General features: G+C 38.8%; 1 protein-coding gene across 3 annotated transcripts; it reads right to left on the bottom strand.

Moving 5' to 3' along the window:
- Positions 1 to 1351: 1351 nt before the first annotated feature.
- LOC137944217 (histidine--tRNA ligase, chloroplastic/mitochondrial) lies at positions 1352 to 54117 on the bottom strand. 3 transcript variants are annotated; one of them, XM_068789804.1, is made up of 12 exons: positions 53772 to 54117; positions 53537 to 53685; positions 53345 to 53440; positions 51763 to 51851; positions 50365 to 50488; positions 37636 to 37728; positions 34336 to 34410; positions 23471 to 23588; positions 15782 to 15924; positions 15562 to 15690; positions 1900 to 2063; positions 1352 to 1665 (listed from the first exon to the last, which is right to left on the bottom strand). In XM_068789804.1, exons 1-12 carry the CDS (start codon positions 53920 to 53922, stop codon positions 1527 to 1529), a joined length of 1470 nt encoding a protein of 489 aa, XP_068645905.1. In that variant the 5' UTR covers positions 53923 to 54117; the 3' UTR covers positions 1352 to 1526. The 3 variants fall into 3 exon arrangements, with proteins under 3 accessions (XP_068645905.1, XP_068645904.1, XP_068645906.1); XM_068789803.1 differs by having other exon boundaries at positions 50359 to 50488; XM_068789805.1 differs by lacking the exon at positions 37636 to 37728 and having other exon boundaries at positions 50359 to 50488.
- Between the last annotated feature and the right edge of the window lie 17972 nt (positions 54118 to 72089).

A 72089-nucleotide genomic window follows, 5' to 3' on the forward strand; every position in this document is an offset into this window, starting at 1 on the left:
TTTACATTGAATAGGTACTTAAGATTGGTATGCCTTTTATTGTGTCTAAATTGTATTGGGGTTTTAGTGAAACCAAGTCACTTTTGCTTATTTGGACATGCCTTAGCAAGACAATTGAGGTGAGATGAGTCCTTGAAGTTGTAGGAAGAGATTGGTAAACGTTGTTTGTTGCTACTATGAGCGGTAAGTCCTTTAGAAGGTAGGCATTGCTGAAAATCCGTTAGTTGGGTCTAGGCCTTGTGGGCCTAGTATGCTACTGCTGAAATTCCCAAATGTGAGTCTAGGTTGGATTGTCTAATATATATTATGAAAATCCCTTTGTTGGGCTTAGGCTAGAAGCCTAGTGAGCTGCTGTAGGCTAAGGTACACTATTGTAAATTGGTTGTTATAGTAAATTGAGAAGCCCAAGTCCTTGTACGGAGAGCATCCTAATTGGTCTTAGAAACAATTTGCAGTAAATGTCATAAGGCAACCCCAAACTTAATGGAACTTTACAATACAAAGACTATGGGTGTGGATTAACAATCAAAGATTTGATAATGAGCCATTATAAATCTTTTGTATACATTTTACCGTATTGTTTCTGCACTTACCCAAACCCCCTTCCCCCAAGTTTGTTCTTGACACGGACTTAACACATATGGTCCCCTTAGTCCTTTTCTTTCTACATAGCTAGGTTGAGGTGGAAGCCAAGGGCGGCCACTGGTCTATTTCACTACTACTTAATGGGGCATCCCTTCCATCATCCCAGAATTAGGGAGAGAACAATCATACTTGGACCAACTTGAGATCAATCTGGTTTAACCAATATTTAATTAATGAATTTTATTTTCACAATGTTTAAACGATTTATTAATTAATAATTGACTCAATAAATTCTAATAAATAATTCAATAGTAATTAACGTTATTAATAATTTTAGATAGCTAAATGTTCTATTTTATTAAGTAATTTTAAATAATTAACAAATGTCACTCTTTACCTTTCACTAATTACTAGTTATACTTAATAATGATCTAAGCTGGACATTCATATTAGACAAAATATATACTAGATTAAGGCATTGATGAGAAAAATCATCAGAAGTATGGAAGTAATAAAAATTTTCTCGAGTTTCACTGGTAACCCCCAAAAATAAAACCTACACAACAACAACAACAATAACAACAACAATAACAACAACAACAACAATAACAACAACAACAACAATAATAATAATAACAATGAAATAAATATCCACACATTGGCACAATATGTAATGTATCGATGAGATGCCCATCCATGATTTCTCCGACTGGAATAAGTACGAAATGGAGAATCAACATAATCACACACGGGATACGCTTTGGGCTAAAAAGCTAAAAGCCACAAATAGATTTATGGCAAAACACTCGAGCAAAACCTTCCAGCTCAAATGATACAAATGAATTCAATATAACCCTTTAACCTCAACAAAATTCACATAAATAAGGAGATGAGTGATGAAAATGGAAATCATTTTCTTTCGAACAAAAAATTGTTAGTTACTAATTCAGTTCATCAACTTTGACGTCTTGCTCTTCCCTTGTGGACAGGTTCTTTACACGAACCATCCCTCTTTCCCACTCGGTCTTCCCAACCAGAATTAACCTGCTTGCTTTAATTCTCTCTGCATGCTTGAAAATCCTGAAGAAGAGATGAGAGAGTTTTAGATACACATCCATGTAGACTTAAATATGTTCTGATATTGTTCAGCATCCCTCGCGAGACCGATCAATATCTTAATGATCCATTGTGTATCAGGAATATTCACATAAACTGTTTTTCTATACCCTGCTTGAAACAGGTTGTTTTCCTTGGTACCAGCAAATCATATGGGACTGGTCCACTGATTGCCTGGAAAAGTTGTTTGACACATACCATTTAAGGCGCTTTTGTTCAAGGACAAGATCAACACTTCGGCCTTTTTGCCTGAGACGAGACGTAATCATTGACGCAGATCCCTGAAGCTGTTGATCAATCGGAAAGACAATATCATCCACTTCTGGGCTTAGGTCTGGTAGAAGACCTTTATCTTTGAGCAGCTGCACAAATCAAATAGTCTTAATCATCTTTTTAGAACAATAAAGCAATGAATACTGTTGTGCAATAAACTAAATATTTCATTTTCCTTTAATTCTTTAGTGATAAGTTTAGTCCAGTTCCATCCCCTAACTACAAACCACTTAGGAGGTATATTGCTCAAACTCATTAGGCTAATAAGACCTAAGCCATTTGAGATTTGAGACTTTTACCATACCACACCCCCTATTATATGTAGGACTAATATAAAATACAAACTAATGAACCTAAAACATGTACTGTACAGATGAAGCACAGATTGGACTTGAACCCAGCTCTGCTACCATGATAAAATTGGGTTCAGTTCCACTTCAAAATTATTGGGTACTCCGAGGTCTATTGCCCAAACTTATAAACATAACAAGACTCCAAGCATTTAAGATGTGGAACTCCTATCACACTAACACGTACTCCTTTATTTCCTGAAGTTGGAAATTTATCTAGAGAGAGATACAACAGCTATGAGGGGGAAGAAACTGTTAAATCTGCTGGAGAGAAAATATGAGAAAGAAAGGGAGGAGAAAGCTCCATGCACCTATTTATTTAAGTGGCATTCGTAAAATTACAATAATGCCTATCACTTAAGTAAAACCATCTTACATCTCCCGTTTTACATGTCCTATATACATGAAACTTGGACTATAGACATAATTCAATATAGTGAACAAACTTACATCAAAATAAGAGAACAAGGGTAAGGTCAAATGACCAAAATACCCTTATACTAGTTTTTTCAACACACTCCCCTCAAGCTAGAGTGTCTAATTCAAAGAGACCCAACTTGCTACAGAAGTTCAGAAATTCACGCTTCTCCGGTGCTTTAGTGAAAACATTACCAAGTTGATCACCAAATCGAATATATGGGTTGTCACCTCCTTCTTCATCACCGCATCTCAAATGAAATGACAATCTACCTCTATGTGTTTCGTTCTCTCATGAAATACCAGATTATTAACAATGAAGATTGCAGCCTGCTTATCACAGTACATAGTCATAGATTCCTTCTAATAGAAGCCTAACTCCTGGGCAACAGATCTCACCCACATTAATTCACTTACAATATGAGTCATTGTTCTATATTCCTCTTCTGCACTAGATCGAGCAACAACATTTTGTTTCTTATTCTTCCAGTTGATTAAGTTTCCTCCTAAAAATATACATACCAAATGGTTGATTTTTTGTCAAGCTTCAAACCTACATAATCAGCATAAAAAAACTTCAATCTTGAAGTGATCATTGGGTTGAAAGAGAAAACCTTTCCCCGGTACTCCATTCAGATATCTTAAGATTCTCTATACAACCTTTAGATGAATCTTACTTGGATGCTCCATGAACTGAATCACTATACTAACTGCAAATGAGATACCTGGTCTAGTAATTGTAGCATATATAAGTTTGCCACTAATCTCTGATACATTGTTTTATCTTTCAATTCTAGACTCTGATTGTCATGAAGATCATGCCCTACCGGTATAGGTGTATTAACTGGTTTGGCTCTTGCCATACTCTTGAAGCATGTCAGTTACATACTTCCTTTGAGTCAAAGCAGTTTACTCTTCGCTTCCTGCAAGTTCGATGCCCAGAAAATATTTTAGTTGACCCAAATACTTAGTCTGAAAATGAGTCGCCACGTGAGATTTGACTTCTTCAATGCCTTAACTATCACTCTCTAATAAGATGATATCATCTACATATACTAGTATGACAATAATCCTAGACGATCTCTTCATAATAAATAAGGAATGATCACAGTGGCTTCAGAAAAATCCCATGCACATAACCACTTGGCTAAAATTTTAAACCATGCTCGTGGATTCTATTTTAAGCCATAGCTTTCTTGAGTCCTATACCCCAAATGTTGCTCCATGTACAGCTTTTCTTCCAGAACACCATACAAGAAAACATTCTTAATATCTACCTAGGGTACCTCACCAAAATCAGCCAAAATGGTTGTATAGAAACACAAATCTGGTCAATTTTACTTTCCAAAAGTTTATGTATGATCAGTCTAGGTGGGCCCCACTACATAAAATTAGGGTTAGGGCAATTATTGTGATGTGGGCACTTCAAACTTCACAAATCATAGCATAGACTTCAAATTTCAAATAAAATAACCCAAATAGTCAACAATGAGGGCTGACAACAGCATAGACTAGGGATGACATCAGCATGGGTAGGAGAAAGAGTTAGCACTCATCCCAAGACTAGCATAAAACCCTTTTTGGGCCATTGAAATCATAAGGAAATGTCCTAGGAATAGTAGAACCAATAACTGTAGGGATGAGGCAAAGGAAAAGAAAGGAAAATTTGAATTTTTACCAACCAATAGCCGAAAAAACTAAGGAGATCCCTCTATTTTGTAATCGTCGACTTCAAATATGATAAAGGTTGATAAAGGTCGACAAAAAAAAGGATGAACAAAAGACCTACCCAGAAGTGATCTACTGCTATGATACCATGAAAAAAATGAGAGAGAGAGATGGAGAGAGAATGAGAGAAAGAGAGAAGTTTGAGGAGAAAGCTCAGAAATATGAGTTGTGTTAGGGGTTGTGCACGACCGCCAACCTATTTATTTAAATGGCTTCATAAAAGTACAATAATGCCCCTCAATTAAGTGAAACCCTAATCTTCTTATATCTCCCATTCTACATGTCCTATGTACATAGAACTTGGACTATAGACATAATTCAATGTAGGGAACAAGATTACATCAAAATATGAGAGTGAGGGTAAGGTAAAATAACCAAAATGCCCTTGTATTAGTTTTTCAATAATTACAATCATGTTGAAAAATAGAAGAGGAAAAAGAAATTTGGAAGAGGAGCAACTTTGATGCCTTGGAATCCAAGCCAGAAAGGCCCAACATGCTTCTTTATAATCAGGGTTTAAGTGAAAATTTACAAAAGGACAAAAATACCCCTCAATACTCAAAATTATATCTCCTAAAATATATGTCTAAATTGAATGAAAATTTAACCATAGATAAAATAAGACATTTTTTATCTAATAGCCATACTATAAGAGAAAAAAGTAAATTGAAAAATATGATAAATGACCAAAATACCCCTGGACTTGTACTTCAACACTCCCCCTCAAGTTGGAGAGTAAATATCAAACAATCCCATCTTGTCACTAATGGATACATGTTTACGTCTTCCCAAAGGCTTGGTAAATATATCTCCCAACTAGTTTGAAGACTTTACATAAGGAGTTACCACCTTCCCCTGCATAAATGCATCTCTAATGAAGTGGCAGTCGACCTCTATATGTTTCATTCTCTCATGGAATACAGGGTTATTGGCAATAAAAATAGTTGTCTGGTTATCACAATTCATAACCATAGGGTCAGGTAACTTGAAACCAAACTCAAGAAGCACAGACTTAATCCACATAAACTCATTAATTGTATGAGTCATTGATCAGTACTCAACCTCTGCACTGGACCTAGCCACAACTATTTTTTTCTTACTTTTCCAGCTTACCAAGTTGCCTCCTACAAGACAAAAGTAGCCTAACGTGGAACGTCTATCCATCTTACACCCAGCATAATCGGCATCAGAATACCCAAGTACATCAACTTTCCCATTCTGAGTCAACATAAAGCCCTTTCCAGGTGCACCCTTCAAGTACTTCAAAATCCTTTGAGCAACTTCTAAATGGACTTTCTAAGGATTTTCCAAGAATCAGCTGACAACTCCCATAGCAAATGAGATATCCGGCCTGGTAACTGTAGCATACATCAGTTTACCTATTACTCTCAGTATTGAGTTTTATCCTAGTGTAGGACCCTGGGTGTCATGTAAACTATGATTAACTTCCATGGGGGTGTCTATGGGTTTAGCACCTAATAAATTATACTCCTGTAACATATCTGATATATATTTTCTTGGAGAAAGAATAATACCTCGCTTGCTACGAGCAACTTCAATGCCAAGGAAGTACTTGAGAGAGCCCAAATCCTTGTCTGAAAATATGTGGTCAGATATTGTTTAACTTCTATAATACCATCAAGATCATTACCAGATAACAAAATGTCATCTACATAGACAACCAAAACCACCATACCAGTCTTCCATTTAAGTAGGAACATAGAATGATCACAATGGCTCCTATAGAACCCAAACTATAGTACCACATCATTAAACTTTTCAAACCAGACTCGTGGATTCTGCCTTCTGTAACTTACACACCTTTCTTGTCTCCCCCTGAGCAACATACCCAAGAGGTTGCTCCATATACATTTCCTCATGTATATCACCATATAGAAAGACATTCTTCACATGAGCTGAAAGAGAGACCAACCTTTATTAATAGCCACAAATATTAAGATACATATTGAAGTCGGGCCACAAGAAAGAATGTCTCAAAGACATCAACTCCAAAAGTCCACGTATACCCCTGCACTACCAGCCAAGCTTTGTACCATTCACTAGAGTCATTGACATTATAATTGATAGTATAAACCCAACGACACCCCCACAATAGCTGCTCTTGCAGGTGGATCACATAGACCCCAAGTTCCCCGAAACACCAAAGCATTCATCTCATCATCGATAGCTTGTTTCCATTCTAGAGAGCACAAGGTTTCCTGCACTGAACGAGGTATATGGGAGCAGACAATGACATAGCAAAGGACTTGAAGGATGAGGACAAAAAATCAAGAGACACATATTTGGATATCGGATGAGAAGTACAAGATCGTTTACCTTTTCGTAGACGAATAAGCAGGTCCAAATCAGAGACAACAGGATCTGCAGGCAATGAGGAAGTTGGTGGATCATGAGAAAAGAGCTCTATAGAGGTAACAGCTAAAGGCATTGCAGGAGCATGAGAGTAATGACAAAAAACTCAAAGAGGCAATGAAGAACTCGATGATGCTGGTACATCCCAAAGTGCAACAGGAACAGGACTGTCTGAAGGAGTTTCAAGTGATACAAGAAGCTCAGTAGATGATGAAAAATGTGGAGTATGTTCAAAGGAGTGATTGAAACAAGTCTTCCATTGAATGGGATCATAACATTTGTACCCTTTTTGTCAACGAGAATATCCCAAAAACACACATTTGACATACCGAAATGACAACTTATCAATCAAAGTTCCAAACATATGAACAAAACAAGTATATCCAAAAATACGAAGAACTACATCAAACAATTTACAATTGGGCAACCTGAAGAGGAACTTGACCACTCAAAACAGATCAGGGCATACGATTAACCAAATAGCACAAAGCTAAAATTGCATCTTCCCAAAATGATTTAGGAACATTCATTTGCAATAATGGTGTCCTAATAACATCAAGGAGATGTCTATTTTTACGTGCAACTACCCCATTTTGATGTGGTATATAAGGGCAAGACGTTTGATGGTTACTACCATGAGAAACACAAAATACTGAAAATTTATGGTTAAGATATTCCAAACCACTGTCGATACGAAGCACATAAACACAGGCACCAAATTGATTTTTTATTTCATTGAAAAAATTGAGGAATACATCAAATACTTCAGACTTCTCCCATGGGAGATACACCCAAGTGACTCTACTGAAATCATCAATGAACGACACAAAATACTTCAAACCAAATGGGCTAGGAACCCGACATGGACCCCATACATCAGAGTAGACAAATTCAAACAACTTGGTGCTTTGACTAGAACTAACTAGGAAACTAGAGCAATGATGTTTTCCCAGCTGATAGGATTCACAATCAAATAAAATATCGGCTGGCAAAGAAGGAAAAGACTGACACAACTTAGCTTGTGAGGGACGTCCCAAGCGCAGATGACACAAGTAAGAACAATCTGCACTAGTGAGAGCCATAGCTCGAGAAACGGATACATCATCTAGCATGTAAAGCCCTCCCTACTCATGTCCTAAACCAATCGTCTTCTTCGTTTGCAAGTCTTGAAAAACACAAGAAGTAGGATAAAAGGTTATTGAACAATTTAAGGATTCAGTTATATGACTCACAAACAAGAGATTAACTAGAAACTTTGGTACAAATAAAACATAATCTAAGGATATTTGTGGAGTAATGTGAACTGTACCTTCCCCCTGAATGGGAGAGGTGGATCCATCAACTAAGGTAAGTCGACAATATGAATGAGATGGACTAATGGACTGAAATAAGGAAGGCATACTTGACAAGTGTGTAGAGGCTCCTGCATCAATGATCCAAGAGGGGGAATGAGACACATTCAATACATTCATACCTATACTAGCCATTGTGGCACTAGCTGAAGGAGTTTCAGTAGCCCAAGAAGCAGTAGATGAAGTAGTCAGTTAACCCAGTCATTGTAATAAGTACTGAATTTACTCATTGGATCCAGTGTGAAGAGGCGTCCTTATCTATGACTATAAAGTTGGCCCAAGTAAGCTTACCAAAATTTTCTCAGCATTTCTCAAAAATATGATTAGTCCTACCATAATGAACACATTTCCAATCCCCCCAATCATTTCAGCCATAGCCATGGGTAAACTAAGAACGACTTCTACCTCTATTATTACCACCATGAAACTAACCATCAAGCTTACAAGTAGAAGACTGATGGTTAAAGAGCATTTGCTTTTGAGAGAGCTCCACCTGACTCATTCTTATTTACAATTGCACATTCAGCTCGAAGAACTCTGTTAAAGGCTTGCTCAAGGGTAGTCATCCTCATTGACCAACAACTGGGCTCTAATTGCATCATACTCAGGCCCCAAACCATCCAAAAATCGGGCTACTTGAATCTGATTTTCTTTCTTACGAATGTCTTCAACATTCGAGTAAAAGGATGGAATGTACTAATCTCCTATAGTACTCCCCTCATCTCAGTGAAATAATGTGTCACTAATCTACCTCCACATTTCATATTAAAGAACTTCACATATAACTCATAGATCCTTGACAAATTACTTTCTTGGGACAAAATGGAAGCCAAGGTAGTCCACATTACCTTAGCAATACTGCAACTCAAAATCTACTCACTAAATCTGGATTCCATACTTTTGACCAACTAGGTTATTACTAAATTATCTTTTGCCACCCAATCTTCAGTAACAGGCACCAGGAGATCATTGATTATATATTTTGCCATTCTTTTGGCCCTCAAATACATCAAAACTAATCTGGACCAATTTACATAATTTGATCCATTCAACTTGATCGTAGTTCTCTGAATAGACTGAAAGAATTTTACATTTGAGCTCTCAGGAGTCCTCTGGAGGACAAACCTGTTAAGTTGTGGAGCCTAATTAACGCCCTACGCTGAGTTGGTCGCGGATCGATCCACGATATATTGACTGTTATTTCATCAAGGGCAGTGTGGGAATTTTAATCTTGTATCGAGCTTATCTTAATTTTCTCTTTATAATTGAGAGGCGACGCTATTAGGGTTTTAATCATCTTAATTCAAGGAGCATCTAGGAGAGGTTAGAGAGACACACCTGTAAGTGTGCGATTTCTCTTGTAAACTATTTCATCTTCATAGTGGATTACTGCAATGGCGGAAGACAGAACATAGTCTCATTTTAAGGCGAACCTGTATAAATCTTGTTGTTTGTTTTCGTGCTTGTTTTCCCTTTCTTCTGTGATGATTATTATTGTTCTCGTTAGTTTGGAATTAGGGCGTTTAATTCCTAACAAGTGGTATCAGAGTTTTGGTTCGTGATTGAGAGTAATGGCTAGTGGAGAAGGATCGGCACTAGGGATCAACAAGTTTGATGGTATGGATTTTGCGTTCTGGAGGATGCAAATCGAAGATTATTTATACAATAAAAAGTTCCACGCACCACTTCTGGATATGGAACCAGAAGGTAAGAAAGATGATGAGTGGAATCTCCTCGATAGACAAGTGTTGGGAGTAGTCCGGTTAACACTATCAAAAAACATTGCTCACAACGTGGCGTCGGAGAAAACCACAGCGGGGATGATGAAGATTTTGTCCGACATGTATGAGAAGCCTTCCGCAAATAATAAGGTACATCTCATGAAAATACGCTTCAATTTAAAGATGACAAAAAATACATCAGTTGCATCACATTTGAATAAGTTTAGCACGATTATCAATTAATTGACATCCGTTCAAATTAAATTTGATGATGAGGTTCATGTTTTAATTCTTTTGGCATCTCTACCAAATTCTTGGGAGCCTATGAGGGTTGCGGTCAGCAACTCTGTAAGCAACGGGAAGTTGATCTTTAATGATGTTTGGGATACCATTCTCGTGGAGGAAGTTCATAGAAAGGACTCCGAAGAATCATCGACATCTAATTTTGCCCTAAGTGTCGATACTAAGGGCAGGAACTTCGAAAGGAATTCCAACAAGGGTAATAGTAGAGGGAATGGAATGGTAGAAGCAAGTCCAAATTCGAAAGGAATGCGGAATGATGGAATTGTGGCAAGTCTAGTCACATAAAGAAGAACTTCTGAGCACCGAAGAAGGATGGAAAAAAAAAAACGATGTTGCAAATGCGGTGATTGAAGAGGTACAAGTTGTTTTACTCTTGTCAGTTGATAGCCCTATTGACTCTTGGGTGTTAGATTCAGGAGCTTCTTTTCACACCACCGCATATCGTGAGATCATGGAGAATTATGTTGCTAGAGATCACGGGAAGGTGTATCTTGCTTATGGAGAACCTTAGGATATTTCGGTATTCGTAATATCAGTTTGAGGATGTCTAACGGGTCAGTGTGGAAAATTCACAAGGCGAGACATGTACCAAAACTGATTCGTGATCTGATCTCAGTAGGGCAACTTGATAATGAAGGTCATAATGTGACCTTAATGGTGTTGCCTGGAAAGTCACAAAAGGATCCATGGTTATTGCATGAGGAGTTAAAACTAGAACTTTTTACATCATTTCCAGTTGCAGAGACAATTGCAGTTGCTGATGTTGTTACTGATTCTGACTTGTGGCATTATACGCTCGGTCACATGAGTGAGAAGGGATTGAAAGTGCTTCGGTCCAAAGGGAAGCTACTAGGGTTGAAAACTGTAAATAATAGTTTGTGTGAAGGCTGTATTTTCGGCAAGCAAAAAAGGATTAGCTTTTCTAAGGCTTGAAAGGAGTAAAAGACAACAAAATTGGAGTTAGTTCACACAGATGTATGGGGGCTTTCAACTGTTACTTCCCTTGGTAGTTCTAACTACTATGTGACATTTATTGATGATGCAAGCAGAAAGGTACGAGTTTATTTCCTGAAAAAGAAATCTGATGTCTTTGATACCTTCAAGAGATGGAGAACAATGGTTAAGAATGAGCCAGATTTGAAGGTGAAGAGTTTGCAGTTAGATAATGGGGGAGAATACCTAAATCATGATTTACTGTGCTGATAATGGAATCAAGATGAAGAAGACCATTCCAAGAAAACCTCTACAGAATGGTATGGCTGAGAAGATGAACAGAACTTTGAACGAGCGTGATAGGAGCATGAGATTGCATGCGAGATTGTCAAAGATGTTCTAGTCTGAGGCTATTAGCACTACTACCTATTTGATCAACAAAAGTCCCTCAACACCATTGGATTGCAAAATACCAGAAGAGGTCTAGAGCGGCAAAGAGGTAAAACTTTTCTTTCTTGAAAGTGTTTGGTTGTGTTTCTTATATTCACATTGATTCTACTGCTAGAAGTAAACTTGATGCCAAATCTAAATTATGTTTCTTTATTGGCTATAGTGGTACCGAGTTTGGTTCACTTCTGGGATGACCAAAGTCGTAAGGTTATCAGGAGTAAGGACGTGATCTTCAATGAATGTGCCTTGTATAAAGACAGGTTGAGAACAGAGTCTAAGAGCACAAGTGATGAAGCCAAGAAATCTGAAGTGATTCGGTTGAGAGATCTTCTAGCTATTGAGATGGAGAATATTGCTCAGAAAGACCAGGAGAACATACCCACAGAAGTAAATCAGAATATTCCTATGACTGAACTCAGGAGATCTGGCAGACCTAGCAGACAACCACAAAGGTACTCCCCTGCACTTAATTATATTTTGTCGACTGATAAAGGTGAACCAGAGAGTTATGAGGAAGCCGTGCAAGTTGATGAATCAACCAAGTGGGAGTTAGACATGCAGGATGAGATGGATTCATTGTTATCCAATCAGACATGGCAGTTGACCGAGCTACCAAAAGGAAAGAAAACCTTACAGAATAAATGGGTGTACCGAATAAAAGACGAACATGATGGCAGCAAGCAGTACAAGGCAAGATTGGTGGTAAAGGGCTTTCAACAAAAAGAAGGCATTGACTACACAGATTTTCTCTCCAGTAGTGAAATTGACTATTAGAACAGTGCTTGGACTAGTGGCAAATGAAGACTTGCACTTAGAGCAATTGGATGTAAAGACAACCTTTCTTCATGATGATTTGGAGGAAGAAATTTACATGATGCAGCCATAAGGTTTCAAAGCACAAGGAAAGGAGAAAATGGTTTGCAAACTTCAAAATAGCATGTATGGTCTTAAACAAGCTCCAAGACAATGGTATAAGAAGTTTGACACTTTTATGAGAAGAATGGTTTCTTAAGGTGCCAGGCAGATCATTGCTGTTATGTGAAGCAGGTGTTTGCACACAGGAAATAGATAATTTGAAAAGGGAGTTGTCGAAGATGTTTGCAATGAAGGATTTCGGGTATTGCAAAACAAATCCTTGGGATGAGGATTACTAGAGATACTAATGTCTTGAAACTGTTTCAAGAAGAATATGTAAAGAAGGTGATGAGCAAATTCAACATGAATGATGTAAAACTAGTGAGTACTCATTTGGCTAGTCACTTTAGGCTATCTAAGGAGCAGTCACCTTCTACAGAATAAGAGTGAGCTAACATAGCCAATGTGCCTTATGCTTCTGCTATTGGCAATCTCATGTATGCCATGGTGTATACTAGACCAGGCATAGCTCATGCAGTGGGAGTAGTGAGCATATGAGTAATCTGGGTATACAACATTGGGAGGCAGTAAAATGGATTCGCAGGTACTTTAGAGGCACTGCAAACTCAGCCTTATCAGAAAGTCAAACTTGGGATTACAGGGTTATGTAGATGCTGACATGGCTAGAGACATTGATTGCAGGAAGAGTACCATTGGATATGAATACACATTGGGTGGTACAACAGTTAGTTGGATTGCTAAGTTGCAAAAGATAGTTGTTCTTTCCACTACTGAGGCAAAATATGTTTCCATGACTGAAGTCAGCAAAGAGATGGTATGGTTGCAGTCTTTCTAGGAAGAATGTGTTGTATTGTGACAGTTAGAGTGTTATTCATTTAACAAAGAACCATGTTTATCATGCCAAAACAATGCACATACAGGTGCGTTATCACTTTATCAAATCAGCTCTGGAGGATGGAGTCTTAACACTTGAGAAGATTCAAGGGAGTCAGAATCCGACTGATATGTTGACAAAGACTGTTACTATCGAGAAATTGAAGTTGTGTGCAACTTCAGATGGACTTCCCTCTGAGGATTGAGTTGTTGTCGTTGCAAAGGAGATATTGATGATGGATTAGTCTCCAGTGTTATGTTGTGGAGCCTAATTAATGCCCTATACTGAGTTGGTCGCGGATCGACTTAATCCACGATATATTGATTGTTGTTTCATTAAGAGCAGTTTGGGAATTTTACTCTTGTATCGTGGTTGCCCTAATTTTCTCTTTATAATTGAGGGGCGCCGCTATTAGGGTTTTGATCATCTTAATCTGAGGAGCATCTCGAGTTGCAACCCGAGAGGTTAGAGAAAAACACCTGTAAGTGTGTGATTTCTCTTGTAAACTATTTCATCTTCATAGTGGATTACTGCAGCGGCGGAAGACAAGACGTAGTCTCACCTTGAGGTGAACCTATATAAATCTTGTTGTTTGCTTTCGTACTTGCTTTTTCTTTCTTCTGCGATTATTATTATTCTCATTAGTTTGGAATTAGGGCGTTTAATTCCTAACAAACCCGTGTGCTGGAATCAGTCATTAAATATCACCAAACACCACAACTCAGTACACTAGAGCATCAATTAATCAAAGGGAAACACTTTCCCTAAATTTCTATGCTTCTGCAGTCAAGTAGGCCCCACATTGAATTCAATTAGGGCAATTCAACACCCAATTCACTCAATTTCGAACCAATAGCGATCAATTTCAGCAATTGAGACCATAAATCAATGAAAGAATAACCTAATTGCAAGAAACCAAGATGATACAAACTATATAGATGATGACGCAGGCAGATTTGTGAAATTTCATCAAACTGGGATCATCAAACACTTCTAAAATCCCAACAATCAATCAAATAGAAGCAATAGGAAGAAAAAGGAAAAGAATAGAATTTTACCCTAGCAGTCCAGAGGGAAAAACCTTCAAGGAGATTGCTGAAAATGGAAAGAAGATCTACAAAATCGTAACCTTCCCAAAACTTGCATTACTACTGCAATTCTATGAAAAATATGTGATTAGGGGAGAAAATAGAAGAGGAAAAAGAGTTTTGGAAGAGGAGCAGCTTTTCTGCCTTGGAATCCGAACTAAAATGGAATTTTTACCCTAACAGTCCAGAGGGAAAAACCTTCAAGGAGATTGCTGAAAATGGAAAGAAGATCTACAAAATCGAAAGAAACCTTCCCAAGACTTGCATTACTACTCTAATACCATGAAAAATGTGATTTGGGGAGAAAATAGAAGAGGAAAAAGAGTTCTGGAAGAGGAGCAGCTTTTCTGACTTGGAATCCGAACCAGAAAGGCAGGTCCAGATTCTTTGTAATCAGATTTAAGTGAACTTTAACAAAGGACAAAAATACCCCTCAATACTCAAAATTATATATCTCCTAAAATACAAGTCTAAATTGAATGAAAATTTAACTAGAAATAAAATAAGACATTCTCTATATAATAGCCATACTATAAGAGAAAAAAGTAATGTGGAAAATATGGAAAATGACCAAAATACCCCTGGACTTGTTTAACACATGTACTCTTCTTAAACACTAGAAAACTATTTTTTACAAGAAAAGACTTCCCTAGAAAATAAATAAGACACCATAACGTCTAAATTATAGCTTCTGTCAGAAACAGTCACTAACAGTTACTTTGTTGCACTTGTAAGTACATAAATAAGCTGGAAACAAAAGAATAAATAAAAAGACAAAAAGTCTTTTGATTCATATGAAGCAAACTCTCTGACCAAGAATCACCATCAGAAAATCGAAAACAAAAAGGAAGAAACAAAAAGAGAACAAAAAATGAAAAAGACAAAGAAAACCCTAGAGAAAAAGAAATCAAAGACCAATGGAGGAAAAAAAAACAAAAACTAAAAACAGTCGCAATCACATTCACAGAATTATTCTCTTGTTTAATCATCCCAATGGTTAGACTTTACACCTCCGTTCACAGTTCAAAAATCAAGTAGTTGCCCAGATTGATCACTGACAAGTCCAAGTTCATCAAGTCCCCTATTATGACGGAACAAAAAAAGGTACAGATGTAATCTTACTTCAACTATGACAGCATCTCCAAACCCGAAACCACAAGCAGGAGTGTCAGTCCCTCCAAATGTAGAGAGTAACTGGTCATATCTTCCACCTCCACAAATGGCTCGTAACTTTCCTTCTCGGTCAAACCCCTGAATAATGAAACAATTTAGAAGACCATTAACTATAATGAATCTTATGCCTGCTCTTGGAATAGGAAGGAGAGAGGAATAGAAAGTTTACCTCAAAAACTACTCCAGTATAGTAGGACAGCCCACGAACAATAGATGCATCAAACTGAATCCACTGAGAATATCCATATTGCTCAGCAAGTGAAAAAAGCTGCTTCAAGTCAGCAACAGCATCTGCCGCAGACCCAAGTGCTTCTGTGGATGCAAGATTAGAAATCATATCAGTCAAAACAACAAAAATTACAACTAAGTGTGACATAACCTGCTTCACAAGTATGATGTTGATTCCGACCTTATATGACTTGCCGAAGTTAGAATGTCTTTTCGTGGTTTTTTCCCCATTAATAGTTACATTAAACTCTATGACATTATTCTCATTAGCAATCAGCCTCATATCCAAGTAAACAAAAAGGCAACTGGTCAAAGAAGCAAGAATACGAATGAGGTACAAACTAAATAGGGCAGGAAGTAGGGCCCAGCAGAACAAACACCTTGCTTTAACACCATACTAAAACGGGGTCCAGTCAATCCCAGAATGACTAACCAAAGTCAGGAGGCATTTCCTAACTAAAAACCACAGGAGTCACCTAACAAGCTTACAATTTTCATTTTTAAGTATTATAGAATCAAACTGAAATGGACTTGCTACACAATTTTACTCTATGTTTCTCACAAAAGTTGCTAAGCTGAAAACAGGAAAGGAACTTGAAATTGCTAATGACTTTCTTTATCCACAATTCTAGTGGATAAAAAGTTAAAAAGAACAACAAGTTTAAGAAGGAGATGCTCAATCTCATAAGTCACTTCCCCTTGAAAAAGGCACTAGAAAATTTTGATGTGGCTACAATCATCCAACTATTACTTGGAGACCTCCCAGGCCACTCAGCTTCTGCTTCAATCAACAAGATAACATTGCTACTTTCCCCCTATCAGTAGATTAGAAAGCAGGAGCTAAGATATCAGTAAGCCAGCTTTGGACATCACAGCCAGACCAAACCATTTCTAATGAGACACCAAAATTTTTCATGGACTTTAGTGACAACTCTTATCAAATTGAGCTAGCGTGCCACTTAGGGGATAGATAGAAGCACTCAAATTCTAGACTGGACATGCTTGACCTCTTTGTGTGCTGAAGTACAGAACTCAATAAGTGTTGATTTCAAGGGCCATCACATAAACACAAGAGATCTCAAGGGAAGGAGAGAAGAGAGGAACTCTAGCTCTTGGGAGAGAGGAGAGAAGAAACTAAGGGAGAGAAATAAGAGGAAAAGAGAGAGGTGTATGGACGAATTTAAGCCAAGAGGAAGAAGCTTAAATGCTCTACCCCATACCTTGAGGTTGTATTTATAGTTGTGTGAAGGTATTTACAATGACTATAATACCCTTAGCGCAACATGCTTCAAAAGAAAAAAGACAAAAGAGGACATACACCAGCTTACATAATTACAATTCGATGTCATCTCTATGAAAGTTCACCTTATTTACTAGCCATGCCACCCCTACACAAGTAGGTGTCTCTTAACACTCCCCCTCAAACTGGTGTTTGTAATTTCACCCGCAAATAATCTTGGTAAAAAAACTTGTGTTTGAAAAGAAAAAAAATTGATTGCCTTACTTTGACTCACCTTGTTCTTTGTTCACATCTTGCTTGTAATCTTCATCTTGTTCTCATCTTGTCTCCCCCTTGGATATTCTAGTCACATAAAATTTGATTACCTCAACACATGGAATTCTTCATTATTGGTTACCTCTTTCTTGTACTTCTTCTTCTACTTCTTCCACTCAAGCTGAGGATCTCTTTATTCTTTTACCAAGAGACCCATCTTGCACATCATAATGCTAAGAGAAGAAAAATCACTCCTAACCGTACAACAAAGCCCCATACACCAATCAAAACAGTCATAGTCTTAAATAGACTCCACTCAATTTCAATGGCAGAAAAATAACCCAACTTTAAGGTACAACAAAGAAACTACTCACTTTCTAAGGGTAGCTCAACAAAAAACACCTCTAGGGTAGAGAATAAAAAGACTTGACTCAAGTTGGATGTTGGCACACTCCTATACTTTTTAGGTAGTGGGTCTATAGGCATTGCTTTGAAGTGATTTTAACAAAAAACAAATTGAAGAAAGTACTTTTGAGGAATTAAGGGTGTAAAAAAAAAGATAGCAACTCTCATACTTCAAAAGAAAGGAGGCACACAATGTAGCTCTTCATACTTCCAAGTAAGGAGGCGCTTTTAGACCAATATATGGATAAAAAGTGACCAAGTTTTGACTCAAGAGAAAGGTAAAAAAATAATTCCTCTATGAACGTGATGATTGAGGAAACTTAAAAAAATCTTCAATAAGAAATTGTAAAAATCAAGATTTGGGTGAAGGAAAAAGAGAAAATTGAGAGAAAAAGGACAAAAGAGAAGAAGAGCTCTCTAAAGAGCCTAAATGGCATCTTTGGGAACTGTGCACGAATTCCCAGACTCATTCACTAAGTGTTTTGAGTTACAAATTACAAAAATGCCCCTATACACTTAATAATCCTTAATCTCCTCATATCTCCCTAACTACACATCCTATGTACATGAAAATTTAACCACTAATATAATTTAACATGCAGAACAAGATTACATATAATATTAACCCTGGTTTGGCTGGCTATGGTGGGGCCTTCCATGATTCGATCGGTACCTAGCTTTTGTCCTATTCCGGTCCCATGGGCATTGCGGACTCCACTACTGTTGAGCTTCAGATCCTCCTCAGATGCCTCATCATCTTTTGTGAGCATTTCTCTAGGCCGCTCCACAATGAGGGAGACTCTGCGGTGATCATCGGATGGTTCTCCTCTCCCTCTCCCCGGCCATGGCGTCACTAGGATGTTTACCATTCTATTTTGGACATTCTCCCCTTTATTACCTGTATTGGGCCCCATGTTCCCCATTCTGCAAATTCTGTTGCAGACGGTTGTGCTAAGCAGGGGGCCTCCTTCCATGCTCCTCTTGTAAGGAGGAGGCTTGCCGAATCTTGTTCTATTTCTGTTTTAATGAAATCACCACCTTGTACAAAAGAAATAGAGGAGCCATGAGAGATCATAATACTCTTGTAGAAAACAATTAAAGAGGAAGAGAATTGTTGTTCTAGAGATTAGAGAAGATAGACAAGAGAGAGAAGAGTGAATATGGAAGAAAAGGAATAGAGGAGCCATGAGAGATCATAATATGAGAGTTAGAGAGAGAGAGAGAGAGAGAGAGAGAGGGTTCACAAGCACCAGTTCAATTGCTCAATCCCTAATCTTTTTACTAAATTTCCACTAACATGATTGTTAAGGAATAGTCCCACATGGATTAATGAGAACAAAGATCTTGAGTTTATTAGTTGGAAAAGAGGTTTCCTAAGTTGGCTAGTCATTTGGGGATAGGCCTTGGACCCAATTTAACATGATAGCGGAGCAAGAACTCGTATGTGGGCCTCCACCCAAATTATCCACGTGCCTACACGTGAGGTCCTCCACCTAAATTATCCACACGCCTACATGTGAGGGGGAGTGTTAAGGAATAGTCCCTCACGGATTAGTGAGTACAAAGATCTTGAGTTTATTAGTTGGGAAAGAGATTTCCTAAGTTGGCTAATCATTTTGGGATAGGCCTTGGACCCAATTTAACAATGATGACAGTATTACCCATCACATAACAACTTCAAGCAAGAGTACTACAGAACTTAAACAACAGTAACAAAAAATAATAAACAGGGACTTCATAAATCAAATAAGTCAACTCCTTATTCTCCAACACTCCCCCTCAAGGTGATGTATATATATCCTAGATGTACAGCTTACTATATGCGGCAATCAACTGGACTAGAGCCAAGGCCTTGGTAAAGATATCTGCAATCGGTTAGGAAGAAACAAGCTCAATAGAGATTAGTCCACCTTTGACCTTAGCCTGTAGGAAGCAATAATCTACTTTGATGTGTTTCGCTAGCTTACAAAACATTAGATTGTTTGCTATAGCACTAGCTCCCTAATTGTTATAGCATAGTACCATAGGTTTTTCAACCTTCAAATGCATTACTTCTGCTAATGTTTTCAACCATACCATTTCACATATAACATGACTCATAGCTCTTTATGCAGCTTTGGCATTAGATCTTCCTACAAAACTTCAATTTCTTGCCATGCAAAGTGAGAAGTAGATTTTCGATCATCTTGATATCTTTTTTTTTTTTTTTTTTTTTTTTTTTTTTTTTGATGAATCGATCATCTTGATATCATGCCCAATCAACTTGAGCAAAACCTTCCAAATAAATGTAATCATGTGACATATATAACAACCCCTATCCTAGAAACTTTTTCAAATACATCAGTACCCTCTCCAATGGCCATTTGGTCTAGTCATAGAAAAATCAATTTCCCTACCAATATCTAAACCAGTTAGAAACTTCAAATAATTCATTCCCATCATATGTTGCATTCAAACCTAACATTATGATTCATAGGTTTTTCTCTTTGTTATCCTTCCCTGCCCTCTTTAACGAAAATTCTTATTTCTATTCTTAGTTTTTTTTTAAAATTTTACTGATTTTTATTAAGACAAAAGCTCAAAAGAGCAATTTACAAAGGAAGCAAACCTTCCCAAACAATGAGAGATTGCTGGGAAGTTCCGAATTTTGCCAATTTATCAGCCAAAGAGTTGGCTGATCTAGGAATGAGATTCCAATTACAATGAGTAGAAGATACAATGTCAGCAATACTATCAGTGATGGGCCAGTGGCACCAAGGGGGAAAGTTGTCTTTGGAACAGCAACTAATAACCATCTTTGAGTCGCCTTTAATGATTAACTTGCCATGGAGACGATCCCTGAAGATTTGGAGGCCGAATATCAGAGCACTAACTTCAGCAGTATTAGAATCGGCAATGCCCACCGGACCAGCATAAGAAAGAATAGGGTCTCCATTGTAACCTCTGAACACACCACCTGCTCCAGCTAGCCCAGGACATCCAATAGCACTACCATCAAAATTCAGCTTAATGCAATCGCAAGGGAGAGGATCCCAGATAGCCATACTCGGAGTTCTGCTAGGGCCAGACATATGAGCGATCAAATTCCAATTTTCCCGAAAGGAAACCCTCGATAGAGTGGCAAAATCCTTCTTTGTATGAAGCCAGCTCGAGATGAGGCCAACAACATGAGAAGCCGTGTTGTCCGGGGTGCTAGCTTTGGAGTTGAATCTCCGGTTGTTCCGCTCGAGCCAAATACACCATGGAACATGCGCAAGACAGGCTGAAAGTATTAATTTGCCCAACCAAGGAAGGAGAATCCCTCGAACCATCTCAAAGGTGCCAAAGAGGTCCTGATGTAGCCCCACTTGGAGCCCAAGTTTTTGAAAAATCTTCATCCAAACTTGCGACAAAATTCCACAGTGTAAGAGGACATGTCGGACTGTCTCTTCACACTCACCGCAAAGGGGACAAGAAAGATCGGGGGCAGTGAAGCCTCTTCTATGAAGGTTGTTTGAAGTAAGAATTTGTTCTCTAATGGTTGACCACACGAAAAATTTTATTTTGCTTGGCGCTGAGAGTGTCCAAGCCAGATTCGCCTTCTGCTCATGAATATTGTAGTCTTGCTTTCTAATATGAGAGTAAGCCGAAGTGACAGTGAATCGGCCATTATTACTAGGCTTCCAAATCAACTTATCAACTGAGTGCTCTCGAATAATAGTACTGCTGAGTCTGGTAAGGAGAGAGCAAAATGTCAATGATTCTTCATCATTTAATCCCCGACAGAACGGGAGACTCCACAAGTGATCACTCCATGAATCAGCCATAGAGCAAGAGAGGTCGCCTGCCACCCTATGCAGCCCCAGAATCTCCTCCGAGAGGGATTAGGGGACACACCATTCGTTCAACCAGATGAGAAGGGTCCTTCCATTGCCCGTGTGAAACGAGGTAGTATCTCTGAATACTAGAAGGAGCTTGAAAATTGATTTCCATATCGAGGATAGGAGGCGAGCGGCGCCACCCTCTCCACCAGGCACCCGAAAATTGAAGGTAGAATTTCACCATATTCCTCCATAAATTGTTATGCTTGTTGTTGAAATTCCAAATCTAAGCATAAGAGCTTTGTTCATTTCTTGTGTAAGCCGGATGCCCAATCCTCCCCTATTACGAGGCATGCAAATATCCTTCCAACTAACCAAATGGTATATATGAAGGTGTCTTCTGAACCTCTCCATAGAAATCGTCGACGGATGACATCAATTTTGGATCAAACGGAGGCCAGACAGTGCATGTATGATAACAGATAATTTGGCAACCCAACCAGACAAGACTTGAGGAGAGTGAGACGCCCGTTGTTGATAAGAGTTTACCCCTCCAAGTGGCTAGCCTCTTTTCAAATTTCTCAATGAGGGGGGACCATAGTGACGCCGAAGGCCGAGAATAAAAAAGTGGGAACCCAAGATATGTAGTTGGCATATTTCCCACAGAGCATCCCAAGTAGTCCGCCATATCCCAAAGCCCAGCTGGATCAATGTGATAGCTAAGAAGAGTGATTTTTCCCCAGTTTATGTTTTAACTGGAAGCCAATTCAAATAATCCCAACACGACACACAACTTTCTGATCTGATCCATAGTACCAACTCCGAAGCAAATAGTATCATCCGCAAACAAGAGAATCGGAATATCAAAGGTTGTGCAATCTGACGTGAGGAGGAGCCCTGTTCTTAGTTTTTTTAACTTCGTCATTGTTTACTAGTAGTGCTTGAAGTATGATGCCTTCATGTATGAATATCTTGTTAATAGCTCACGAATTCCTTTGCTCCTAAAATATTTCCACTTGGATCCGAAAAAGCTTCCTAATTCTAGCTAGTTATTTTGGGAAAGACTTAGACGCAACTTTAGCAAGATAGTAGAGTAGATACTCGTACATTACCTCCTAGCCAAAATCGTCCACGTATAGAGCTATAAAAGTAGTCTACATGAGAGGAAGAATATAAAAAATTATCCCTCATGGATTCAAGATTAGAAAGATCCCATACTTATTACTTAGGAAGAGGCCTTCTAACTTCCACTAATGATTTTGGGATGGACCTAAACCTAACTTTAACAAAATCTATAACTTTTTAACCAACTTATATGTTGGAATTATGGACACATGAGCAATTAAAGAAAAGATAAAAAAGGTGAGGAGAACCCAGATTGGCGTCCAAATTTGCATGGCAAGATTCCCCAGACCTGGAAGATGAAGGGGCAGTGGAGGAGAGAAGAGAAACCATCTCTATCCCCACAGCCAAGTTCGCATTTTTGGGTTATAATGTTAAGGATTCCTCTGCTGTCTTTAGTTGGATTAAATCAAGTAGCCTCTCCTTGGTGCCTTAGTCACATTTTCAATGAAATCAAGAACATCACCAGCCACACTAACAATAGGATGAAACAGATGAGCAAACAGCTTAATGGACATAGAAATTGTAATAACCAGCCAGCACACTCTTGTGACGTATTCTCTTCCATACAGTTGTTGCTGGTTTCTTTGAGATTCTTCTTTTCTTCTGTCATTCTTTTGCCCTCCTGGACGTCTCCATCTCTCCTTTTCCTTTATGTAACTTCTCATTGTCCATGAGCAAAGGACCAAAATTAAAAAGTTCAGATTGACACAAGTAAACAAAAGAAGCATCCTAATTCTTCTGCTATTGAACAATTTTGCTCAAGTAGTACACTACAACATCATTAAAAGAGAAGATCAAGAACAACCTTCAAGCTCAGGCAATGATTTGAGGGCAAGAACTTGCAAAAGCCCATTGATTGCTTCCACTGATATCCCTGATGAAATCAATTTTTTCTCAACCTCTTCCATGGGAACTTTCTCCATCTGCACTCAACAATAGGAATTAGCTCAATATTTTTGCATTAAAAACAAAAGATGCTGAGAATCTGAATAATAGGAAAAATACATGACTTTGAAGCAGCAGCAAAAAGAATCAAAGAGAGACTTGAGAAGCCATAAAAATCTTTTGTGAAAATAGAGAGTGCAGCAAAAACAGTTCTGCCATGCACAGTTTTATGTGTTTATGAAGGTAATAATTTTTTTACATAAAGGGGCGCATATGTCATTACAAAAATAGAATGATGGAGCTAACTTATAACTATTTGAAATAAAGTCCCCAACAAATAGGCTAAAATATTGAGTTTAACACCCCCTTAAGTTGGCAAGTAGATATTTGTCATTCCCAGCTTGCTATGAGTTTCCTCAATTAGATTGTTGTGGAAAGACTCTGAAAATATCAGCCAACCCACTCATTACTGAAACATACAGAGTAAAAATCTTTTTTTTTTTTTTTTGAAAAAGATGTATTAATAAAACGAGAGAAAATTACAAAATTTGGGGGAACAATTCCCTTACAACCAGCGATTGTAGGTTAGCTCCCTGCCTAGCAAGCACATCTGCTACCGAATTAGCGGATCTCAGAATGTGAATCCAAATACAAGAAACAATTGAGGTAATATCTAAAATTTCGCGAAAAGTATCCCAATGCCGCCACGGGGGAGGAGAAGCATTCTCAAACCATCCGATAACCACTTTTGAGTCTCCTTCAATATGAGGAGGGCCGCTGCAATTGTCTCTGAAGACGCAGAGACCGGGGAGGAGGCCATGTAGCTCTGCAGACGTAGAGTCAGATATGCCCAGAGGGCCGGCCGGCATAAGAGAAAAGCTGATTGCCGAAATGGTTTGAAATAATTCCTCTAATACCCGAAATCCCTGGATTACCAAGAGACGAACCGTCAAAGTTTAACTTAAGGTAACCAGGAGCAGGAGGAGTTCATTCTTGCAAAACCGGGATCTTTGTCCCAGAATGCATCATAGCCATATTTCTCCAGTTTTCACGGATAAGGGTGCCCAAAAAGGAAGAGAAAGCTTTCTTAGTCAGAAGCCAAGTAGATATATGACCCACCACTCAATCCGCTACCTGATCTGCAGATTCACATTTTGTATCAAATCGTCTTCTATTGCGCTCATTCCAAAGCCCCCACGGGATGAAACTAACGCAAGCAGAGAGCATCATTTTACCAATGCCAGGCAGAGGAGTACCAATGAGCGACTTACTGAACGAGAGAAGATCAGCCGCCATGCAGAATTGTAACCCAAACTTACTGGGAATGAGGGTCCACACCTTCCAAGAGAATATGCATTGAAGCAGAATGTGGCTTGTGGTTTCACCTTCAGAGTTGCAGAATGGGCACAGGGGGTCAATTGAGCGATGGCCTCTTCTTCTAAGAACATCTATTGAGAGAATCTTGCCTTGACAGGCGCTCCACATGAAGAACTTTATCTTTGGGGGGGCACATATACGCCATAAGAAGTTAATTTCATTCTCCCTCCAAGACAAATTCCAGCCATTTAAGCAGCCATATGTAGATGAAACAGTGAATATGCCCCTTTTATCTGGCCACCAAATGAGCTTGTTAGCCTCCGAAGGGCGAATTTTGACCGATGCAACAAAATCCATCAGACGACAAGCCTCTAGGGCCTCGTTATCTGAGAGACCCCTTCTAGGATGAAGGTTTATACCACCCCCCTCGAAAGCTTCTACTATTGATATGTCTTTACGAGATGTGAGGAGAAAAAGACTTTTGAAAGCATCCTGCAATGGCACCTGCTCTATCCACAAATTTTCCCAAAACTTGAGCGATCTACTGTTGCCAACATAAAATCTATTTGCGCAATAAAATTTTGGAAGCAGGAGGTATAGTGCTCTCCATATTGAGGATAGACCTCTACGATTACCACCTGACATCCACCAATGAGTGTCCCCACCAAGCTTAGCAAGAACCATTTCCTTTCAGAGATTTGAAAAATGGGTATTGAACTTCCATAACCATTTTAGAAGCAACGCTTGATTCATATTCGTGGATTTCCGAAATCCCAAGCCACCCATATTCTTTGGCAAACATACATTGTCCCATCGAACCAAATGATACTTGAAGACATCACTCGTACCCCTCCATAGGAATCTTCTTTTGAGTCTATCCATAGCCTTACAGATGGAGATAGGATAGGGCATAAAAGATAATGCAAAGTAAGGAATTCCTGCAATGCAAGACTTGAGAAGAATGAGCCTACCCGTTTTACTAAGCAGACGTCCCTTCCAGGATGCAAGCCGGGCTTCAATTTTCTCCACCACCGGATTCCAGAGACTCTTACATATACGGCCATTGAATAGTGGCAGACCAAGGTAGATTGCTGGAAGGTGACTTGTTGAGCACCCAAATATACTTGCCATCTCTATAAGAATCTCAGGACTAACATTGAAGCCCATGAGGGAAGTCTTAGCTTGTATATGTAAAATCAATAGAAGTAAGAGAAGAAAGAGAGATTTCTCAAAAAAAGAGAAGAAAGAGAGAAAAGAAGAGAAGAAATGAGCAAAGCTGCGATAGGCAGCAGTCTCGTTGGGGACCAAAGCATGACCCCTAACATTTTTTATTAATATCACTTAGGTGAAAAATTACATAATAACCAGCAGCTTATAAAAAGAGGAAAGATTACACCCTTGTCTCACATAAATAGATCATAAAGACAGACCGACCTTAATCAACTCAAATGACTCAACTTTTCACTTGTGTAATGACTGAAATACCCTTGAACTTCAATACTCCCCCTCGAAGTAGAGCATATATATCAAGTAACCCAACTTGTTACAAAGATTACCAAACTCTCATTTTCCAAGGGGCTTTGTGAACATGTCTCCAATCTTATCTGTGGTCTTGACACAAGGGGTGACAGCTTCACCACTTATATCAGCATCATGTACAAAATAAAGATCAAATTCTATATGCTTGGTACTCTCATTAAAAACCAGGTTGCTAACAATAAAGATTGTTGTTTGATTATCACCCTTTAATACCATCGAATCATCAGAAGCAAATCTAAACTCTTCTAAAACTAATTTCACCCACTCACTAGCACAGTACTCAGCCTTTGCACTCAAAAGGGCAGCAATACTCTACTTTTTGCTCTTCCAGTTTATGAAATTGCCTCCAACAAATACACAAAAACCTGTAGCAAATTTCTTGTCCATCCTAGAAACTGAATAATATGCATCTAAGTATCCCTCAATATTCAAAAGTTTATGGAGTTTATAGAAAAACATTTTACTAGGAGGTTCTTTCAAATAGCGTAGAATTCTATAAGTTGTTTCCAGATGAACCTTGCAAGGATTCTTCATGAATTGACTCAATAAACTAACTAAGATATCGAGTCCATCAACTATCACCTAAATCAATTGACCAACTAGTTTCCTTTAGATTGTCTTGTCTCGTAGTAAGGGACTCTCTTCATCAAAAAGATTATGACCACCTTCCATAGGTGGCCTAACTGGTTTAGCTCCTAGCAAACCAAACTCATGCAACATGTCAGTAATATATTTTCTTTGAGATAACACCACACCGTCCTTGCTCTTGGCAATCTCAATTCCTAGAAAGTATTTCAATGCCTCAAGGTCCTTGGTATGAAAATATGCTTTGAAATATACTTTTTTTTTATGAAATGTGAATATTATAGACAGAGAGAAGAAAATATAACCTATAGAGAGGGGAGGTTCTCCATTTAGCATGAGAGTCCGCCAAGTGGTTGGCAGATCTAGTGGTGTAGGTCCATATACAATTCAGGTACGAAGATATATTACAAATTTCATCAAAAAGATTTCAAAGAAAGCATCCCAGTGCCGCCAGAGGTGAGGGGAGGGAAGGGGAGGGGGGGTGGGGCTTCAACGTAGCACACCAATCAATGACAACTTTGGAGTCACCTTCAATGATAAGTGGCTCGAACAGACGATCTCGAAAGACCTTGAGGCCCTGGAGCAGCCCAGCAAGCTCAGCGTTTGTTGAATCGGAGATACCGAAAGGACCGGCGAAGGAGAAGAGGAGGCTACCATTATCATCGTAGATTACTCCGCCAAATCCAGCAGGCCCAGGGCAGCCAAAAGCATTGCCATTGAAGTTATACTTGAAGTGACAAGAAGGGGGAGGGGACCACATTGCCATATTTGGGGCGCGAGAGGGTCAAGCCATGGCAGCGATCAGGTGCCAATTTCCTCAAAAATCAGAGCTTTTAAAGTGGAGGAATTCTTTCTTCCTAAGGAGCCAGCGATGCTCTCAACAAGCACCTCGATAGGAGAGAATTTGAACTAGAATTTCTGGTTATTTCTCTCTTTCCAGTGTGGCTAGAGAAAAGCATTTTTCCAAGCTTAGGAAGCCGAGAGTTGATGGATTGAATCATAGATGGCAAGTTGTGGGAAACACAATATTGCACACCAATTCTATTGAGGAGGTTGGCCTAGATGGCTTGGGCAAAGTAGCAGTGGAGTATGACATGGGTGGCAGATTATGGGGTGCAACAACAAAGGGGACGAGTTGGATCCGAAACATGAGTTCCTCATCTGATGAGAGCATCAAAGGTGAGGATTTTGTTTCAACAGGCACACTAGGTAAAGAAGTTGACACAAAGAGGAGCAAGAAAAGACCAGGCTAGAGCAACAGGGTAGTGAGGCTAAGAGGTGTTGGGTCCATGCAGAAGATTATAAGTTGAAGCCACAATGAAGGAACCTTTAGCGCAAGGGATCCAGATAAGAGTGTTCGGGATGTGGTCGCAGATTTTTAGATTCGTAAGGCAGGAGAGGAGGTTGGAGGCCATCAAAGCTTCAGAGTTCGTGAGGGCTCTGAGGAATTTCAGATTCTACTACAACTGAATTGTCTGCTCTTCTTCAAGGACTTACTGTTTTTCGGGAGAATTTTAATATCCCTCTTATTATTGAAGAAGATTCAAAAGTTGTAATTGGCTGGTGTTCAAAAGTTGTTGATCCTACTTGGCGGCATTGGAGAATTTTTCATCAAATTATTAAGATTATTTCTTGTTTTGATTACATTTGGTCTCATGTACCTAGATCAACAAATGATGTTGTTGATTCTTTAGCTAAACAAGGAGTTACCCTACAATCTCTTGTTGTTAGGGGAACTTTCTTTCAGTTTGTATCTTTCTGCCTTATATTAATAAAGCATCTTATTCAAAAAAAAAAAAAAAAACAAAAAAAAGAAGCAAAGCTACACCAACTGATGGATGATCATTCGAGCTTGTTGACATCTTGGCCCTTATGTATCAGAGATGATGCAAAGAAAGGTTGGTTTTACTCTGTTATATTGTGGGACCCACCATGGAGGCACAAGCTAGTGGGACCCACCATGAGGACGTCGGGCGGATTTACTCTATTACAATGTGGGACCAACCATGGTGGCACAAGCTGGTGAGACCCACCATGAGAACGTGGGACCACAAGAAGAGTCCTCATGAGTTAGAATTTTAGTTATATTAAATCTCTAGTAGATTATGTTATCTTTTCAAGATATGCTTTTCTTAGAGAGATAGAGTTTGAGTTATGTTAGAATTCTAGTTTACATTGAGTTATCTTATTATGATAGGTTTATCTTTAAGAGTTATAATTTGAATGTAATTAGGACTCTACCACGTCCTCCACTATAAATAGAGGAACTTGTACACAAATTGAAGAATGTTGAAAGTTTTTTTATGATTATTGATATTGTGTGAGTTATTCACTTTTCCGAACTTATCAAGGTTTTCCTTGTGGCGTTCAATATCGACTTATCAAACAGATTTTCCATCCCCGTTTGTGGCGTCTTCGCTATACCAAGGTTCTTGCTTTGCTAAGCAACGGGTCGCGGTTTCCATCCAAACTTGAAAGATCTTGGGGATGATTACCAGATTTGGTATCGGGTTTCGTTACGGGTCGATGTGGTTCGTATCAGTTGGTATCAGAGCTTTGGTTCATCAGGTTTGCCTATCCTTTTTTTTATTTATTTTTCTTCTCGTTCGTATTTTTTTCAGCCAACAAAAAAAAAATCCGAAAAAAAAAAGAGACGAACATCTGATTTAGACGTTGCTGAGAAGAACAAGAAAAAAAAAGTCCGAAAAATAAATTCCGAAAAAAACAAATTTTCGAAAAAAAAAAAAACAAATCCAGGAATTGTTGAAGGTATTGGGTCTCCGTTCGTGCCGTCGCCGAAGAAGGAGGTTGTTCGGCGCCGTTGCGGAAGAAAAAATAAGAAGAAAAACGAACGACTGAAGCTAGTCGTTGCCGAGAAGAAGAAAAAAAAAAGGGTGAACGACTGGTTCTCTATTTGTGCCAATGCCGAAGGAGGATAGAAGCTTTGCGCTGTCGCCGAAGAAGCCTTCTCGACGCCGTCGCCAAAGAAGGAGAAGCTCTGTTCGGCGTCGTTGCCGAAGAAGCCGGAGAAAAAAAATTGCGCCAACGAAGAAGACGGCCTCTGAGCCCGTCGGATTATCACCGAGCTCTTGTCTGGTTCTTCCAAGTAAGTCTGACGTTCCTTTATCCTCAGAGAACTACCGGGTTGCCGTCTCTGGTCTCGGCACTGTGAGGAAGACGAAGACTGTCTCCCGCTCTGTTCGGTGCCGTGAGGAAGACGAAGACCGCTCTATTCTGTGTCGTGAGGAAAAAAAAAAAAACGACCGTCGCCCGCCTTGCTCGGTGTTGTGAGAAAAACGACGTTGAAAGATAAGTTCTGAACTTACCGTCGCCCGCACTATTCGAGATCAGCATAAGGAGGAAGAAGACGACCCAATTAAATTTTTCCTAACTTAGGAAAAATTTAATCAGCACTGGAACCGGATCAACTCAGCTGAGTTTCGCGCCAGACCGAGGCGACTGAATCGAGTCAACCCAGGCCAACTCGGACCGGGTCAACTCAGGTCAAAGCAAAAATAAAAATAAAAAGACTGCTAGACCCATTCTCTTTTGCATATTATTCTAACCTTGTTCGCATATTTTTAACCATGTCGCATGAGCAAGAGATTCCATCATCCGATGTTCCGAATTTGCAAATACAAGCATTAATAGGGGAGATGAGATGGATGATGAGGGAGGAGTTAAAAGATATACATGGGAGGTTGGATAAGGTAGAAAAGGGAAAACAACGGGGGCAACCATCATTTGTTCTGAACAACCCAAGGAGGAACAAGTTGTATCGAAGAGAAGTTGAGTATATGGGTGAATTTGACGATTTAGATGAGGAGTCTGATAGGATGTCAGTGGGCAGCCATAGGAGATGTGGCTGGAATAGAGAAGTTAGGAACCGGGTAGATAACAACTTGGGAATTATCAAGATGAAAATTCCTGCATTTCAAGGAAGAAGTGATCCTGAAGCGTACCTCGAGTGGGAAAAGAAGATGGAGTTGGTTTTCAATTGTCACGACTACTCCGAATTCAAGAAAGTAAAACTTGCTGCAATTGAATTTACTAATTATGCTATTGTGTGGTGGGACCAATTGTGCATCAACAGGAGGGGAATGGAGAACGTCCTATTGAAAATTGGGATGAGATGCAGAATCTGATGAGACGACGATTTGTACCAAGTCATTACTATCGGGATCTATACCTCAAGCTACAAGGTCTCTATCAAGGTAACCAAAGCGTTTATGTTTACTATAAAGAGATGAAGATGGCTATGATTAGAGCCAATGTGAAGGAGGATCGAGAGGCGACAATGACCAGATTTTTGAATGGTTTAAACAGAGAGATTGCTAACACAATCGAGATACACCATTATGTGGAATTGGAGGATTTGGTGCATATGGCAATCAAAGTTGAGAGGCAACTTAGGAGGGGTGGTATACGGCCAAGACCAGAGAATTCGAGTGCATCACCTTGGAGGTCAAACTACCCAACGAAAGAAGAAAATCCATCCACCTTCAAGGCCAAACATGAGCCCAAAATAGTCACCACTACCATGGATTATCAAGGTAAATCAGCCCCTATTTCAACTCATTCTAGTGAGATTATATGTTTCAAATGTCAGGGGAGAGGACACATAGCTAGCCAATGTCCAAACAAGCAAGTTATGGTGATTCGGGAAAATGGTGAAATTGATTCTGAAGACGAAACTGATCTAGATGACATGCCACCATTGGAGGACGCCCCCATCGGAGATGAGGAGTTCGAGGCAGATAATGGTGAGATGCTTGGACTAGTCGCACGACATGCCTTAAGCTTGCCAACTAAAGAAGAGGAAGCAGAAGTACAGCGGGAGAATATCTTTCACACTCACTGCCATGTGAAAGACAAGGTATGTAGTGTTATTATTGATGGCGATAGTTGCACTAATGTGCTAGTACTTCCATGATTGAAAAGCTAGGGTTCACATCTCTTAACCACCCTCGTCCATACATAATACAATGGTTGAATGATAGTGGTGAAGTAAGGGTTACGACACAAGTTGTTGTACCGTTACAAATCGATAAATATGAGGATGAGGTATTGTGTGATGTGGTACCAATGCAAGTTGGACATCTCCTCTTAGGAAGACCATGGCAATTTGACAGACATGTGCAGCATGACGGCTTCACCAACAAGTACTCATTCGCGCACAACCAGCGAACAATCACTCTAGTTTCGATGATACCACAACAAGTATATGAGGATCAAGTGAGGTTGCAACAATTGAGTAAGGTCGACCCTGGGGAGGATTTGAGGATAAATCCTTCTCAAGAGGGGGGGAATGATGCGAACAAAGGTTGGTTTTACTTTGTTATATTGTGGGACCCACTATGGAAGCACAAGCTAGTGGGACCCACCATGAGGACGTCGGCTGGATTTACCCTATTACAATGTGGGACCGACCATGGTGGCACAAGCTGGTGAGACCCACCATGAGAACGTGGGACCCCAAGAAGAGTCCTCATGAGTTAAAATTTTAGTTATATTAGATCTCTAGTAGATTATGTTATCTTTTCAAGATATGCTTTTCTTAGAGAGAGAGAGTTTGAGTTATGTTAGAATTTTAGTTTACATTGAGTTATCTTATTATGATAGGTTTATCATTAAGAGTTAGAATTTGAATGTAATTAGGACTCTACCACGTTCTCCACTATAAATAGAGGACCTTGTACACAGATTAAGGGGAGTAAAAGTTTTTGATGATTATTGATATTGTGAGTGATTCACTTTTCTGAACTTATCAAGGTTTCCTTGTGGCGTTCAATATCGACTTATCAAACGGATTTTCCATCCCAGTTTGTGGTGTCTTCACTATACCAAGGTTCTTGCTTTGCTAAGCAACGGGTCACGGTTTCCATCAAACTTGAAAGATCTTAGGGACGATTTCCAGATTTGGTATAGGGTTTCGTCATGGGTTGACGTGGTTCGTATCAAGAGATGCCAATGACTTTTGATGATCAAGGACAAATGACCAATTTGGTTCTCAATTGGGAGCAAACGACTACAAAAGTCAACAACATGGAGATAATGGGTGGCATATGCAGCACTAGTCATAGCCAAACCTCAAGGATGAGGTAAAAGACTTCAGAATTGTAATTAGAGAATTTAAGGTATTTTAACACGATTAAAAGGATAAATTAGTAATTAGAAGAGAAAGTAGGGGTTGACTTGGATATCAGGACATCTTAATCTTGGTTAGAGTCATAGTATTAGTCAAAGTAAGAGTTAGAATGACAATAGAAGTTAAAGTTGTGAAGTTGGGTCCAAGGCCCATCCCAAAATAACTAGCCTTTTGCAGCTTACATACTTTTCCTGTCTCCTCCTAAACAACATACCCAGGAGGTTGCTACACACTTCCTCATGTAGATCACCATATAGAAAGGCATTCTTCACATCAAGCTGAAAGACAGGCCAACCCTTATTAACAGCCACAGATATTAAGATACGTGCAGAAGAAAGTCGGGCCACGAGAGAGAATGTCTCAAAGACATCAACTCTTAAAATTTGCCTATACCCCTTCGATACCAACTGAAATTTATACTATTCAATAAATCCATCAGCATTATATTTGATAGTATAAACCCAACGACACCCCTACAATAGATGTTCCTGCATGTAGATCACATAGACGCCATGTTCCCCAAGACACCAAAGCACTCCTTTTATCATCCATAGCTTGTTTCCATTTTGGAGAGCACAAAGCTTCCTGCACTGAACGAGGTACATGGGAAGTAGACAATGACATAGTAAAGGATTCGAAGGATGGGGACAAAAAATCAAGAGACACATATTAGGATATTGGATGAGAAGTACATTTTGGGGAAAAAGTCGGAAATGGATTTCGCTCAACAAAATCCTCATGAATGTAAGACATTTAAAAATTGAAGAGCTCAAAGGGAAGGGGCATGCTTAGACTCTAAACCTGTTTTAAATCTCCTTTTTCTTATGTGTGAGACTTTCTCTCACTTTTATTCTCTCAAGTTAGTACAGGTTCCTAACAGAATTCAAAAGAAGACAGCACCAATAAGAGCCCTTTAATAGCAATCTACAAAACTAACCTGTATCTAAAGGAAAACAAATATAAAGAACAATCTGTCATTGACAAAAATAACAACTTAAAACTAGTTCACACTTAATCCCTAGCAAATAAGTAAGTTATACAATGGTTCAATGCGAAGTTTTAACATAACAAAAAACAGTTAAGAAACAATCAAAACCTCTGCATTCAGAGGGTAAGAAGTTGCAAGCAAAGGACACAATGAATCATGTGCCTTAGGACCCCCAAGAGAGGAGACTCAAATTTTAAATTGAACTAACCTTGTCAATAATGACACAAACTTCGCCAAACAATTCTTCTGGTATACTATAGTGTTGAAGAACCGCCTGCAAAACCTGGAAGAGTAGCAAAATTGATAAATTTCAACAAATGGATATTACTAGCAGAAACAAACATTTCCTGGAAGCAAATAAAATAAAATCAATGATAGTATACATTTCCTGGCAAGAACAAACAACAAACAATGAAACAGGAAATAACATAGAAGTGCAAATCTTGGATCTCTTTCTTAAGCAAATTGATAAAATCAATGTACTAGGGCACAACAAATATATACGTTCAGCAGTCAATTGGTAGGAGAGTTTATGCCTCCAGAGGAAATACAGAGAGAGAAACAACGACCTTTTGACTATTTTAAATTGATTATTTTCTATGATGTTAACCAAATGTCCTACCATTCATGCTTCCCTAGAATTGGATTGAAAACCATTCATAGAATTTTTTTTTTCCCCAAAATGTGGCTGGACCAGGTTGAGTGAATAAAGTGAAAAAAAAAAAAACATCTTTATGTTGTTAAAGAGACTAAAATTGTCAAGTGCATAGCAAATAAGTCAAAGTTCTAAACTTACGAACACAAAAAACTAGGCAAATAAACCCCTGTCATATTAAGTTGGCCTATTAAACACTCTTAACCCAAGTTGTGCACCACAAGCAGATAATACTCCACCATGCTTCTGTGCCAATATTTGTGGCAGCTATTCTATGAGAGCTTTCACTTTAGATCTAAGTAGACATTGTCACCTTTGAGGTGGTTCTCACTCTGCCACTAGGTAGTTCTATGGATTAACCTCCTAAGGCAAAGTGGCCCAGTCTCTAACAAATTTCACTCGAGATTAGGTAGCCATTTCCTCCCTCCAAACAGCTCTCAATCTAGCAATGTTACCTAACCTAGTGTTACAAAACCCTACAAATGCTTTCTTTTTTTTTTAGTAATACTAGTTTCTAACTTTGTTTTGAAATGAGCCTCTGCGTGCAGGTGAGAACCCGAGAGTGAGAAAACCCAACCCCCCCTGCCGGTTACCATCCCCACGGCCGGCGACCGGAACCCACCCACCGGACATCGTACCTCCGGCAAGACTACCGTCATCTCATCCGACGGCACCAGCTGGACAACGATCTCCCGACACAAGAAGTGAAATCACCCATTCCGTTTCGGCTACGGAAAATGCAAAGTAACAGTGGAGAGGGTTGGCCGGAGCTCTGGCCACGTGATCCGCATCTCCTCTCCAATCGGATCGAAACTCGCCTTCATCTATGTTCCAGTAGAGGCAATATCGAACTTCACCCATCAATTTCAAAGAGCGACGAGCGAAGCAAATCGATCCCGTGAACTCTAGTCGCGGGATTCGATTTTTCTCTTCTCGGTGACTTGCTTTCCACGGTCAAAGGGAATGTCGAACCGTACATCGACGAGGATCCTCTGTGCTTGCCATAATTTTCATACACGAGGCCACAATTACAGGTTTCGGCTGGAAGGATCTAGCTATAGCTCTTCGGAGCTTCTCTCCAGCGCGGTCTCCAGCAAGGAGGCCGCCCCCTCCGGTTCGAGGGGTAGATCCTTTGGTTCCTCTCAAACCAGATATGTCAAAAGCTAGCAGCACAAGATGACACATGATCTTTCATAGAATGGGAAGAGGAGAGCCAAGGAAGATATCAATGAGACTAGAGAAAGTGGTGACAATGCACAACAGCATCTCAAACAAGTTGCTATATGCTACTATATAACTCGTCAAGTATAGCTTATGCAGTGGGAGTTGTCAGCAACTTTATGGAGGAACCAAGGAAAGCCCGTCATGATGCAGTGGTTAGAATCATAATATCTCAAAAGAGCTCCTGGTAAACGCTTGAGTTTTTGCCCATACAAACAATTAAACATGGTTGGCTATTTTAATGCAGACGATGCTGGTTCTAAAATAGATAGAAGCTCTACAACCGGCTATTATAAATTTGTAGGAGGAAACTTAGTGACATGGAAAAGCAAGAAACAAACTATAGTGGCTTGCTCCAGTGCTGAAACAGAATGTAGGGCAGTGGGTTTCTTTATTATATGCAATTACTCTAGTGTAGTGTAGTTAGATCACTTAAAGTCGTTTTATTTTCTTCATACGTAGATGGGCTTCTATATCTTTTAGCCATTGACTTTTACTTAAAGCAGGAGAGGACTCTATTTCTACCCTAATTGATGAGAATTAAGAGAATGTAGGTTTCTGCCCTGCTGCTTCCTTCAACTTTCTTCTTCTTCCAGCATTGCTCTCCTAATTCTACAATAGGAAAAGGCACGCTAACTTGGTTAGTAATATTTGGACGCCTTTGAACTTATTCTACTCTATGGGATCCAAGTTAGAGCATTGAGCCTTTCTTAGCTAATACCAATGATTATTAACTCCTAAGTTTTTTTTAAAGAAACAGAGTGTCTTCATTAAGAAGGCCTGAAGGTAAACAGCTACACAAGAAAGGAGGGTCCCTTAAACAAGGGACCATAGGGAGACCCCTTATTGGAGTAGGGAGAGCCATAGAGTAGGCTGATCTGAAAACATGGGACAAGCGAACAACATTAACAGAAAAGTCCATAATCTCAAAAACAGATGACAGAGACGCCGAGGGAAGCCCAATTTCTGCACCAATTGTTAACAACAAGGGAGTCTCCTTCGACAATAAGAGAACCACCCAACTTTTCCTTAAAAATCTTTAATCAATGCTCTAGCACAGATATCTCAGCAAACGTGTAATCCGTCAAGCCAAGGAGACTGGCAAAGGAGAGGAGGATCTCACCACTGCTAGAACAGAAACGTGCCCCCCCCCCTCAAAGGCAGCAGGGCTGGGGTTCCCTGAGGAACTGCCATCAAAGTTGAGTTTAAAGCAGCTAGGAGGAGGACGAAGCCACTGCTGAAGGCAGGTGAGCTTCAGGGCCGAGCTAGCAGCAATCTGACTCCAGTTCTCCTTGATATAACTGCCTTCAAATTACTGGAACTCCTAAGATTTAGAAAAACAAAAAGGGCATATGAAATAACAAAGAAGACATTATTAGGAATTTGCAGGGATTCAGCAACAAGAATGCATCTAAAATAACGGGAGGCATTACTAAAAACTTGCTAGTATTCCTAACCAAATATATATAATTATGGCAATGCTGTGACATCAACTTGTTTTTATAAGCTGAGAAAAACAACTGACTTGGAAATTCTTCAAATGAGAAATCAGAATCACAGGCAGATAAAAAAAGTAGAACCTCTTTTTATCCCAATTTGACATCATTGAAGAGAACCACTTAGAATGTAAACCTTTCGACTAGAAACTTTGAACCCGACATCTGATTCAGTGAGTCCCAATCGCTTAAATAATGTCACAATGGAAGAAATAAGCTCTGCTTCTGCCTGTTGACGAAAATAAAACTATTCAAATTAGTAAAGCATCAGAACCTTTTATAAGAAATAAGACTACATGAGTTCAAATACATCCCCATCTCAATTTACCAGTAATTAGGTAACCGCAGAACATAATCATTAGCTTTGTTCTTTTCCACTAGACAGAACAATTTGATCACATTTATTTTTCATAAAGAACCCTACTGAATAAAGCATTTTACAACTTTTTTTCATAAAAATAACAAATAGGATTGCAAAGAATATGTCTTCACAGTCAAATCCTATGTCTACAAAACCAGTAAATGTCCCATATCAACTTCTACTTAACAAGCTGACAACATTCCCATGGAATTTAAAAACGTCTAGACTACTCAAAGTCTATTCTCAGTCAAAAGGACCTTACAAAAAATAAATAAATAAATTCAATTTAATTTAATTAAGTTTGGAAAAAGTTAAAATCTAATAGTTAAACACCCACATCAAATACCATGAAGCTCAAGACACTCGAGGTCATCAAGCCTGAGAAAATGCATCTCATGCAATGATAGCAGGGGGTAATACAAGGTTGAGCTGAGACGGCACTAACTACAACCTAGCAAACAACATCAACTCCAAAAACAACACAAACATAGCTCCAGAAAGCTACTCAAACCTGACGAGCACAATCTAAAAATGAGGTCAGGTTGCCAAATTCATATAAATAGTATAACATCCCATTATCTACTGTGTCAAATACATTGTTTTGATATATATATAGTTAGGATAAAGTCCAATTATATTACACTAAGAGTATAAAAGGAAACAAATACCTGTGGGCAGCTGTGAATGCTATTGGCCACTCCAGAGGTATATTTGTAGCTTGGGACTCGGCAAATTTTGACTCTATTAATGTCATTGAGGGCCGCTTCTCGCTGGGTATTCAGTTTAGAGATCTCTCCTCCAGCAGAATTTGGTGTGTGGGTGGAGTGTATGGTCCAACCAGATACAAGGATCGTAGCCTTTTCTGGGAAGAGCTCAGTTCGCTTCAGCAAAATTGGAATCTCCCGTGGATCTTTGCAAGGGATTTCAATGCTATCAGACATTGTCATGAGAAGAAACCTCCGTCAGTCCGAATTGTGGCCTCTATGCGAGGCTTCTCAGACTTCATTGGTGGGTGTGGGTTGGATAAGATTCCCCTGTCCAGGAAGAATTACACGTGGACTAACGGCCAGCAGCAGCCCATACTATCAAAATTGGACCGTTTCTTGGCTTGCCATGACTGGCTGCAAATGTTTGGGAATGTCACTGGGAGAGTTCTCAATAAGGTAGGTCTGACCATTGGCCTATCTAGTTGACTACTGTTTTCGAAAAATGGGGGCCCTCGCCTTTCCATTTCGAAAACTCATGTTTAATGGAGGAAAATTTTGAAGCTCTTATTGATGGATGTGGGGTGTGGGTTCGAGCTTTGGTAGAAGGGAGTGGGCGTTCCCTCTAAAGCTACAATTCATAATAGGAAAAATTAAGGAGTGGGCCACTAGTCGCCATGCCTCTTTGGTTGTCGAGAAGGCTTCTCTTCTCTTTCAGATCGCAGCTCTGGATCTAGTAGAGGAGCAAAAGTACTTAAACTTCTGATGAGTTTTCGTTCCGAGATTCTCTAAATTATAAACTCAATATTAAATTACACCAAGAGAAGATTCGGAGGAAGCAAAGAGCCAGATTTAAATGGCTAAAGAAGGGAGATGCAAATACAAAAATTTTCCATGTCATCGCCTCGGCAAAGAGGAGATCCAATCAAATTACCTCATTATGCATTAATAATGAGGTAACGTCGTGTCGGACCTCAATTACTAATGAGTTGGATAAGTTTTTTACAGATTTATATTCGGAGGAGTGTACCAATAGGCCGAAGTTTCCACACATTAGCTTCTCTCGTATCTCCACAGCAGCTGCCTCACTTATAAAATCTCCTTTCTCTTTGGATGAAATTGAGCGGGCCGTCTTGGGCATGGAAAATGGCAGGGCCCTGATGGTTTTAATGGAGACTTTTTGAAAAAAAATTGGACTCGTCTTAAGGAAGATATCAGTGCTATGATCCATGGCTTCTTTAGAAATGGCATCATATTTCACAGCATTGGTGCATCATTTATCACTTTGGTTCCAAAAAAAGCAAGTGTGGAGAAACCAGAGGATTTTCGCCCTATCAGTCTTCTTACAAGTGCATACAAAATTATTACGAGAATCCTAACCCATCGTTTAAAGGTATTGCTCCCCATCATCATCCACAAAGGGCAAGGCGCTTTCCTTAAGGGGAAAGAAATTTTAGATTCCACAATGGCTGCGCATGAGCCTATGGACCACTTCAGGCGTAACCAGGACCCGAGAACCGCCCTTAAGCTTGATCTTGAAAAAGCTTTTGACAGAGTTAATTGGATCCTGCTTGATGAGACAATGGAAAAAGTGGGATTTGGAGAAAAATGGTGATTTTGGATCAGAAGTTGTGTGGGCTCAACATCCTACTCCCTGATCCTCAACGGTTCGGTCTGTAGATATTTTAAAGGAACTAGAGGAATCAAGCAAGGTGACCCTCTCTCTCCGCTCTTATTCAACGTAGTAGCAGAATCCTCTCTGCTATGTTCTATTCGGCGGTTGACCTTGGATGGCCCTCCCAACAAGCCCCCACCAAGCGTTTAATATACCAATTTTGCAGTATGCAGATGTTACTTATTTTTGGAATCGGTGATATAAATAGTGCAAGGAGGATAAAAGCAATATTGGGGCTTTTTGAAATAGCATCTGGGCAGAAAGTTAATTGGGAGAAAACCTCTCTCATAGGATTTAATGTGGGCCTTGAGAATCTTGCAGAGATGGCAAATTTATTTGGTTGCTCTACGACTACTCTTCCACCAAAGTATCTTGGCCTCCCACTCTTCCATGGGTGTATTTCCCAAAGTTTATGAAAGCCAGCAGTCGAAAAGATTGAGTCTCGGTTAGCAACTTGGATGGGGCGCCTCCTCAACAGGGTGGGCAGACTAATCCTCCTTAAGTCATGTATTGCTGGCATCCCAAACTATGTTTTATCCTTTATGCCTTGCCCCTCTTCTATGTGCAAAGTCATGGATAAAATGAAAAGAAGATTCCTCTAGAGAGGATCAAGTGATTCTTTTAAAATCACTTGGTCAGATGGGATAAAGTATGTTTGCCTAAGAGATTGGGTGGATTAGGGATTCAGAAATCAAAAGAAATGAACAAAGCTTTGCACCTTAAATGGATATGGAAGTTCAACACAAATTCTTCTTAACCTTTGGAAAGATATGGTTCGTGCCAAGCTGGGTTGGAATTCGTCATGGTGGATGTCCAGAAGAAATCGGAGAGGGCTATCCTCAATATGGAGATATCTTTACTTGCTTCTTCATAAATTCTCCTCAGCCTGTAGATTCTTTGTTGGCAGCGGAAGATCTCTCAAATTCTGGGATGATTGGTGGACAGGGCAGGAACCTTTGAGGACTCTTTCAGAAATCTTTTCCTTCTCTCCACACAAAGGGAGATTTCAGTAGCCGATGCCTTTGAGGGGGGTGGTCTGAGCCTACATCCCCGAAGGGGTCTTTCAGACACGGAGACTATGGAAGCAAGTTGTTTATTGGATTCTTTGAATTACGTCAGAGTGAGGCCTCCCAATGCAGACAAGCTCATTTGGTGGCCTGACAAAAACGGAAAATTCTCAGTTTCATTTGCATACAGATACATTAATGATCGGGTTTCGACGCAAAGTGAACACAATATCTACGTCGTTTGGTGTCTCTGTGCCCCTCCAAAGATAAAAATTTTCATGTGGAGTACTTGCCAAAGAAAGATTCTTACGGCAGATGTGCTTCGAAGAAGGGGTCACCCATCTATAGATCCACTAAAATCTGCCAGCCATATTCTGCTCCTGTGCTAGTTCTCATGGAATGTGTGGACCTCTGTCCTATGCAAGTTGGGGTGCAATTCTGTATATCTGCTGATCTGATATGTTTTAGCAAGTCGATCATTGGCTATCCCCTTCTTGGTCTCAGTAAAATGATGATTTCCGCCTACACCAGTTTCGTGTCGTGGGGACTTTGGAATGAACGTAATAGAAGGCGGTTTGATGCTAAAAGTGAATCTGAGGCATGAGTAGCAGAAAGAGTGACGGAGCAAATTTCCACCTGGCTTCTGACTAAGAAGTCTTTTTGCTCTTTCAAGGGCACCTCCATTCGTGATAGCTGGAGCAATCTGGCAAGGATGCACATTGGGACCAAGGTTCAGGGTCAAAAGGTAGGCTCCAAACAAGATTTTGACATACAATCATAATCAAATTATAGTTTGTAATTTCATTTGGCTATACCAAAAAGATTCTTAATGAATCTGACAAGACAAAAACGTGCGAGAGTCAGCACCTGATTAGGAGACAAAAATCATCCCTAATCATATTTACTTAAGCAGCTTAAGTTAAAAGTACATGAATTGACCATGTTGCCCTCTAGGACTACTTAAAAACTAACTATAACAAAGACATCCAACAACATCCTACCACTTCACCAAAATTAAACAACTAAGTGGGGCTACATGTACACATATAAAAGACAATACTCTTGAACTCCAAGATTCCTTCACAAGTTGGACCATAAATGTCATGAAGGCCCACTTGTCACAAAATTTTATTTTATTTTTTTAAATGATCACACAAAATATTTTGAGCTAATGTTTTCCCACAGGTAATGTAAAGAGATCACCAAGTTGATCAGCTGACTTCACATAAGGAGTTTGTCACTCATCACAGCATCCCCAATAAAGTGATAATCCACTTCTATATGTTTTATCCTCTCATAAAATACTGGATTATTTGCAATAAAGATAGCAGCTTGATCATCACATCCCATTATCATAGGTCCTTAAATGTCTATTCCAACGAGTACAACTTTAACCCAAATAAGTTCAGCAGTTGTATGAGTCATAACTCTATACTCTGCTTCAGCATTCGATCGCACAACTATTGTTAGTTTTTTGTTTCTCTAACAGACAAGGTTGCCACCTATAAATATGCAACATCCTGAAGTATATTTTCTATCATGTTATTAGGTATAACTTATGCTTGTTGTATGTTGTATTATGTACATAGCTTAATGGGTTGGGTGGGATTGTGGTGGGCCCATGGGTTGATATGTAATATGTGATAAACCTAAGCATAAATAAGAAAGAAAAGAGAGGGAAGGGGCATTGCATTCCCGCACTCAAACGTTTCGCCTTCTCTCCTCACCGTCTTCCTCGCCGAGAAACGAGAGTGTGAGGCTCTCTGTCGAGACTATGCCGTCAGTCCCCGGAGGTCTTGGTGGTTCCGTCCACCATCAACGGAGTTTAGTGGTCTCGGAGCGAGAGGAGCCGCAAGCCTTGCAGCGTGGTATTTCGTCCCCGAGAAGACCAGTGCGTGGACACTGGTCTCAAATGATTCGTCGGCCCTCGTTCTTGAAGAATACCTCGGTTAACATGGTATCGGAGCTTGGTGGGAGCGTTTTGAGGTAAGCCATCTCCGTCGGACGCATCCTTGCCGACGAGCTACTGTTTGAAGACTCAAAGATCGGCCGGAGCTCAGGAGAGGTCGGAAACTTCTGTCTGAGCTCAAAGGAGTGGTCGGAAACCACCGACCGAGCTCAGAGGAGTGAGACAAAGCGTCCTTGCTGCCCGGTTCTCATCCGAAGATTTCCGATCAACGAGCTGCTGTCCGACAACTCACAGGTCGACCGGAGCTCAGGCGAGATAGGAAACATCCATCCGAGCTCAAAGGAGTGGTCAGAAACCACCGACCGAGCTCAGAGTCCATTCTCGCGCCGAGAAGGTGAACAGTCGTGAGTTTTTTTTACGATAGGTCTAAAAAAAAAAAATTCCTAAGTTATGAAATGATTTATGTGCCTAAGGTCGTTTTTGGAATTTTTGAGATTGTGGGGACAGAATCGGAATTTCTGAGATTGTGGGGACAGAACTGGAATTTCTGAGATTGTGGGGACAGAACTGGAATTTCTGAGATTGTGGGGACAGAACTGGAATTTTTGAAATTGTGGGGCAGATCTGGACTTTTTGGCAGCCATAGGGGCAAATCTGGAATTTTTAGCGGGAATCATGTCAACGGGCAGGTTAGATTTCTCTCCTATTCGTCTCATGGGTAAGAACTATAGTACCTGGGCATTTTAGTTCCGACTATTTGTCATGGGCTGAAGCATTGTCAAAGTGGACCACCATGGATGCTAAAGTCATGACCTGGATACTTGGATCCATCAAGCCTCATCTTGTCCTTAATCTGAGGCCCTACAAAACTGCCGCGGAAATGTGGGATTTCCTCCACAAGGTGTATCATCAAAACAGCACGGCCCGGCGGTTTCAAGTCGAATATGAACTGGCAAATTTCACGCAAGGAGGCAGTTCCATTGAAGAATATTTCTCGGGGTTTCAAAATCTATGGGCTGACTATACTGATATTGTTTATGAGAGCGTCCCAGTTGTTGCTCTCTCAGCAGTGCAAGCAGTACACGAAACCCATAAGAGGGATCAGTTCTTGATGAAGCTTTATCCAAAATTTGAGATTGCTCGGTCACATCTGATGAATCGTCATCCAATGTCGTCTCTGGATGCCTGTTTGAGTGAACTCCTTAGGGAGGAGCAACGCATTGCTACTCAGGCCGGTATGGAACATCGAGTCCAGGCTGATATCTCTAAGGGCCGAGACATGAGTTCTGTTCAGTGCTTCCACTGCAAGGCATATGGTCACTTTGCTCGGGAATGCCCCAAGAAATCCTGTAACTACTGCAAGAAGCCGGGCCATCTCATCACAACTTGCCCTACTCGCACTGAAAAGAAAAAGAATACAGCTTATCATACCTCCACTAGTACTTCTAGTTCTGCAGCATTGTCGACTGCCATGCCAGCTACAACTGTTCTTGTTCCTCCACACCTGCAAGTTCACCCCCACTCACCCCTGAAATGGTACAACAAATGATCATATCTGCTTTTTCTACTTTTGGTCTCTCAGGTAAGCAGAAAATCTCTCCTCAGCCATGGTATTTTGATTCCGGTGCTTCTAACCATATGACCAACAATGTTGTGTCTCTCTATAACATCAGAAAGTATGATGGAAACCTACACATCAACACTGTTGATGGCAGCTCTCTGCCTATCAGTGTTGTTAGTGATCTCTCCCCCTCCGTATCCGATGTCTTCGTCTCCTGACCTATCAACAAACCTTCTGTCTGTTGGTCAACTGGTTGATAAAAATTGTAATGTTCAGTTCTCTCGCTTTGGTTGTGTTGTGCAGGATCAAGTGTCAGGGAAGGTGATCACGAAGAGGCCTAAAGTGGGGAGGTTATTTCCTCTTAAAGTCTTTCTCTCCACCATCATTCCACGTACTCCTATACTTTATTTTGCATGTAATGTTGTTGGCTCTGGCCCTAAGATGTGGCATAGACATCTAGGCCACCCAAACTCGGATGTTCTTCATATATTGCTTAAATCTGGTTTATTAGGCAGTAAAAAATGTACCTCTCTCGATATTGTTTTTGAATGTTCATCACGCAAACTTGGCAAAAGTAAAGTTTTACCGTTTCCTCATCATGCCTCACATACCTCCTACTGTTTTGATATTATTCATAGTGATATCTGGGGAATTGCTCCTGTTATCTCTCATGCACAATATAAGTACTTCGTTACATTTATTGATGATTTTAGTCGGTTTACCTGGGTCTACTTCTTACGGGCTAAGTCTGAAGTTTTTATCATCTTTAAGAAGTTTCTTGTGCTTCTTGAAACGCAATTCTCTGATCATATTAAAGTATTGCGCTCCGACTCTGGAGGCGAGTACATGTCCACTGAGTTCCAGGATTTTCTTCAAAGCAAAAGGCATTATCTCTCAACGTTCTTGTCCTTCGACACCCCCAACAAAATGGGGTTGCTGAGCGGAAAAATCGTCACGATATGGTCCACACCCTACTTCTTGAGTCATCCGTTCCTCCCCGTTTTTGGTGTGAGGCACTCTCTACCTCAGTTTATTTAATCAACTGCCTGCCCTCGCCTACCTTGCAACATGTCTCTCCATTCGTTAAGTTATTTGGTTATTCTCTATCATACACTGATATTCGGACGTTCAATTGTGTTTGTTTTGTACATATCTCTAATCATGAAGGACATAAACTCACCGCCCAATCAGTGATGTGTGCGTTTCTTGGATATGTCATTTCTCAAAAAGGGTATGTTTGCTATGATCCCCTAGCGCGTCGAGTCCGTGTTTCTCGAAATGTGGTCTTCTTTGAAACCCAGTATTTCTTTCCATCTCACAACATTACATTGGCATCTGCATCTCCGTCTAGTCTGTCGAGCTTTGATGAGTCTCACCCCACTTCCTCGTTGCCCCCTTCTGATTCTGACATGGCACTTGCTCTTGCTCGTCTCTCTACTCCTACCCCCATCACCCTTCGCAGATCTCGTTCATCTTGCCCTCCTGATAGGTATGGTTTCCCCTCCCCTATATCACTTGTGGCAACCTTATCCTCTATTTCCATTCCCTCTTGCAACAAACAGGCTATGGCACATGAGTGTTGGCAACATGCAATGCAACAGAACTGCAAGCACTGAAGGAGAATCACACTTCGGACATTGTGACTTGCCCACCTGCCATTCGGCCTCTTGGGAGTAAGTGGGTATTTCTTGTCAAGCTGCGTTCAGATGGATCGTTGGATAGATACAAAGCCTGCCTTGTGGCCCTAGGAAATAAGCAAGAATATGGGATTGATTATGAGGAAACATTTGTTCCAGTTGCCAAGATGACCACCGTCCGCACTATATTAGCCATTGCAGCCTCCCAGTCCTGGCCACTGCATCAAATGGATGTGAAGAATGTCTTTCTACATGGTGACCTACAGGAAGATGTCTACATGAAGCTCCCCTCGGGTATGACTACTTCATCTCCTGATCTTGTTTGCAAGCTACGTCGTCCGCTGTATGGGCTAAAGCAAGCTCCTTGGGCTTGGTTTGAGAAGTTTCGCAGCACACTTATTCTTCACAAGTTTACACGGAGTCAGTATGATTCATCTCTATTTTATCATAAGTCTGCCGCCGGCATGGTTATTCTCTTGGTTTATGTGGATGACATCATCAATACTGGCACTGACTCGGGCCTGATTTCCAAGCTTCAACACATGTTGCATGCCACCTTTCATATGAAGGACTTGGACACCTCACATACTTCTTAGGGCTGGAGGTACATCACCGTCCCAATGGTATTTTCTTAAACCAGCATAAGTATACTCAAGATCTTATTTCTCTAGCTGGATTGGAGGACACATCTTCAGTTACTACTCCTATGAAGGTCAATGTCAAATACAGAAAAGATGGACTCTTCTTGATGATCCTACTATCTATCGGCGACTGGTTGGGAGTCTCATATACTTGACTACTACTCGCCCGGACATCTCCTTTGTTGTGCATCAGGTCAGTTTATCTCATCTCCTCAGCACTTTCATCTCGTTCAATGCATCATCCGCTATCTGCGTGGTTCTCCTACTCGTGGGTTATTCTTTCCTACAGGCTCCACACTACGACTAGTTGCCTACAGTGATGTAGATTGGGCTGGATGCCCAGATACCCGTCGATCTACTAAGGTTGGTGTATGTTTTTAGGGGATGCGCTGATTTCTTGGAAATGTAAGAAACAGAACCGGGTATCCAAGTCATCCATCGAGGTTGAGTATCGCACCATGTCTATTGCCTGTTCTGAAGTTATTTGGCTCTGCGGCCTTCTTACTGAGCTCCAATTTCCTCAAACCTCCGCTACACCACTTCATGCGGATAATATGAGTGCAATTCAGATTGCGGCCAACCCTGTTTTCCATGAGCGCACCAAGCACATTGAGGTGGACTGTCACTCTATCCATGACACTTTGGAGCGCCGAGTAATATCTCTTCCGTACGTTTCTTCGGATCTTCAAGTGGCTGATATCTTCACCAAAGCATTGTCTCATCTACGACATAATTTTCTAGTTGACAAATTGTTGCTAGTTGATTCACCAGCATCAATTTGAGAGTGGATGTTACAATATTTTGGAATGTATATTAGGTATAACTTATGTTTGTTGTATGTTGTATTATGTACATAGCTTAATGGGCTGGGTGGGATTGTGGTGGGCCCATGGGCTGATATGTAATATGTGATAAACCTAAGTATAAATAAGAAAGAAAAGAGAGGGAAGGGGCATTGCATTCCCATCCTCAAATATTTCGCCTTCCCTCCTCACCGTCGTCCTCGCCGAGAAACGAGTGTGAGGTTCTCTGTCGGGACTGTGCCGTCAGTCCACGGAGGTCTTGGTGGTTCCGTCCACCATCAACGGAGTTTAGTGGTCTCGGAGCGAGAGGAGCCGCAAGCCTTGCGGCGTGGTGTTTCGTCCCCGAGAAGTCCACTGCGTGGACACTGGTCTCGACTAATTCGTCGGCCCTCGTTCTTGAAGAATACCTCGGTTAACATTTTGACCCAGTATAATTAGCATCATGTTAATGTGCCCATGAGACTTATATAAAAGTCTCAGACATGGAGCTCCTTTCAAACATTTCAAAATTCTTTGTTCAGCTAAGAAAGAGACTTTGTAGGATTCTCCATAAATTGACTTACCACACTAATCGTGAAGGAAATGCCAAGTCTAGTCCTTGTGGCATTGAGAAGCTTATCGACTAATCTTTGGTATTGTTTTATCTTTCATCACTGGACTATGATCATCATCGAGGTTTGGGTAACCTCCATAGGGGTATCAACTGGTTTAGCACCTAAAAGTTTATACTCTTGCAGCAGATGTAATGTATTTTCACTAAGATAACATCACTCCATCCTCACCTCGAACCACCTCTATACCCAAAAATTACCTCAACTTTCCAAGGTCTTTTGTTTGAAAATTTTGTTTCAGATAGTACTTTGCTTCTTCAATACCCACTTTCTCACTTCCTAAAAGGATAATGTCATCCACATAAACAATCAACACCTGAACCCTAAAAAATTTTATACGGTCCCCCTTGGTAACTCTGACTCCACAACAGCTGAATTAACGGGACTGCTGAACAGAATAAAAAAAATTTCAAATCATCTATCAGATCCACTCTGCATTGAAGGTGACTCAAAGGTGGTTATTAACTGGTGTGCAAAATCCAACAGGCCCGTGGCATCACTGGGATATGCATTCGAAAATATGTAATTTAATTTATCAATTGAATTGTAGTTGGAAGCACATTCCTCGCTCTGCCAATCACTTGGCAGACACCCAAGCCAAGGCGGGCATTTCACTCCAACACCTTGTTGTGGAGGAAGGCCCTCCGACCGAGGTTTGTTTGTACTTTCTCTTCTCTTTTTAATCTATTTACACACTTCTTCAAAAAAAGAAAAAACACCTAAACCCTAAACCACGCTTTGGAGTTCTATTTTAATCCATAAATTGCCTTGTTTAATTTGCACATCTTACCATTCTCCACCTAAGCAACATACTAGGGGGTTCCATATAGACATCATCTTAAAGATCTCCATACAATTTGGCCTTTTTAATGTCTAACTGATGTAGTGGCCATCCATGATTAACGGCCACATAAATAAGGATACGAATAGAACTTAGTTGTGCCATAGGAGAAAAGTTATCAAAAAAATCTACACCATAAGTATGGGTGTACCCTTTGACAACAAGTCAAGCTTTATAACGCTCAATTGACCCATCTGCATTGTATTTACTTTGTACACCCAAAAACATCCCATAATGACTGGATAGGGAGGAGGGTCACACAAATTCCATGTACCTCGTGAAAGTAAAGCTTCTACTTCAACATGCATGGTTGCCTTCCACTTTGAATATTTCAATGCCTCTAGACAATGGGAGTATTAGAAACCATAGACAAAGAAGTAGTGAATGAGCGAAACTGGTGGTGGTTACCTTTTTTAGTGCATGATAGAACCCCTTCCTTAAGAAATGAAAAGATCTCAAAGAGATATCTCAAGATTATCAGATGTCAAAGGAGATATAATGGGATGAAGCGTGGGTTGCCTATCCTGTGTTGCATCATGAGAAGAATCATGAGAAGGCAACAAAGACTTCCTAGGAGCCTCTTCACCATCATTTGTAGTAACGTGCTTTCTACATTGATATACTTGTAAGTTAAATAAAAGACATTCAATAACATCCTACCACTTCAAACTAAGAGGGACCACATGTACACATACAAAAAGATAATAATACCCTTGAACTCCAACAAATGTAATAGAAAGTATATGTCAAAACTTTTTAGGAATCACAGTAAAGTTTCTTTAATTTAGAAGTAGAAAGCAATAGGCAAGGCATGTAGAATCAACATGCTATGTGGAAGGATTAATATCTATAGACCACTGGCCTCACTATACACTTAATGTGCTGCCAGAGTTAGTATTTTGAATGGCCAGGTCTCAGTTCTGCAAGTTACACAAAATCAGTCTAAGAATGAAGAGTAAGTTGAGTGATCAGAAACTCAGGCAGTCCAGCATTTGCAACCTCATATAAGTCTTGGTGAGAACTACACCTTGCAAAGCACCATCTTTATTATGTAACAGACCCATATAAAATACAAGTGCGTAATAAGTTCTAAAGTTCTGTGAACAGACCGTAACCTCGGAGACACCAATAATGTCCATATTCCACTGATAATGCTCACGACGACGTCCTCGAGTAGTTCGCTCATAACGCCAGCACTGTCCAATGGCAAACCACTTTATTGGAAGAGGAAGAGACTGTCTGAAGAAAAGAATCAAAAAAGATATGGTGAATTTAAATTGCAAAGGAAAACAGACGAAAAAGCTCAACTATTTCATAGAAGGTTCAAAGAAAAGTTTCATTAGTGCTGGAGACATCAACGAGCCTCTTATATAACTTGTACTTGCAAACCCTCCATTGGGAAGACAAACTGACAATTATACTCAACCAGGTCAGCTTTTTCAGATCAAAGAAGGTGAATTATCTTGTGCTAAGTTGGATCCCTCCCTTCAATCCCTTGTTGTAAGGGGAGGCCTCCCTTGATGTATCTTTTTCTTTCTTGAATTAATATTATCACCATTTCAAAAAAAAAAAAAGGCAAATTATCTGAAAAGGCTGAAAATATGGGTCACTTTGCAACTCAGTCCTCACACATTTTGATGATAAGGTGCAACATCTTTACAATAATGTTTTGAGATAATCTGAATTTTGAGACTTAATTTTTCACACCATTTCTCTAAGATACTTCTATTTGCAATAATTTTGCATGTCTTGTGACTTGGGCCTTTGGCACAATACTCACATGAGGGGTTTCTAGTGTGATGTATTGACTCAAGTCTCGCCAAAGGACAAGGGGTATTTGTACATGTGTATTCAACATTTTAAAAATTAAAAAAAATGATTTTGCAGGTCTTAAAAGAATAGAAAAGTTATGTGCTGGAACTGCAAACAATCTTATACAATGCAGAGAAAAAAAAAAGGTAACATGTCCATAAACAATTGAAAGATAACTAACAACTTTAAACCTACAAAAAAGAATAACAACCCCACAACTTATCTGTACAATCCTCTCAACTCTGCAAAACATATTTTCATTTTGCATTATCAAGGATAAAATGTAATATTTATATGGCCACAACAAAGAGGAGCACTTGCAACTGCAAATCTTAGGGGAGTACACTTCTAGGTGCCAAAAAGGCAAACAATTGTTTCATTTGGGATTCCTAAAGTAGATAATTTTCTCACCTTTCTCCTCTTTCTTTTGAATGTTAAACCTCATACTTTGGTGATACTTGAAACCAATACCTCACAGTAAAAACCCACATGTAGCTATTGAGCCAAAGGCCCAATCCATCATTTTCCTAATTTCAAATCCAAATATCCAATTTTCAAGGCAAAACTTTAAAGAAGAATAATCTAAAGAACAGGATCTAAAGTCTATATTCTCCATCCTCAAGACAGGTAAATATCTGACAACTTCAAAATTTAACAGAAACAAAAATGAGGGAAATGCAACTAAAATAGTGGTTAAGTACCCCTTCTGAATCACAAGGCGAGCCAGTGATGGAGTAAGTTCAGGCCTCAAGGCAACACGACGCCCTCCTTTATCTTCAAAACCATAGAGCTGAAATACAAATAAAAGAGGAAAATGAAAAAATATAAACCTGAGAATATGAGATTTATGAGGGGTGGGAGGGGAGAATGGTGATTGGGCACATAATGTAAATGAAAATGTTTAGAATAGTCCCACCTGGACCCAGGATTAGAAGGTCATGTACTTATTACATGGCAAGAGGCCTCTTGACTTTGGATAGCCATATTGGGATGGCCTAGGACCCAACTTTAATATGCTACTAGAGCAACTACATGTCAGTGGGCCTCCACCCAAAATTGTCACATATAGGTTCCATAAATAAAGCCTACACGTGCGGGAGAGTACTAAGAATAGTCCCACAAGAACCCAAAATCATAAAGACCTTGTGGTTATTACCGAGGAAAGGCCTCCTAACTCAGCTAATCATTTTTTGATGGACCTAGAGCCAACTTTAACAGATAATAACTGGTTTGCTCCATCAAAGTTATTTTTGTCTTTTACATGGCTGAAAATTGTTTGTACACCCCCTCCAAAGAATAGGCTCATATGCCTATTAATGTACCTTATGGAAATCCAGCTTAGTCAATTAAAAAAGTAATTCTGAGAGAAAAGGGCCCAAGAAAACAAGGCAAAGTTAAAAAAAAAAAAAAAAAAAAACACGTTGAATAGGCAAAGTTTTAACAATATTATTCATCCACTCCACAATCTGCATTTTTCTATTATATTTGCTAGAAACATACACTCATGGAATTACCAACTCATCAAGAAAATGTTACTAACAGATGTGAAACTTTTATTGTTGTAATTTTGTCATTGGAGCATGTTTAGATACTGTTAGCTTAATAGAGCAGGTAATTAGGGCTTTATGTACTTTGAAGACAAATCACTAAGTCAAATGAAAAGAAAGACAAAAGAGGGAATAGGTTCTCAATTTGACGAGAAGAAGAAGAGAGAAGTGAGAGGAAAGACAGGAGATTGCCAGATGAGTGAAGAAACCATGGAATCAAGCTTACAGTTCCTTGACTCATGTTTAGTTAGAATTTTTTAATTAGGAAAAGCTTACAGAAAACCCTTTGTTAGAATAGTATACATTGATATACAGCAAGTAAAAAATGATCACTGTAATAAAGGAAACAGGAAACTTTAAAAAGTACAAATTGCCCTCCTTTAATTGCAGCAATAAACAAAACTCTTAGGATCGCTCATCAAGTAAAATTAGGGCATTCTGCTCCACTTTTAGACTTCAAATAGAAATGTCAATTCAACTTTAAAAATGGCATCTAAATGAAGACGGTTTTTAGCATAAAACAGGGCTAAGTGCTTCCACCTAAATCTGGGCATTTTCTCCTCAATATTTAGTAACCTCACTTACTGAACTGTAATTCTTTCCTTTGAAAAGAACTTACTATAATGATAATAAATTTCCTCCTAAGGGCAAAACACTTAGTGAAGAACTACCAATTAAACAACACCAAATCCAAATAATAAACCAACTAAGAGAACTTTACGCTTATATTACTAACCTGATCAGTGATTTCCTCTCCAGCTTTCCTTGTATAGAGTGCTTCAGACTCGAGAACTGGAAAATCAACTTCTTCGAATGCAAACAGACGTGAAACCTGTCAAAATATTACAAAGCCAACTAACTACACCAAAATTATAATTCCATCAAACATCATAACATGTTTACTCTGATTTACATCAAAACAGCGTACCTCTCTGAAGTTCTGAAAAAGCCAATTTCGAAGACGCATGTCCTCTGGAGGGAAATCCCTTGTTCCTCTCGGAGGATTGACATCAATAACCGTTTGGTTTTCATTGACAGGGGATGAAGAAAGGCCTCCGGAACGACCAAAGGATTTCTCTGAAAATTGCATGAAGAGTCAATAGTTTGGAGGACAGAAGATAAATATATTTTCTGTATTTGCTCTGTGTTTTCCACACTGCTACCTTGGGCTGTTGCAGCAGGAGAAGGATTCTTTTGAGAGCATAGTGACAGGCTTAACCGATAAACGGAGATACGGTTCGGAAGAGATAAAGCAGGAAGAAAGGAGAGACCCAGACGGGGCTGAAAGAGGAGTGCACAGCTAACTGCTGCCATGTTTATGTTTCCTTCAGCACCTGAGCGCTGTTTATTTCTCTGTTGCAACTCCTTAGCACAGAGAGAGCAGACCGTCAGGCCCTAACCAGAAAATGAAATCTCTCTTGGTGACATCTTTCTCTAGTATCCGTTACTTGAGTTTGCTGTTGAGGTAAACAGATGGGAATCCCAGGAGCAAAAGAAAAAAATCATACCAAATCCATACAACCTTGCAAAGATGCACCTTTCTTAGCCAAAGGTTCGTACTAGGAGGCTAACGACAGCCAAAAAGCATTGCCTACCAAAACTTAGTAAATTACCATCAGAGCATCGGGGTGATTTTGGGAAAGAACAAAATTTAGGTAGTGTTTAGAACACAAAAAGTGGAGAGAAAAAAAAAAAAAAAAACTCTTGTTTAGATGCCTAGGAAAAATAAGAGAGAACATATGAGAGAAATATAGTTTTTTTTTTTTATATACATGAAAAATAAAAAATAGTATATTTTAAAATTTTGATGATTAAGATTTTCTCTCAAGTTCCTATTTATTTTATTTTATTTCTTATTTTACTTTCTCTCAATGATTCTCTGCTGGCAAACAATAGAAAAATAACTTTCTTCCCCTTTTCTTTTCTTTTCTTTTTTTTTCTTTTTTTGTGGGTTCCAAATAGAGCCTAAAAGTTTGTGCAATGAGAAAGTAGATCAATCGAGAAAAAAAAAAGTTAATGTAAATTTCAAAGTGATATAATTTCTATATAATAGTATTTTTTGTGTTAGTATGCGGTATAGAAAGTGCGGAGAGATATAGTTTATTGTGTTAATATAACCTTATAGAAAGTGTTAAAATAATTTATTAGTAAAATAGATTTAGTATGAAATATCTAAGAAAAAGGTCACATATAATTATTGACAACTCTATATTAAAATATTTTTTTAATTTGATAACATAAATATGATTTAGTAATTTAGTAATTCAATAATATAATATATTTAAAATAATAATTTAATTTAATCTTAAATCTATTAGTACTTTTAAATTGTCTAACATAATTTTTATATGACTATGAATTACACTAGTAAGGTAAATAATTATGAACTTTCTAAGTAATTTAATTTAATAATTATAAGATAATGTAGGTTTTATTTTATATAACAATCATTAATGAAAAACATAATAAATTTATTTACTCAAAATAAAATAATGTGTACTCATAAATTAAATAATTATCAAATATTGAAGTTACTAATATTGAAAATAGTTATGTTATTTACGTAATAACAATTTATACATAATTAAAATAATAAGTTAAATTTTATCCATAAATATATTTTAAGATCAATGATAAAATTTATTTAGAGCAACAAAAATAAAAATCAGTGAAAAAATAAAGAGAGGAAGAAGGAAGAGACAAGGAGGAAGAAATAACAAAAGGGAAAGATGGAAAGGAAAGTGGATTTCACTTGTGAGGGGAACGAAATGATTTACTTTCCTTGGGTGAAGTGCAATGGTGCAAATTTGTGACTTAAATAAGTGGAATTTACAAATTTGTGACTTAAATGAGTGGAATTTACATTCCAATTTAACTTTCCAATTGCTAAAGACTTAGTAAGAATGTTGAAAAAGACTTATATAGAAGATCCTCAAGAACTTTGGGAAAGAGATAAGGCCATAGAAAAAATAGAACTTGAAAGATCCTTCTAAAATAATTTGGATAAAGCAATGAGATATTGCAATGAAAACATAGAAGCATTCAAAATCCAAATTCAAGAACTAATAGAAAAGAAGCTTATTAGAAAAGCTAAGGGCTCATAGTAACCCAGAAAAGTAGGAAGGTAATAAATTATGAAGAAATAAATAAATAAAGCAAGTCTGATGGGTACTTCATCCCAAATAAACAAGTACTTATGTAAGGAAAAAATATATAAATAAGTTTGATTGTGAATTAGGATATTGGTGAATTAGGTTAGAAGAAAACTGTGTGTGTTTGGTATTCCCTCAAAGAAATTATGAATGGTTAGTAGTCCCTTTGGAACTTAAGAATGGATGATATATTCTGAACTTTGCTTAGTAAAGAACATGCAGCTTGGAATGTTGCAAATTTTGCACCCTTGATAAGAACAAAATGATGCTAATAGGTGGAGATTGGACAAATCTTATTCTTTTAAAACGTTGTGGGAGAAATTATAACTGAATCAAGCACCCTAGGAGAAATTGGAAGGGTGCAAGAAGAACTTAAAAGGACTATAGAAAACTTACAACCCAAAAACTTTAAACTCTTTAAAAAATGAGTTGATGTAGCAATTAAAAGAAGAAAGAAGTCAATTCTTAAAAGATCACGAACATCAGTACTAGAAGATTTAAAATCTTTCTTAAAAAATATAAACTTTTGCGTTACAATATGGGACCCACCATGAGAACGTGAGATGACATGATGAGTCATCACACGAACTGGCATGAGTTGGAAGATGTGAAGCATGAGCTGGATTGAGTTGAAAGATTTGAAGATCAAGTGGTACCCACAAAGATAACCACGAGTTGGTATCCTTATCACATGAGTTAGAAGATCAAGTGGGACCCACAATGATAACCACTAGCTGGCATCTTTATTATATGATCATGTCCTCATAGAAGAGTTTTAGTTGAGTTTTGTTAGTCTTCTAATTATGTTGAGTTATTTTATTATGATAGATTTATCTTTAAGAGTTATAGTTTGGATGTAATTAGGAGAATGGTAATTTAATTGTACTTGGACTCTACTACTTTCTTCTACTATAAATAGAGGTGCTTGTACTTGAATTAATAATAAGAAAGTGAAGTAGTTCTCCATCGTGAAGACTTCCTCTCTAGCCTAAACTCTTTTTCTTTTCTTTTTTTTCTCTTCTCTCCTCTCTACCCGAGAGCTCTCTCTCTCTCTTTCTTTTCCTTTTTCCCTCTCTCACCTTGCTCGAGATTTTAGTAAATGGATCCTCATTCAACATGGTATCAGAACTTCAAATTTAGGATCCCCACGTCAAAATGAATGCTTTAAGAAGTTATGATCAAAGCTACTCATAGAAGGCTCTTTGTGAAGCAAGATTGAAACTCATGAGATAAGTTATTTTTACTATTCTTATTATTAATTCATGCTACTGGTTTTCAGATTAAAAGATGGTTTAGAGATGATTTTATGGTTGTCTTCACCTTATGAGATTATTAAGATTTATGCATCTCGGATTAGAAGAAGACCAAGGCAGTTTTGTTGGTTTGGAAATTTTTTGATTGAAAACCAGTTTATGTTGAGATTTTATGCATAAAAAAGTTATAATTTTGTGGGAACAAGATTTTCTGATAAAGAAGATTGATATTGAACCTATTATGAGTATCCATTTATTCATTGGATTTCAAAAATATGATTACTTAGCTTCTATGCTAAGCCTCTCCATTAACCGAGTTTGTTGAAGAACTCGACTTGGTTTTTTTATTATTATTTGTCAGAGAATTATTTTTTACATTGAATTGCCTATTATGGCTGAAGAAAACATGGGTAACAAGAGTGATATACTCAGAATTACTACTATACCCTTACGAGGGGTATCAAATTTCATGAGTTGGTCCACATCGGTTCGCCGATTTCTTATAATAAAGGACCTACTTGGTCACCTCACCAAACTTGGACCACCTATTGATGAAGAAGGTATTTCTTATAATAAGCGGTTAAAAAATGATACTTTGGTTATTAGTTGGCTCGTCAACAACATAGAAGAACATGTCTCCAACAATGTTATTCATCTTGATACCGCTAAACAAATTTGAGAGACATGTGCAAAGTTGTACTCTAGCTCCGACAACTTACACAGGCCATATGATATTCTCCAAAGAATGTTCAACACTAAACAAGGAGAAAATATCCATGAATATTTGGCTCATGTTAGAGGACTTCTTCAAGAATGAAAAATAGCTCAGCCTACCTCCACGGATGTCTCTGTCCAAGACAAGCAAAAAGAAGTCTTAATCACTGCCATTTGCTTTGCAAACATTAAGTGATATCTCGAAGTTGCTAAAAGTCAACTTCTTAGTGCCTCTGCTATTCCCACATTTGATGATGTATGTACCACATTACTCCGTATTCTAGACACTTCTTCTTCTATTATTGAAGTATCATCTTCTATGTACTCCGGGCAAAGGGGAACATTATCCGACCGCGGCCAAGGTTGTGGAAGAAATTATAGAGCAGGATGAGGAAGAGGTGGAAAGAATGGTTCTATTAGAACATATGACAAAGAGTGCACTCAGTGTGGGAGATATGGCCACACCATAGACACGTGCTATTATAGGGAATATACCCATTGTGGAAAATATGGCTACATTATAGAGACATGTTATAGAGTCCATGGCAAACCGGATTGGATGAAGGCTAATCAAGCCTTAATAAGTGATACAAAGGAGAACCAATCACCACATCACTAGAAAATAAAACCCTTACTGATGATGAGTATGATTTATTCCAGAAAATAAAAACATTGATGGTTTCCTCTCCAAGTTCCTCCACAACTGTTGCTGCCACCAACTCTTCAGGTATACTATTTTCCTTCGCTTCATCCTGGATAATTGACTCAGGGGCCTCCAATCATCGTAACAAAAATTTACTACACTCAGAATTTCTTTGTCTCTCACATAAATTTGTTACCATAGCTGACGACTTTCAAACTAAAGTTCTCGGGAAAGAATCCACTTCTGTTACACCATCACTTCTGTTATATGAGATTAAGTAGTAGATTAGTTTTGATAATAAGTGTTTCTATTATATGATAATTTTATTTATGTTATTGTATGCTTAGGTGCGTGGCTAAACAACAAGGGAGAGAGCTTGTTGAAGTCTCTTAATGTAAATATATAGTTTGCTAGTCTATTGTCCCTTTTGAAAGATTTTTTTTGGAATTTTGATTGTTGTATATTGTATACAAGTATAAGGATGAATAGATCTTTGAATGTTGTATATTATATACATAAACAGGTTGTATATAATGTAAATGTTTGAATGTAATATTTGAAGATTTATTATACATGCATTGGTCAAAATTATGGTCAATTTTGAATGCATGACAAGCTCAAACCTCGTACGATCTTGAGCTCAAAATTATTTTAAATTATTGAGCTCGAGCTCAAGTTCAATTTGAGGATAGAGGCCAGCTTGAGCTTGAAGTCTTCAAGCTCAAATCTACATAGGTTTGTGCTAGCTTGACTTGATGCTACCCCTACATGTAAGGACATAGATGTAATTTTTATAGTTTTAAATTACAAACGTGAGAGAGGCTAAAAGTCCTAATATCTCTAAACTTTTTTTCTCTTGAAAATTCAACATGGAATCAGAGCCAAGTCAATAAAATTTTAACAGGTTGATTCTTCATAACTGTAACAATTTGATTCTTAGTTTTTTAGTTTTTCTTGTTCATTGATTTTGTTTAGCTTATTCCTTTGGAAATTCCTCTATCGATTTTTATGAATGCCTTGTTTTTTGTCTTTCTTTATGTAAACCTTGATCATCCACTAGAACTCACACCTTCTCTCACCTTCTATCCAAACTGAGATCGAGAGAAGCGGAGAAGAGAAGTTTTGAGTTACTTATCCACAAACACCTTATGCAATGTCGATGCTCTTTTATGCTGAAGTGTTTTTTGAGTTCTTTATTTGCAAATAATTTTTGCAATGTGTTGGTACTTTGTGTGTGATACACGGTAGTTGATAAGTATTTTTAATTTTTTATTAATATAATTTTAATTTATCAAGAGGAATAAACCTAAAGATGGGTGGGGGGACTTATCCAAAAGGTTCACAATGCTCTCTATGGGACTGATAATCCACTTCTAAGGTATTTTTTTTACCTTGGAGTGTAACTATGTTTCAAAGCCATACAAAATCTAATCAAATTTCCATAAGGGCCAATTACAACATTGCTCACATTAGGGACTTATGTCACTCAACTGACCACAACACCCAATTTGCAACACACACTCTGACATAGATTTGTAGTAGCTTACTAAGCTCTCTAACCTAGATCCACAATGGGATTTTTAGTAGCAAACTAAGTCATACAAGCCTAGACCCACAAAGAGATTCTGTTGGTTCACTATGTTACATAATTTTACACCCATAAAGGGAGTTTAAGTAGCAAAGTAGGTCACACAAACTTAGACCCACAAAGAGATTTTTTTAAGTAGCAAACTAAGCTACACATGCCTAGACCCGTAAGTAACTTTCAATAGCTCACTAAGTTACACAAGTCTAGACCACAAAGAAATTTTTATCAGCTAATTAGGCACAAGTCTAGATCTACAAGGGAATTTTTATTAGCTTATTTGGCACAAGTCTAGATCTACAAAGGGATTTTAAACAACTTGTTGAATTTTTGGAAAAGAGAAAAAACTTCATTGACTTGATGTAATTTGAGTACATGAGCCTCTATTTATAATAGTGAAAACAAGTAGAATCCAACTATAATTAAACTACCTTTATCCTAGTTAAACACTAAAAGATATGTCCTAAAACTGAACATAAATAGAAGACTAACATAACTAAAATACCTTCAACTGAGACTCTTCTATGGGACCTCCTCCTGTGATACCCTTGTAAGACTCGACCACATTAATTATGGTTTGAGATACTTCTTAGTGTAAGAGTCATGTAAGACTCTTCCATATCTACTTATCAACACTCTCCCTCAAGCTGGTTTTTATAACTTCAGCTTGCAATAAAAATAATTCTCAGTCTTCAATTTTATTTTGCTTGAAAAAAAATTCTTCATAGATGCAAAAACTTCATCTTTATAATGAGAGTGAGAAGCAGAATAAGTACAAGAAAGAAGAATTTTGTTCCACATGTTGTGGTAATTTTTATGTGACATGGCATGATGGGTCATCACACGAGCTGGCATGAGTTGGAAGATTTGAAGATCAAGTGGGACCCACCATGATAGCCACGAGCTGGTATCCTTATCACATGTGTTGGAAGATCAAGTGGACCCACCATGCTAACCACAAACTAGCATCCTTATCACATGATCATGTGCTTCATAGCAGAGTTTTAGTTCTAGTTATGGTAGTCTTCTAGTTATGTTGAGTTATTTAATTATGCTAGAACTTATCTTTAAGTATTAGAGTTTGGGTGTAATTGGGACAAGGGTAGTGTAATTGTTTTTAAACTCTACTACTTTCCTCTACTATAAATAGAAGTTCATGTATTTGAATTATAATGAAGTCAAGTAGTTTTCCACTTCTCAACTCGTGAAGTATCTCTCTCTTGCCTCGACTCTTTTTTCCCTTTTTTTTTTTCTCTTCTCTCCTCTCAACCTGAGAGCTCTCTCTCTCTCTCCTTCTCTTTTTCTCCCTCTCTCACCTAGCTCGAGATTTCAGTCATAAGGTCCTAAATTCAACATGGTATCAGAGCATCAAATTTAGGATCCCCCCGTCAATAGAATGCTCTAAGAAGTTATGATCAAAGCTACTCATAAAAGGTTCTTTGTGAAGAAATATTGAAGCTTGTGAGATAAGTTTTTTTTTTTTAACTCTTGATATTATTACTTTATGCTCTTGGTTTTCGGATTTAGAAGATGGTTTAGAGATGATTTTATGGTTGTCTTCATCTTATAAGATTATTGATATTTATGCATCTTGGATTAGAAGAAGTTTACCAATGCAGTTTTGTCGGTTTACAAGTTTTTGACTGAAAATCCGTTTATGTTGAGATTTTCTACATAAAAGGTTATAATTTTGCGGGAACAAGATTCCCTGATAAAGAAAATTGTCCTTGATCCTATTATGAGTGGTTTTTTTTATTGGATTTTAGAAATATGATTACTTAGCTTGTATGTTAAGCCTCTCCATTAACCGAGTTGGCTGAAGAACTTTACTCTGTTTTGTGATTATTATTTTTGGAGAGAATTTTTTTAGTACATTGAATTGCCTATTATGGCTGAAGAAAATATGGGTCACAAGAGTGATATTCTCAAGATTACTACCATACACTTGTGAGGGGTATCAAATTTCATGAGCTGGTCCACATCGGTTCGCTGGTTCCTTATAACAAAGGATCTACTTGGTCACCTCACCAAACTTGGGCCACCTATTTATGAAGAAGATATTCTTATACTAAGTGGTTAAAAAAAGATACTTATTAGTTGGCTCATCAACAAGATGGAATAACTTGTCTCCAACAATGTTATTCATCTCGACATCGCTAAACAAATTTGGGAGACATGTGCCAAGTTGTACTCTAGCTTCGACAACTTACACAGACCATATGATATTCTCCAAAGACTGTTCAACACTAAATTAGGAGAAAATATCTATGAATTTTGGCTCATTTTAGAGGCCTTCTTCAAGAATGGAAGCTAGCTCAGCCTACCTCCATGGATGTGTCTATTCAAGACAAGCATAAAGAATCCTTAGTCACTACGATTTGCCTTGCAAACATTAAGCCATATCTCGAAGTTGCTAAAAGTCAACTCCTTAGCGCTTCTACTATTCCCACTTTTGATGATGTATGTGCCACATTACTTTGTATTCTAGACTCTTCTTGTTCTTCTATTACTGAAGTGTCATCCGCTATGTACTCTGGGCATAGGGGAACATCAACCAACTGCGACCGCAACCACGACCATGGAAGAAATTATAGAGGAGGACGAGGAAGAGGTGGAAGGACTGGTTTTGTCAGAAAAGATGGCAAGGAATGCACTCAGTGTGGGAGATATGGCCACACTATAGATACGTGCTATTACAGGGAATACGCCCATTGTGAGAAATATGGCCACACTATAGAGACATGTTATGGAATCCATGGCAAAGCCGATTGGATGAAAGCTAATCAAGCCTTAGTAACTACAAAGGAGGACCAGTCTACCCCATCAAAAAAAAAAAAAAACCCTTACCAATGATGAGTATGACTTATTCCAGAAAATGAAAACACTGATGGTCTCTCCTCCAACTTCCTCCTCAATTGTTGTTGCCACCACCGCTTCAGGTATGCTCTTTGCCTTTTCTTCATCCTGGATAATTGACTCAGGGGCCTCCGAGCATCTCACAAGTAACAAAATTCTACTCCACTTAGTTTTTCCTTGTCTCTCGAATAAATTTGATGGCTCTCAAACTACAGTTCTCTGGAAAGGATCCAACTCCGTTACACCCTCACTTCTGCTCGCAAATATTCTTTTTACTCCCACTTTTTGTTTGAATCTTTTATCTGTTAGTCAGCTAACAAAATATTTTAATTTCTCTATCACCTTCTCACCCTCTTCTTGTGTATTTCAGGATCTTATAATGAAATAGGTGACTGGTGGAGGCCATGAATAAAGGGGGCTCTACTACCTGGACATGCCTAAAATAAATACCATTTAAACAAATGAAACTGAGATAAGTCTATGGCATAATCAGTTGGGACATCCATCTGCAAAATCTCTTCATCATCTTTTCCCTACTTTTAAGGATAGGTCAGATTTAAATTGTGAAGTCTGTCAACTGAGCAAACACCAGAGGACTACATACTCTCCTCATCCAGAACTTAAAAGTGTTGCTCATTTTTCATTGATCCACATAATGTATGGGGACTCTTGAGCATCTCAAATATTTCCCAAGTCAAGTACTTTATTACATTTATTAATGATTTTACTCGTACCACATGGCTATTTCTTTTTAGAGAATGTTCTAAAATACCATCTATATTTAAATCATTTCATGCTACGGTGTTCACTCAATTTGGTAAGAAAATCAAAGTACTTCGGTCTGACAAAGCCAAAGAATATACTTCCAGATACCTTGATTTTTTTTGTCAAGAAAATGACATTATCCATCAAACATCATGTGTCTATGCCCCTCAAAAAAATGGTGTAGCAGAATGGAAGAACTGTCACCTTCTTGAGGTAGCTTGTAGTTTACTGTATACTATGAAAGCCCTATACTTTTATTGGCCGCATGCCATCCTTACTGCATGCTTTCTTATAAATAGGCTACCCTCTTCCATTCTCGGTCATAAATTTCCATACTCCTTATTGTTGCCACATGATGATCCTTTTTCTCTTCCCTTGAAAGCCTTTGGGTGTACATGCTTTGTTCATATTACCTCCCCACAACACAGTATACTTGATCCAAAATCTGTCAAGTGTATCTTCTTAGGATACTCTCGCACATAGAAGAGATATTTTCTATAATCCTACTCTCCAAAGGTTACTTGTGTCTAGGGATGTAAATTTTTTTGAAGACTCTTCATATTACTCTGATAATGCTCCTCCAAGTCTATCTTCAGTACCAGCTTCTCCTTGACCGAATGTGCCTTGTACTACGAAAACTATTCAACCCCCAGACACACTGACTGACACCACACCTGCAGAGTTTATGGATCCCAATGAGGTCAGTCCATCATCTCCTATTTTTTTTGGTCCACAATATGATACTCATCCCATTGCCTTAAGAAAAGAACCCATAACTTGCACTAATCCCTCTACTTCTCACCCCATATCCAATTTTGTGTCTCACCATCGTTTATTCTCTTTATGTTGTCAATTTCTTTCATCTATCTCCTCCATCTCAGTTCCACAGTCCTATCAGGAGGCTCTGAAACATCCAAGGTGGAAGGCGGTAATTGACGAAGAAATGCAGGCACTCTATGAGAATCAGAGATGAGCTCTAGTTCCTCTTCCATCAGATAAGAAACCTATCGGTTGTAAGTAGGTTTTTAATGTGAAACATAATTTGGATGGGTGAATTGCTCGCCTTAAGTCCCGCCTCATTGCTAAAGGCTATACATAGTATTATGGGATCTTTTATGAGGAAACATTCTCTTCGGTGGCAAAAATGAACTCTGTACGTATTTTATTATCTCTTGGTGCTAATTCTTCCTGGCAGTTCCATCAACTTGATGTAACAAATAATTTTCTCAATGGGGATATCAAGGAAGAAATTTATATACAACAACCACTTGGCTTTGTGGTTGAGGGGGAGTCGGTATGTCGATTGAAGAAATCCCTTTATGGTCTAAAACAGTCTCCTCGTGCATGGTTCAATAAATTTAGCCAAGCACTCATACGGGCCAGATTTCATAGATGTTCTGTAGATCACTCTGTATTTCTTAAAGACACATCTAAAGGCAAAGTGATTTTGGCCGTATGATATTGTTTTAACCGGTAGTGATCCCGAGGGCATTCTGGAAACCAAGAAAAAAATATGTGAAGAATTCAAGACAAAAGATCTTGGACTACTTAAATATTTTTTGGGTATTGAAGTACTAAAGTCCAAACATGGGATTGTACTATCTGAAAGGAAGTATGTCCTTGATCTACTGGAGGAGACAAGAATGGTGGGGTGTAGACTAGCATAAACCCCTATGGATTCCAATACAAAATTATCTATAGGTACTGGAGAAGATGTGGATATTTTAAAATATCAAAGCCATGTGGGGAAACTCATTTATCTTTGTGTAACGAGGCCGGATATATTATATTTAGTAAGTGTGGTGAGTCAATAAATGCACAAACCCCAACTTTGTCATTGGCGAGCACTAGAAAGAATATTACGATATTTGAAAGGAGCTCCCGGAAGAGGGTTTCTCTATAAGAACCATTGCCACTTCAACGTAGAAGGATTCTCAAATGTAGACTGGGTCAGATCCCCAGGTGACAGAAAATCTACTTCGGGATATTGTACAATGGTCGGAGGGAACTTAGTTACATGGAGAAGCAAGAAGCAGAATGTAGTTGCAAGGTCTAGTGCAGAACCAGAATACTGGGCCATGACACACACAATTAGTGAGCTTCTATGGATCAAATCCCTTCTCACTAAACTAGGATTCTATAAAGAAGCCCCTATGGATCTACATTGCAATAATTAGGCAGCAATACATATCACATCAAATCCAGTCTTCCATGAGAGAACAAAACAAATTGAAGTAGACTGCCATTTCATACGAGAGAAATTCCATGAGTTAGTTGCTAGAGATATTAACAAACGTACCGAGTTTAATTTAGCCACTGGAGAGAAGGTTTCTTCATAATAAATGCCATAACATTGTGTATAGCCTTTAGTAACAAGGCGAGCTTTCAACCGAGCCACGGAACCATCCGGATTGATTTTCATAAAGAGCCTGCATTTCTTCATCCATAGCCACCTTCCACCCTGGATGTTTGAGATCCTCTTGATAGGATTGTGGTACATGTATAGTGGAAATAGCCGATAGAAATTGACAACAAACAGGGGATAGATGATGATGAGAAACAAAGTTTGTTATGGGATGAGAAGTAGAAGGCATGGTGCATGATCTGGGCTCTTTCCTAATAGCATGATCTGGGCTCTTTCCTAATAGCAATAGGACGAGTATCATATTCTGGGCAAAAAATAATCAGAGAAGATGGACACACCTCAGTAGGATCCGACAACTCAACTGGTGTGGTGTCAGCTAGTGTTTCTGGGGGGCTGAGTGGTTTCTGTAGCACGGGGCACAACCGGTCGAGGAGAACTTGGTACGGAAGATAAATCTAGAGGAACATTATCAGAATAATATGGAGAGTCATAAAAAAAAGTGACATCCCGAGACACAAGTAAACGTTGAAGAGAGGTATTATAGCAACATAACCCTTTTGTGTCTGAGAGTATCGTAAGAAGATACACTTCACAGATTTTGGATCAAATTTACTATGTTTTGGGGAGGAAATATGGATAAAACATTGACAGCCAAAGACTCTCAAAGGTAGTGAAAAAGGATCATCAAATGGTAATAATAGAGAGTACGGAGATTTTTTTACCAAGAACAGAAGAGGGTAATCGGTTTATAAGAAAATATGCGATAAGAACTGCATGGGGCCAATAAAAATATGGAAGTTTCATGGCATATTGTAAACCATGAGCTACCTCAAGAATATGACGATTCTTCCATTCGGCTACACCATGTTTTTTAAGGGGTGTAGGCACATGATGTCTAATGAATAATGCCATTTTCTTCACAAAACGAGTCAAGATCTTTGGATGTGTATTCTTTGGCATTATCCGACTGAAGGACTTTAATTTTCTGCCCAAACTGAGTGAGTACCATTGCATGAAAAGATTTAAATATCAATGGTATTTCAGAACACTCTTTAAACAAAAAATACCAAGTTGTACAATTGAAGTCATCAATGAATGTAATAAAATATTACACGTGAGAAATGTTGGAGATACTCGAGGGTCCCCAAACATCAGTATGAATTAATCAAAAAGGAGAGATACTTTTAATTTCTAGATGAGGTGAATATGTAGACCTCTGATGTTTACTCATTTTACATGTTCACAATGAATGTCCGATCGCACTTTAGGAAAAAAATGTTGAAGAGATTGGGTGGACGAATGTCCCAACTGGTTGTGCCATAACCTGGTTTCAGTGCCATAGGTGGATGCAGTATTTATTTGTGGCACATCTAGGTAGTAGAACCCCCCTTGTTCATGGCCTCTACCAATCACCGCTTCATTGTAAGATCCTGAAACACACCTGAAGTGGTGAGAAAGTGACAGAGCAATTAAAATGTTTGGTGAGTTGACTAACCAATAAAAGATTCAAAGGGAAAGTAGGAACGAAAAGGATATCAGTGAGTGGTAGTGATGGTGTAACAGAAGTGGATCCTTTCCCTTGAACTTTAGTTTGTGAACCATCAACAATGGTAACAAATTTATGTGAAATACATGGAGAAACTGAGTATATAAGATGTTTGTTACATGTAAGATGCTCGAAGTCTCCTGACTCAATTATCTAGGATGAAAATGAGGTAGAAAACATACCTGAAGCTGTGGTGGCAGCGGTTGGTGAAAAAGTACTTGGGGAAGACCCCATCATGGTCTTCATTTTCTTGAATAAGTCATAGTCTTCATCAGTAAAAGTATGCTTTGGAGTTGTTGTGGTAGATTGCTCTACCTTTGTATCACTCACTAAGGCTTGGTTAGCCGTATTCTCATTAGCTTTATAACATCTTTTGCGAGAGTGGCCCAATCTACCACATATAGAGCATTCTTTTAGGTGAAAGCATGTGTCTCTAGTGTGGCCATATACCTTACAATGGGTGCATTCCTTGCCATCTGTTTGGTCAAACCAGTCCTTCCACCTCTTCCTCTTCCTCCTCTATATAATCAGCCTCAACCTTGGCCTTGGTCAGATGGTGTTCCCTTATGTCCAGAGTACATAACGGATGAAATTTCAGTAGTAGAGGGTGAAGCATTTGGAATACGGAGAAGTGTAGCACATGCATGATAAAAAATGGGAACCGCGGAAGAGCTAAGAAGGTGAGTCTTAGCAACTTCAAGATGCGGTTTAATGTTAGCAAGGCAAATGACTGTTATCAAGGCCTCTTTCTATTTATCTTGGGTAGAGATATCTGTAGAGGTTGGTTGGGCAAGTTTTCATTCTTGAAGAAAGCCTTGAAAGCGGGCCAAATATTCATGTATATTGTCTCCTTGTTTGGTGGTAAGCATCCGTTGTAAAATATCATATGGCTTTTGTAAGTTGTCGGAACTTGAATACAACTTGGCACATGTCTCCCAAATTTGTTTAGCCATCTCTAAATGAATGGCATTATTGGAGACTTGTTCTTCCATACTTTTGATAAACCAACTAATAACCAATGTATCCTCCTTTAACCATTTGGTATAGAATATATCATCTTCATCAATATGTGGTCCAAGGTTGGTGAGATGACCAACTAGGTCCTTTGTATTAAGAAACCGACGAACCGATGTGGACTAGTTCATAAAATTTGATACCCACTGTAAGGGTCCAGTGGTGATTCTGAGTATGTCACTCTTGTGACTCATTTTATGTTCAGCCATAGTACGCAAATCAAGTAAAATAGTTCTCCAATCAAGTAATCAAAATATGACCAAATAGAAGGCTTTAACCAACGCGGTTAATGGAGATGCTTAGCATAAATGCTAAGTAATTAATTTTAATGGATAATGAATTATAAAAGGCTCAAAATAATCCTTCTTTATCCAAGAATCTTTTTCCCATAGATTTATAAAAAAAATCCAATATGCACTGGTCTCGGTCAAAGTATTGTGCAAACCGACAAAAATTGCCTTGATAATCTCTTCTAATCAAAGATAATCAAAGATGCATATATTCTAATAATTTCATAAGATGAAAAAATGCATAAGGACATCTCAAAATAACCTCTTAATACCAAAAACTAGTAGCATAAAATTAATAATATCATAAATAAATACTTATCTCTTGAGCTTCAAACTTGCTTAATAATGACCCTTCTATGAGCAGCTTTTAATCATATCTTCATAGAGCATAATGGGGATCCTAAATTGGTAGCTCTGATACCATGTTGAATTTAGGATACTATGAATAATACCTCAAGCAAGGCGAGAGAGAAAAGAAAAAAGGAAAAAGATAAGAGCTCTCTGGTAGAGAGAGAAGAGAAGGAAAATAAAAGAGAGTAGAGAGAGAACCCTTCACACGAAAGAAAAGAAAAAAAATAAGAACTTTCTTGATGAATTCTGAGTTAAAATTACCTCTATTTATAGTCAAGGAGGTGCTAGAGTCCATGTACAAGTAATTTTAGGATTCCTAATTACATTCCAACTAGAAGTCTCCAAGATAAGCCTATCATGATAAGATTACATTATCTATTTAAGTGACTAATTTAATTCAACTACAGACACCTTCTTTAAGGAAGTGAATCAAGCTAGAGAGCTAGCTCTTGGTCTTATATTATAGGTCCCACATGGTCTTCTAGCTCATGTAGATAGAGATACCAGCTCTTGGTATCTTTGTGGGTCCCACTTGATCTTCAAATCTTCTATTTAATTTCAGCACTTGTTCCTTATCTATTAGCTATAGACACTTTGTATGAGGACTCTTGTTGACACCTCTCGAGTTCATGGTGGGTCCCACCAGCTAGTGGGGCCATGGTGGGTCCCACATTGTAACAATTTACATGGGTGTTTTAAGTCATTTGAGACTTTTTATTGGTACCCATGGGTCTTTTATCGCCATCTTGTGAATGATAGGAATCACCCACTCTACTTTTTATTGGTACCCTTGGGTCTTTTATTGTCATCAAGTGAATGACAGGTGTTGAATTTAGGACCCCATGATTGAAACCTCAAGCAAGATGAGAGAGGGAGAAGAAAAGGAGCAACGAGAGAGAGAGAGAGAGAGAGAGAGAGAGAGAGAGAGAGAGAGAGAGAGAGAGATCTCGGGTAGAGAGGAGAGAAGAGAAAAGAGAGAAAAATACTTTAGGCTAGAGAGAGATTCTTCCACGAGTTGAGAAGTGGAGAGCTTGGTGGAACCCTTCAACCAAGACCCCTATTTATATTATTTCCATTACATATTTAGGGAAACTTCAAAGATAAGTTAGGATCCCTAATTACATCAATCATGATTATCCAAATCTACATAAATCAAGGGAAGATAAATCAATTATGTTAATCAAGGAAGATTTCCAAATCTTTCAACTTATGTGATAAGGATTTTTGTTTGTGTGATGACTCTTTATGCCACCTCATGTGGTGGCTCATCATGCCAACTCGTGTGGTCATGGTGGGTCCCAGTTTGTAAAACTCCCCCTCAAGCTGGGGGTGAGAAAACATCGTAAATGCCTAGCTTATTGTAGATGGTAGACAAGATCTTATGAGTGACTGGTTTGGTGAGAATGTCTGCCCCTTGTTTTTGTGAGGAGATATGTTTTAGAAATAATATGCTGGCTTTGAATTTCTCTCGTATGAAATGCCAATCTACCTCAATGTGTTTTGTTCTCTCATAGAAGACCGGATTTGAGGTGATATGTATTGCTACCTGATTATCACAATGTAGATCCATAGGGACTTCTTTATAGAATCCCAATTCATTGAGAAAGGATTTGATCCATAGAAGCTCACTAGTTGTGTGTGCCATGACCCTGTCTACACTAGACCATGTAACTACATTTTGCTTCTTGTTTCTTCATGTTACCAACTTTTCCCCAACCATTGTTGTTGATTTTCAATTCTAACTAATTACATTCCAACTCTAACTCTCTAAGATAAGTCTATCATAAAAAGATAACACAATCTACTAGAGGTCTAATATAAGTTCAACTAGAACTCTTCTTCAATAATGTGAAAAAAGGGAGGAGGCCAGCTCGTGGCCGTATCCTTGTGGGTCCCACATGATATTCCAACTCATATTGATAAGATTACCAGCTCGTGGTATCTTTGTGGATCCCACTTGTTCTTCATGTCTTCTAACTCATTTCAGCTTGTGCTTCTTATCTTCTTAACTTGTGCTAGCTTGGGTGAGGACTTTTCTTGGTATCCCACACCCTCATGGTGGGTGCCACAAGCTCGTGCACCATGGTGGGTCCCACATTGTAACACTCCCCTTCAAGTTGGGGGTGAGAAAACATCATAAATTCCTAGCTTCTTGTAGATGGTAGACATAATCTTGTGAGTGACCGGTTTGGTGAGAATATCTGCAACTTGACTTTGTGATGATATACGCCGTAGAGATAAAAAGCCTGCTTGGAACTTTTCTCGTATAAAATGGCAATCCACTTCAATATGCTTTGTTCTTTCATGGAAGACTGGATTTGATTTAATGTGTATGGCTGCTTGATTATCACAATATAGATCCATCAGAGCTTCTTTGTAGAATCCCAATTCACTGAGAAGAGATCTTATCCAGAGGAGTTCACTAATAGTATGTGCCATGGCTTTGTATTCTGCTTCTGCACTAGACCGTGCTACTATATTTTGCTTCTTGCTTTTCCATGTAACCAAATTCCCTCCAACCATTGTAAAACATCCTGAAGTAGATTTTCTGTCATTCGGGGATCCGACCCAATCTGCATCTGAGAATCCTTCGATGTTGAAGTGACAATGGTTTTTATAGTGAAGCCCTCTTCCTAGAGCTCCTTTCAGATATCCCAGTATCCTTTCAAGTGCTTGCCAATGACTAAGTTGTGGCTTGTGCATGTATTGACTTACCACACTTACTGCATATGATATATCTGGCCTTGTTACACACAGGTAAATAAGTCTTCCCACTAGTCTTTGATATTTCCCAATATCTACATCTTCTCCAGTGCCTCATTGTATCCCATCATTCCTTCCTCCTCTAGTAGATCAATGGCATACTTTCTTCGGGATAGCACAATCCATTGTATGGATTGTAATACTTCAATACCCAAAAAATATTTGAGTAGTCCAAGATTCTTTG

Source organism: Aristolochia californica, unplaced genomic scaffold (assembly GCF_029961685.1).
Source record: "Aristolochia californica isolate CCGP_79_NKW_82.1479 unplaced genomic scaffold, dmAriCali1.0.hap1 SCAF_11, whole genome shotgun sequence".
Classification (NCBI taxonomy): domain Eukaryota; kingdom Viridiplantae; phylum Streptophyta; class Magnoliopsida; order Piperales; family Aristolochiaceae; genus Aristolochia; species Aristolochia californica.

Coding starts and splice junctions, on each gene's coding strand:
- LOC137944217 (XM_068789803.1), bottom strand. CDS start 53,922: ATGGCAGCAGTTAGCTGTGCACTCCTCTTTCAGCCCCGTCTGGGTCTC. Junction 53,686..53,771: donor TCCTGCTGCAACAGCCCAAG/GTAGCAGTGTGG, acceptor TGCAATTTTCAG/AGAAATCCTTTGGTCGTTCC. Junction 2,064..15,561: donor GAGATGCTGTCATAGTTGAA/GTAAGATTACAT, acceptor TGATTTGTGCAG/CTGCTCAAAGATAAAGGTCT.